The sequence below is a fragment of the Leopardus geoffroyi genome, chromosome B2, assembly GCF_018350155.1.
Source record: "Leopardus geoffroyi isolate Oge1 chromosome B2, O.geoffroyi_Oge1_pat1.0, whole genome shotgun sequence".
Taxonomy (NCBI): Eukaryota; Metazoa; Chordata; class Mammalia; order Carnivora; family Felidae; genus Leopardus; species Leopardus geoffroyi.
Genome location: NC_059332.1, coordinates 149992848 through 150062181, shown reverse-complemented (window position 1 = coordinate 150062181; position 69334 = coordinate 149992848). Strand labels below are relative to the sequence as shown.

Below are 69334 nucleotides of genomic sequence, written 5' to 3'. Positions count from 1 at the left end.
TGCTTCACAAAATGCCCCTGCATCTAAATCGTCCGCGTGACTTGGTGACAGTGCAGATGGCCAGGAAGCCGGAGAATCAACGCTCAGTGTTAAATGTTCACCATCCTCTCTCACCGACGGCCCGGCGTCCGGAGCGATCGATCGCACATTTCCAGAGTGTGCAGGTGCCGCACAGACGTGCCCCGGGACCCCCTGGGGCCCGACGCTGCTGCTGCCCGGCCCTGTTCTCCTGGCCCCGGCCCTTGTCGGCCGGGGTGGCCGGGCACCCGGGGCTCTGCTCACTATTCACATTGCCCGTAGAGCAGCCCCGTGGTCGCTGGGACCCCGGCCCGGCCAGGTGTCCCCTGCAGAACAGCTCTGGCCACGTGAAGCTTTACATGCAGAGGAGCTCCTGCCGTGTTCTGGATGCAGCCACAGCCCCGTACGTGCGGGCGCTCTGTCCAAACTGGAAGAGCCCAGAACTCGATGATGCGCTGTCCGAACTGAGTCCACATCCTTCTCGCGCACCGAGGCCTTTGTGGTACCTTGAGGTGCCCGATTTGGTGCCGAAGTGCCTGCATCTGCTGCGACACCGGTCAGGTGACTAGCTCAGCCCATGACGTGCACGTGAGAGGCGGGCAACATCGATATCTTGAAGGAATGGAGCGAATCTTGCAGGTGGTTCCACGTCACGCGAACACGAGGCGGTGGGAGGCCCCTTCCCACTGGAAACCTGACTTCGTGATGCCCTCGAGGCTGCGGTCGCCTCACGTTTCCCCCGGGTCAGAGGCAGAGTCCCTGACAGCCTTTCTTTATTTTCTGATCTCAGCTTAAGGATATGTGGCTTTGAAATTAGAATCGTTGGGGCGCCCGGGGGGCTCAGTCGGTTAAGTGTCTGACTTTGGCTCAGGTCATGATCGCACGGTGCATGGGTTGGAGCCCCACGTCCGGCTCTGTGCCGACAGCTCGGAGCCTGGAGCCTGCTGTGGATTCTGTGTCCCCCTCTCTCTCTGTTCCTCCGCCGCTTGCACTCTGTCTCTCCCTTTCTCTCAAAAATAATAAATAAACATTAAAAAAAAAGACAGAAGAATTGCTGGTCCCTGAACGATGACTGTATTTAGCTCCCCACCAACGTCAACAGCAGGAGATCCTGTACGTGCTTGTTCTCCAATAAAATAGTGAAGTGAAGACACAAAATGATCCTGTCCTGTGCCCACACCCGTGACACATCCTCAGCAAGCCCAAGTGTGTGTGCGAGATTCCGGTAGGGCCCGGGGGTTGTACAGGTGGGGGCTGCTGGACGCAGGGACCCATCCGTGGGAAAAGTCACTACGTGACTTTTCATTTTCTAGGCCCAACATAACGAGGCTCACGTGTGTGCTGTCGCAGCTCCCTCCCTTTTCCCCTGGGAGAGTCGAAAGCCTTCTTGGGCCACAGCGTAGTCTCCTTCCAGTTCCTGAAGTTTCTCAGTGAAGCATCGTTTTCGTTTTGTCGACGCAAATTGAAGGAGCCTGTTCGAATTTCCCAAAGAAGGGAGGGAGTTTTATTCGAGCCCACGTGGGGGCAGCAGCCCGGCAGGCCACCTTCACAAAGAAGAGCGTGGTCCGGAGAGGGGACACGCCGTGCAGGCCCGTCAACGCTCTGTCCGCGTGAGGAGCTACAAATCGTCCTGATGAAGGATGTTCCAGAACGTTACAAACCCTATCTTAACACTCTTCATACGTGCCAGGCTGCGTGGCTCTGGTCTCATGGGGACGCCACTAGGTTTTACGCTTATCTTTGTGTGTGGCATGGTTTTTGTAAGGTTATCGGTCAACTAAACAGCGTGCGCCCAGGGCAGAAACACAACCCAAGCTTCGAAGTTCGGTCCAGTCACTCTGACCTGGCTGAATGTTAAAGTAGGCAGGGCCCATAATCCTTAAAGCGGACAATCTCTATTTTATCAGTTTCTTCTATCAAAAAACACAATTAATAAAGACCAGTATGATGGTTTATGGTAACAACAAAAAAAAGCTACAGAATCTAAATTAAATAGAGATCAAAGTTTTGCTGGCCCTTCACCCTCAGACCTGGGGTGCTTGCCCCAAATCCCTGGGCTCAGTAGGGTGAGCTCTGCATCCTGGGGTGAAGTGAGAGGGTCAGCATGTCGGTATTCACCCCAACAGCCCCAGCCCCGAATGTACAAGAATTGTCTAAGTGCTTCTTGTTTTTCCAAGCACACTTCCGAAGTGAAAAAGAGAGCACAAACTAACAGAGAAGGGACTTGTGCTAATATTATCGGGTCGTGTTGGGAGGTTGGGGCCTCCGTCCGGGGCCCAGGGTGACTCGCTCCAGACCAGGCTGCCCTGTCTCCGCCTGGAGCCAAACAGCCACCTGCCGTGTGACCCCCGCCCAGGAGCGTGTCCTGCCACGCTCGGGGCCGTGCTGTGGGCTCTGCCCTGGTGCCTCTGGTGTGGACAAGCTGAGGGGGCAGCCAGGCTCTGCTTCACAACGCAAGCTGCCTTTCCCAACCATCCCCGGAAAGCACGGGGCGCAGCGTGCGGACCGAACGTTCGCGATCATCTCCGCAGGATGTCACGCACACACGCACAGGCACGCACACACATGCACACGCGTGCGTCACCAGTTTCAAACACTGAAATGCGATGGGAAAACACCGCAGACCAATGCTGCAAATAAACTGTTACTTCCTATGCTACCTTAGGATTTTGCACTTCGTTGCATCTGTTTCTGTAAACGTCACCTTGACCAATGAGAGACCAAAGTTTCAGACGCTTAGCGCTGGGTTAAGACTGGCTCTCGCTGACACTTGCTGAAGCTGGGGAAGCGGTTTGTCTACTTCTGTGTGTTTTGCTTTCCCATAATTAAATTGTAAAACAACACAGTGCCCATTCTTACAGAGTCAAACCACCAAGACTGCATTGGACGCGCTCTTAGGCGCGTTAGCCTGAAAAAGCCCAAAGAGTACGAAACATAACAGGTGGATTTTTGCTCGTTTTAAAGTCTATTTTGTATTAAAAAAAAAAAAAAAAAAAAAGAAACATAACCGTAAGGATCAACAGTAAAAAAAAAAAATTAAAAAAAAAAAAATAAAGTCTATTTTGTCCTCTGGCTCCGTTTTGGCATCCACCTGTGTGATCGGTGTCCCCTCCCCCACTTTCAATCCGTGGGTGTCTTTCAGTCTGAAGTGAGTCTCTTGAGGTAGCTGACAGATGGGTCTTGTTTTCCTATCCACTCTGTCACCCTGTGTCTTTTGACTGGAGCCTTGACTCCATTTACTTTCAAAGTAATTACTGATAAAATGTATTTATTACTATCACTCATCACCAGGGACACGCAAATCAAAACCACAACGAGATACCACCTCACACCTGTCAGACTGGCCAACGTCAACAACACAAACAACAGGTGTTGGCGAGGACGCGGAGAAAGGGGGACCCTCTTGCGCTGTCGGTGGGAAAGCAAACTGGTGTGGCTGCTCCCGAGAACAGTGTGGAGGGTCCTCAAAAATAGATCTACCCTACGACCCAGCAATAGCACGGCGAGGAATTTACCCAAAGAATACAAGAACACTAGTTCAAAAGGATACAGGAACCCCGATGTTTATAGCAGCATTGTTGACAACAGCCAAGATACGGAAGTAGCCCAAGTTGCCCATCCATCAACTGGTAAATGGGCAAAGAAGATGTGGGGCATATACCGCGGAATATTACTCGGCCATAAAAAAGAATGCGATCTTGGGGCACCTGGGCGGCTCAGTCGGTTAAGCGTCCGACTTCGGCTCAGGTCACGATCTCACGGTTCATGGGTTCGAGCCCCGCGTCGGGCTCTGTGCTGACAGTTCAGAGCCTGGAGCCTGCTTCGGATTCTGTGTCTCCCTCTCTCTCTGCCCCTTCCCCGCTCGCGCTCTGTTTCCCTCTGTCTCAAAAATAATACATGAACATTAAAAAAAAAAAAAAAGATGAGATCTCACCATTTGCAGCAACGTGGTTGGAGCCAGAGGGTATTATGCGGAGTGAAATAAGTCAGAGAAAGACAGATATCGTATGATTTTACTCATATGTGGAATTTAAGAGACAAAACAGATGAGCAAAGGGGGAAAAAGGGAGAGAGAGAAACCAAGAATCAGACTCTTAACTACAGAGAACACAGTGCTGGTTACTAGAGGGAAATAGGGGGTGGGGATTAAGGAGGGGACTAGTTGTGATGAAATAAATTAAACTAAAATAAAATAATTTTTTTTTAATTTTTTTTCGACGTTTATTTATTTTTTTGGGGACAGAGAGAGACAGAGCATGAACAGGGGAGGGGCAGAGAGAGGGAGACACAGAATCGGAAACAGGCTCCAGGCTCTGAGCCATCAGCCCAGAGCCTGACGCGGGGCTCGAACTCACGGACCGCGAGATCGTGACCTGGCTGAAGTCGGACGCTTAACCGACTGCGCCACCCAGGCGCCCCTAAAATAATTTTTTAAAGTATGGATTTTTTTTTTTAAAAAAAGGACAATGCTCTTTTTCTTAAAGGGACATTTATAAAACTGTTCCAGTCTAGGTACCCTCTGACCTCCCGCTCTGACCCCATCCAAAGGGCATCTCTTAGGTCAAACTTCACCTCCTGAGACTTCATGGAACATTCTAGAGGCTTCCTTTTCCTGCTCAGAAGGGTTTTCTGGGGGCCCAATCAGGACCTGACCCAGTCGTGAGGCCCCAGGTTGGTGGCAGGCTGATACTAAGGGGCTTTCCGTGAGGGTCCCTGTCCCTTCCAGGCCTGCTCAGTGTCGTTTATGGGGATCGGGGTTCCTGGCTGACGGGGCGGGGCACTCTGTCACCCTTGCCCCACTGCTGCCTCTGTGGGGTGACTCTGCTGGCCAGTGGCTCTGCCGGCCTCCACCACCCCGGTGGGCACCCGGGCCTCCTCCCCATCTCTCGTCCGCACTCCGGGGTCAGCCTGGCTCACTTCCGGGGAATCAGACTCTTAACTACAGAGTTAACTCCAGCCTCCTTGGCCAGGAACCCCCAGACCTGGGGCCAGGAGACCACGTGCCCCACCCAGCGGCTGCCTTGTTCCTCTTCTGTGGCTTTTTCTGGTGGTCAGGATGTACTTACCCCCTCAGTGGTGGTTCCGGAACTCAGGTTGTTGTAAGTGTGGCAACTGACCCCCCTCAGTAAGCACTGACCCCCCCCTCGGTGCACGGGTCAGACAACAGGCAGTTGTCAGTGTTTCGTGAAGTTTCTCCTACTGGACCCCATACCCCGGGTCTCCCCGACGTACACTGAGGTGCTGAGTGAGATGATGAGTGCCCCCCGAAGGGTTCTTGGTGGGGCATGATGATTTATTTGGGAGATGAGCCTGGGCTGAGCTCTCCACTCTCTGCACGAGGAGAGCTGTTTCTGTCCACCTGACCCCACCGGAGACAGGACCAGCCTCTGGTGTGTCCACGAGGGCCTGACCTCAGCCGGTGCCGTGTGAGCCACCTTGAGGTTTTCCTGTACTTTAAGGGTCTTTGGGGTTCTTGCCCCATTGTCTGCACCTGCTTGGGTGGGAGAGGACCCCGCGTCACGGTCTCCTGTGCCCCGGGTTCTATTCACATCCTGAGGCCGCGTGCGCGCGGACCCGCCCATCCGCCCAGGAAGGTGACCTGGGACCCCTCCTCATGGTGGTACCCAGCTCCTCCGATTCTCTGCTCAGCTGCAGAGGTGTCTTCCCGGGGGGCGGGGGGGGGCGGGGGGGGCGGGTCTCAGCTTCTCTCTCCGGGCCGGCCAGGCCGCTGTCTTCCCTGAAACTGCCCTGGATTCGCGTCCTGGGGCAGACGCCGCTGAGGCCACTGGTCGAGGCCGGCCCTCCTGGGCGTCAGGACCCCGGTCCTTGTCTCGCAGATGGGAAACGTGGTGTGTGAATTACCAAAGGGAAATCCAGACTGAGATCCCCTCCACCGCAGTTTACATACACACCTTGCCCGAGGTAGCTAAGCCAGAACGAGGGGCTGACCGTTTGACCGTCAGAGCGTCACCAGGAAGGGCACGGGCCCCAGTGCTGGGCTGTCGGCCGCTTTCCTCCTCCGTTTCCACAGATGCCGGGAGATTCCAGTGAGATACTTACAACCACCTGAGTTCCGGAACCACCCCAGAACCGTCGTGCAAACGTTGCGATTTGTGCAGATTAGGGAATACGAGTCCCAGGATTGAGCCCCAGACAGATTTTTTTTTTTTTTTTTTTTTAAATTTCCAACGTTTATTTATTTTTGGGACAGAGAGAGACAGAGCATGAACGGGGGAGGTGCAGAGAGAGAGGGAGACACAGAATCGGAAACAGGCTCCAGGCTCTGAGCCATCAGCCCAGAGCCTGACGCGGGGCTCGAACTCGCGGACCGTGAGATCGTGACCTGGCTGAAGTCGGACGCTCAACCGACTGCGCCACCCAGGCGCCCCAAGCCCCAGACAGATTTTAAACCATTTCTTAATAGGGTTCCCATCCCTGTGCCGTGCCACGACAACACACAAAGGCCAACACTCACTTCCGCCAGTTTTCCCGGCGTTCGCTCAGCCGGGCCGGTGGCGTCGAACTGACACGGCTCGTTTTTGTGCGCTCGACACCGCAGGTGCCCTTTGGTTTTAGGAGCAGAGACCAAGGCTCTGAGAGGCCCTCTGCGTGGGGCTTCGTGAAGGGAAGCCTCGGGAAGGCACGGCCTCCGGGCTCAGCGGTGAGGCAACGACGCGGAAACACGGGTCAGACCCAGGGTGGGGAGCGCGTCCGCCGTGCCGCGGAGATTCGGTTGCCGGAGAGGTGCCGGGGGAACAAATAGGTCTTTCTTGGCAGCTTTGCTTTTTCCCGGAGAGAAGCGTCCAATGAGCGTTAGCCGCCGCAACGCTCGATCCTGGTTTGTGAGGCTCTGCTTTCGCAGAAGGTTCGTGGGATTCGGAGGAAGCCCGCGTGCTTCCGTGTCCCGAGCGCGCGGCCGAGCGGGGGTGGGGGCTGGCCGCACTTGGCCAGACGCCCCGCTTAGGTGAGCGGCAGCCCCCCGACTTCCCACCGGGGCCCAGGGGGGGCTCCTCAGACCTGAAGCTTCCTGAATGGAGAGAAACACAAGCTCCCGGGGACGGCGTGAGGCCAGGACTGAGCGGGGGCTCGGGAGCAAACCACCCCACGCTGAGGCGGAATCTTGTTTCTTTTCAGTCCCGCATCCCATAGATGCAGCCGCCTGTGGGTTTCTGCCACCTCCAAACCACAGTGACGATTCCTATTTTTGTTGGACTGTTATTGGTTTGTGGAATCGCATAGCCTTTTAATGCACAACTCAGTCTTTCACGTCCAAAGTGGCCCATAGTCAGCAGGAATGTTACTCCTGGTTCCAAGTCCCACAGCCCATGGGGAAGTGAGGGGTCCGATGTGGAGCAGACATGCTGTAGAGGAGCAGAGGCATCACGGGGAGGGACAAGGGGCAGGGGGCGGGGGACGGGGACAGAAACAGGGGACAGGGACAGGGGATGGGGACAGGGGACAGAGATGGGGATGGGGACAAGGACAGGGGATGGGGACAGGGGATGGGGACAGGGGACAGGGATGGGGATGGGGACAGGGGACAGGGACAGGGGACAGAGATGGGGATGGGGACAGGGGACAGGGACAAGGGACAGAGATGGGGATGGGGACAGGGGATGGGGACAGGGGATAGGGATGGGGGACAGGGGACAGAGATGAGGATGGGGACAGGGGATGGGGACAGGGGACAGAGATGGGGATGGGGACAGGGATAGGGGGTGGGGACAGGGGACAGGGGACAGGGATGGGGATGGGGACAGGGGACAGGGACAGGGGACAGGGACAGGGGGTGGGGACAGGGGACAGGGGACAGGGATGGGGATGGGGACAGGGGACAGGGACAGGGGACAGGGACAGGGGACAGGGAAAGGGGGTGGGGACAGGGGACAGAGATGAGGATGGGGACAGGGTATGGGGACAGGGGACAGAGATGGGGATGGGGACAGGGATAGGGGGTGGGGACAGGGGACAGGGGACAGGGATGGGGATGGGGACAGGGGACAGGGACAGGGGACAGGGACAGGGGACAGGGACAGGGGGTGGGGACAGGGGACAGGGACAGGGGACAGAGATGGAGATGGAGACAGGGGATGGGGACAGGGATGGGGATGGGGGACAGGGGACAGAGATGAGGATGGGGACAGGGACAGGGGATGGGGACAGGGGACAGGGATGGGGATGGGGACGGGGACAGGGGATAGGGACAGGGACAGAGATGGGGATGGGGACAAGGACATGGGATGGGGACAGGGGACAGAGATGGGGATGAGGACGGGGACAGGGGACAGGGATGGGGATGGGGACGGGGACAGGGGACAGGGACAGGGGACAGGGATGGGGATGGGGACAGGGACAGGGGACAGGGATGGGGATGGGGACAGGGACAGGGAACAGGGATGGGGATGGGGACGGGGACAGGGGATAGGGACAGGGACAGGATTTCCCAACTTAGAAAACAGGATCCAAAATTTTGTGTTTGTCGTGAGGAAACGATAAGACGAACCGAAAGAGAGGACCTTTCTGCAAAACGACGCCCTGAGTCCCGCAGACAGGTGGGTGTAGGAGAGACAGGACAGGGGAGGAGCTGGCGTCTTTAGGAGCACTCCTAAAATAAAAGGAAGAGAGACAGCAGAGAAGTGCCAGGAGTTGATGGATCCTGGTCCCCAATTACACGTGAAGGAAGAGGGAGAGAAAGAAAACCAGCAAAGAAGACATTGCTGGGCCCTGGGCGAGGAACACCTTCTGCATCTTCAACCACTGACGTGTGTCTGTTCAGCTTCCCGCCCGCAAGACTCGTGTGGGTCACGTGGGAGAAGGTTCTCGTCCTCAGCGGGCACCGGGGCTGAGGCGCCACGGCTTCTGGAATCCTCCATATGGCGACTCACACGTGCCACACGGACCTGTGCGCACACACGCGTGCGGGCAGCAAGCAGCCCAGGCGTGGACGGGGGTGGAATCCGGGCGAGGGTCCGTGGGCACTGGCTGCTTTCTTATCCCTGATCTACTCCGTGGGTTTGAAATTTTTCAAAATAAAAGGTTGAAGGGGAAAAAAGCATCGACACCAGCTTTGTAAACACCCAAAGAGCAACAACTAAGATCTTTTAAAAAAGGGAAAGGGTTCCATGTGGGCGGGACAGGGCAACAGGGAAAGCACTGCTGACTTGTATTACGAATCCCACAGTTGCATGCAGTTATAATTTGATGAAAAGAAAACTTGTAAAAACCTACAGTAGATCAGACTTCAGATTCCTTTATTAGGGTCCGAAAGAAAGAACTAGAAAAACATCAGCACGAAGGGTATCCGTACGTTCACTTGGACCGCACGGAGCCTATTACGAAATAGCCTGTTATGTCAGTTTTTTCCTATGAGGTTTTGAACCGTAACATTTTTAAATAAAATGTAATTACTTCGGGGCGCCTGGGTGGCGCAGTCGGTTAAGCGTCCGACTTCAGCCAGGTCACGATCTCGCGGTCCGTGAGTTCGAGCCCCGCGTCAGGCTCTGGGCTGATGGCTCAGAGCCTGGAGCCTGTTTCCGACTCTGTGTCTCCCTCTCTCTCTGCCCCTCCCCCATTCATGCTCTGTCTCTCTCTGTCCCAAAAATAAATAAACATTGAAAAAAAAATTTTTTTTTAAAATGTAATTACTTCACCCACCACGTGCATGCAAAAGCGATACATGCGTTCAAAAATATTCCTACAACGAACAGAAGGGTCGTACTTGTCCCGGTAGCAAAACGGGGGCGCGTCATCGATGGTGAGCTTGTGTCTGCATTCGTGTTCTCTGGTTCCCGTCTCCTTGATATGTGGCCTGGATTCAGCCACAGTGGAGACAGTGTGGCCCAGACAAAGAAATCCCTAGCAGAGAGGTCCTCCTCCACCAAAGAATTATTTGACCTGGAGCGAGTCACATGCTGTAGGATTTGAACTCAGTTTTTATCGCCTCTTTTAAGGACTAAATCCTCAGACGTGGCACCAATCTGTGACACAACGGTGGGGTCCGTGGTGAGACATAGTCCAACCCCGTTACACTTCGACGCATCAGCCGGCCGTGGTCTCAGGACTCATCCGCTGACCAGCACCAGGGGATCCCCAGGTAGAATCCGATACCAAATATCCCATTAAGGACAAGTAGCTAAAAGTGCATTTTACGATACTTTCCAGCAAAATCTAAGCGTTGCTTTAGCTAAAAATCTTCATGTAAGACACAGAGGTTTGTTGCATTGTGTGAAGTCACAGTAAACATTCCATCACCTGGTGATTACCTAATCTGAGCTCTGTTAACCAGAACTTTCTAACTAGTTGCAAAAAAACACAAAAAAAGACCTAACGTTGGTCTTAAGATACTGAAAACCATGGTTCCTCTGAGTGATCAATGAAAGAAAAACACAGTATGTTTCTCTTATGTCCTTTATGTTCTAACTCCTTGCATATGAACGGATCGGCAATGTCACGGGCCCGGTGCTGAGCAGGTCACTGAGGGCCGAGGGCAGGCCCTGGTCCCTGGGACCCTTGGGCACAGCTGGGCCGCGAGAGTCTCAGCTACAAAGGGACAATGAGTGGACTGCACGGGGCTGACAGAGTGTTTCTCTGCAGGGAGACCCCTGAGGGGTGCTCCTGCAGGGAGAGGGACAGAGGCCGTGTCCTGAGGGACGGCCAAGCAGGGGAGCTGTGCAGACCGCCCCCACGGGATGGGCCGTGCCTCCAGAAGCGTGCGGGAGGAGGCTGAATGTACGGGGTGGGCTCAGCCCCAGCCCCAGCAACATTCACTCAGCCTTGGTTGGGCTTGACGTGATGAGCAGGAGGAACCGTCCAAGCTTGCCCGACAAAACTCGTGGCTGCCGAGGGACATGGGGACATATGGAAGGCGGACAAGACAAGACAGTGGGTTCTCCCGGAGCCCCCGGAGAAGTGCAGGCCTGCCAGCACCCTGGTCTCGGTCCCGAGAGACTCAGGGTGGACTTCTGGCCTCCGACTCCGTGAGACTCACGGGCGTTGGTTTAAGCCGCTAAGTCCGTGTGACCTGTCCCAGCAGCCACAGGAAACAAATGGAAAAATCCAGAGGACACGGTGTAAAACGTGCATGCCTCGGCCCTGCCCACAGAAGCTCTGATTTGGTTCTTCCTGGACATTTGAGCCTCTGACAGGCGCCCCGACCTACCGCAAGCGTGTTCCAACACCGGCACTTAGGGCAAACGTGGCTGTTAGAAAGCAATCGAACCGAAGACGATCAAGTCTATGGCCCCGCGCGGGGTAGAGCACGGGTCACGGAGATCATGAGGCTCTGAGAAGGGAGGAGGGAGGCCAAGCTCTGCGTCCCAGCCGGAGGAAGGAGCGAGAGTGTCTTCCCACAGACGCGGGGAAGGGAACGGGCAGGTGCCGCCGGAAGGCAAGAGTCACGTCTCACGTGTGGCTGCAATGTGGTCGACCAGATGCCCGGAGGCAGGAGGCCTTGAGGACTGTGGGTCCCCAGCTGAGACTCGGAGGGTCTTTGCACTCGCAGACCACGAGCGACTGTGCAAAACGGAGGGTCCCAGGGGAGACACTAGATCAGGTTGTTGGAGGCTGGAGGAGAGAAGAGGCAGGGCGGGGGCAGGGCCCTGCTCCCCGGACCGCAGACCAGGGACAAGAGGAGAGAGAAGGGCGGGCCAAGAAGACAGCGCAGGGACAAGAGAACCAGAGGGGCACAGACTCCCAGGCCCAAGCACTGTGGGACGTGTGTCATCAGCAGTGTCAGCTGTGGCTGGGATTTCTGGTGCACGCAGGAAAAAGACATTAATTGGGGGAACTTGGTCCAGGTCGAGGCAGCAGGCCTCCAGGGGTTCAGTTTCCTCGTCTTCAAAATGAAAAGCTGGGTTAATCGCGAAGATCTTACTTGCCCTAAAAAGTGCTGTGATTCTTTGATTGAGTGGAAAGATGGTATGTAGCTGGTGATGCCCACTGAGAAAACAGTTTGAAAATAGACCAGTGACTGTGCTAAGATCATCCCTGGGAGAGAACAACGGTCCTCAGACACTGCGGGGGGGATGTCTGCTTAACTGTGACCAAGATGTCTTGGTTTGGGGCATAATTTTAAATGCTCCCTTGCCTCCCCCGTTCCACGAACGCCTCCGGTAGAGGAGCCCAGCCCGTCCCGAATGGGGTCCTCTGTGAACATGAGCCCCTCTTCTCTCCCTGTTGTGGGCTGATCCTGCCTCCTCTCTGCCTGCTGAGGGTCAGGTCAAAAGGGCCCGTTTCTCCCTAGGTTCCCCCAAACTGCAAGAACTCAAATGTGAATGCGGTTTCAGTTTCTGGTTGACCGTAGCTAAATGCAGAAGAGCACTTGGCCGATAAAACGTGATCCCCTCGGACTCCCTCGCCCCAAGCCCCGTGGGCACGAGCACTCATCACAGGAGGACGGCCGGTCTGGCAGCATGGCTGGGGACCTGTCAGGCTTCATGACCACGAGCCTGAGAGGCAGGAAAACGAGCGCCTCCCCCTAAAACTCACATCCCGGTAGCCGCCGCGCCCGGCGCAAGGACACAGGGAGAGAATTCCGCCTCGGCCACAATCCTACGTCCTAGCAGCTTCCACAGAGTGACGGCTGACGGCGTGCAGACTTAGCGGAGAAGCATTGCTGCGGTGCCCCTGACGCTAAACTGCTGATGGGCTAAATGTTCCAACAGCGATGAGGCGAGCAGCCGTTCTCAACCGCGGATGACAAGGGGGGAACGGCCACGCTGTAAGCCACGCACAGGGCCCCGACTCCCCAAAACTGTAGCCCGCACCTGTCTCTGCGCGCCGGGATCATCCACGATTTCCCGTTTTACCTCACAGCCGCCTGTATTTTCGATGACAGAACAGCCCGAAAATAATCTTCGTAGTAGGAAAATGCCTAGAAATTTACAGATTGAGTTATCAGGGTGCGACCGCGCACGTGACAGAGAAGCACCGTCTTGGGAGGAAGCCATCCCAGACTAAGGGAGGGCCTGCTTCCAACATGCTGGCGATGCTCACACGGGCTTCGCGCTCTCCTGGGAGGAGAGACACGGGACGTTGGGGTGATTACGATTTTGCCACTGGCCTCACGGCCGTGAGAATGTAAGGAACCTTTCCAATAGGTCTTGCAGCCATAGAAACGGCATTGTCCCACTTCAGCGTCAGGGGAAAGAACAAAAAGGAGGAGAAGAAACGCAGACAGAGCCAGCCAACAGGCGGGGGGCGCGGTGGGGGCAGCCATCAACCTCCCCGGGGTCCCCGACCTGGCCCTGGGAGGTCGGGGTCGGGGGACGGGGAACAAGCACAAACAGCGGCTGCGTGTGACACCACGTGTGTTTAAAAAGACACGCCCGCCTCCGTGGGGGGGACGGGCAGGGGAGAGGGAAAACGGTGATGGGCACTGAGGAGGCCACGTGTTGGGAGGAACCCTGGGTGTCGTACGTAATCGATGAATCACAGGAACCTACTCCCAAGCCAAGAGCACACTGTATACACTGTGCATTAGCCAACTCGACAATAACTTATGTTTAAAAAATCGAGATTAAAAACATTTGAGAGAAAGACACGCGTGCCTCTGCTGGGGTGTTGCAGCTCATTTCTTTTCCCTTTCCGCTGTGCTTTTGCATGTTTTCCATGCTTATGCCTCGAGAACATACCAGATGTGCAATCAGATAACATTCAAGATTATTCTGTAAAGACGCTTCCAGGCTCGCCAACGGGATGGGACCGTAGTTGGCGTGCCATAGACTTATTGGATGCGCTCATGAATAGCGTACTTAAAAATTATCAGCTTCACAAAAATCTACAAAAGAAATGCCATTTCTTGCTATGTTCAACCCGTTTCTCCAGTAGCAAAGAAGCGAAAAAGAGTATCTCTGAGAACCTGGTCCCGTTCGCCTGGATGCCCTCGGTTTTGCTGCCGGGAACACCATCGTCTTGTGGGTCCACCTAGCAAATGGAAGAGTTGGAGGCTTCCCATCATTCTGAACGTGAAGCTGTTTAACTTGTACCCAACAAATGGCGACAAAGAACGCGGTTGGGCTTTTGTCTGCTTGTGTTTGCTGCAAAGAGCCTCCTGTACACTTTCCCATTGGGGCTTGAGTGTGAGAATTCAAACTTTTGTCTTTCTAGGCTTCAAATTTTTCTACAACAAGAACCTACGTTCCGCGTGATTTCTTCTGCGTGAAACACCGACTCCATCGGCCACCCGCTCTTTCGATGGTGTTCACATCGTAGGGACATTCTGAGGTTGCTGAAATTTTTTTGCCCAAACCGTAAGCTGAGACGTGCGCTCAGGACCGTCACAGGACCCGGCCCCAGTGCTGTGACTTCCACCCTCGGAGACTTCACTTCCAGCTCGTTGTCGCCAACAATACCATTTTTCTTGGAAACGATCACGGCTCCTTTCCCCTGAGGCTCCCCCTCCCCGGGCCAGGGGTGAAAACAAGAAAAGAAAATGAAATGTAGTGAACTTCTGAGAGTCTCGAAGACAGCCACGAAAGGGGCGCCGGGGTGGCTCAGTCGGTTAAGGTCCAACGCTTGATTTCAGCTCGGGTCATGATCTCGTGGCTCGTGGGTCCCCCAGCCCCACATCGGGCTCTGCGCTGACGGCCCGGAGCCCGCTTGGGATTCTCTCGCTCAAAATAGACAGACAGACAGACAGACAGACAGCCACTGACGGGGGTTGGAAATCCGCCTGCTGTAGATGTATCATCACAACCAACCCACCCAAGCCGTGGGTCCGTCTCCCCAGCTGCACGGTCCCTGCCCTGAGCCTCACCCCAGCCTTGCTGACTGGGGTGTTTCTCCTCCTTCCGTGACCCCACTTCCCCCATCCCATTCCAGTTGTAAACCTACTTTTTAATTTTATCATGTGCTCCTTACAAGTCTGGGTGTATTCCTTGCCCCGCCCCCCGTCCCGTTGCAATACAAGTCCTTAAAGTTAGGAAGTATTATTAGCATTATAAGTATTTGTATCCCCGGCACAAAAGGAACAACACTTAATATGTTCTAAATGTTTTTTTTTTTTTTTTATAAATAAGCGTGTAGTAAAGTTTTTAACTTTGTCCAAAAAGAGGTGTGACCTTTGGCCCCAGCTGCTGGGAGGTCATCTCGGAGCCCTTGGGAGGTCATGCTTGGTGGAGGCAACTTTCCGCGGGGGCCTTGGGCCAGCGGGGTAGAAACATTGTGATGAGGGGTGGGGGCCTGGGGCCACACACGTCAGCTGGCCCCCCAGAGGGGCCGGAGCCTGAGACGGGCCACGCGGACAGCCACGCCCGTGTCACGAATCTCAGTAAGGACCCTGGACGTCGAGGCTGGGGGGTCCCCTAGTTGACCATGCCCGGCGGGTGTTGGCACACGTGGGGACTGGGAAAGCCACCCCATCCTGACCGCGGGGAGAACAAAGGAAGCTTCATACCGACTCCTTTCCCGGAATCTGCCCCGGGCACCCTCGCCCTCCCTCAACGCATCCCAATCTGTGACCTTTCTCTGGAACAAAACAGAACAATGTCCAGGGAGTTCTCGGGTCCTTCCAGAGATTTATCAAAACCGGGGTGGTCTTGGAGACCCCTGACTTAAAGTTGGGGTCTGACAGGAGGTGGTCTTGTGGGGACCGCCCCGTCGCTCCAAACCCCACCGCTGGCTAACTCCGCAGCAAGCGATGGGGCAGTCTGATTCAGAGTGCTCATGCAGGCTTTACGAAGTCTGCCACCTGGGGAGACAAAAAGGACACAAAAAAGGAAAACCAGAGAGGAAAAATCGCATTAAGTATGTGTGTGGATTTCAAGCCGCGATTCAGTTTTCATTTAAATTTAGGAACAGGTGCGTGAATAAAGCATTCATCACAAAAACGGGTGAGAACAGAGAAGCTTCCTAAGCAGGAGGAGCATTGAAGAAAGAATAATGGTTGAAGAAAGAGTTCCTGAGGTTACTGCAATTTCAAGAGACAAGATCCCTAAGGGAGAAGCTCAGATATCATAACTTGAAAAGCCAGGAAGAAAAGAACAATTCAGTTTTTTAGAAATAAGGAAGATAAATGTATACTGAGAGGAAGAAGCAAAAGTTCAAATTCGGTTATTTTTAGTTCCTGTATCTAAAAAGGAAAATGGGTAGTTATTAATGTTTGTGTTACCTATTGAGCTAGACTATCTCTGATTTAGCAAGTTTGGGGTCGAAGCTGAAATCTGCAATTAAGGGGTAGCTTTTAGGGTCTGTCAAAGCTTTCAGTGTGTGGAGAGAAACACATTCAAGTAGCTTCCATCCCCGAAGACTTAGCCGCCGGCTTTCCTGGGCGTCGCCGTGTGCCGATGGCATCCGTAGAGGGGAGGCACGTGGCCCGTGGGCACCACTGCCCCGGAACGTGTTGGACCACACCCTCCCGTGCTCCCGAGGAGCCACTCCCAGTGAGAAGGCATCGCGGTGGCCATGCCAGTTCTGACTGTTGGGGGGGGGGGGTACTCTCCAAATGCACCTGCTTGGGAAACAGGCGGGCGAACCCGCATGCAGCAGAGGTGGGGGACGCGTGGGCCGGTGGGCCGGCCGGAAAGGAAAACCCTGAGACAATGAAAGCAGTGCCCGACACCTCACAAGCAGGCCGCCAATCTCAGCGATGATCGTCGCGGGGATGTGTCCAGAGGTTTGCAGTCGGGTCTCAGAAGCCAAGGCATCGGGGCAGCCTGGAACGGATGTTTGGTGCAGGAGCGGAGCGCTGGTTGGGAGCGAAAGGAGTTGTGTTGAAAGTCAGCGTCACGTACAGGTGAGCAAGACACGCGCGGGTGGGTCCAGCGGGCGAGACGCCCCAGGTGCGAAGTGCGCTGCCCGTGATGGCGTCTCAGACACTCGTCACGACCCTGCAAGTAGGGGCCGTCACCGTCACTCCTCAGCCAAGGGGCCCCGTGTTGGTTTGCTTCCCCTGAGCCACACCGCTGCTGACCGGAGAAACCAGAGTTGGGACTGAACATACTCGACTCCAGAGCTCAAACCAGGCTAAAGAGAAACGAGGTGAGTGAGGGTCAGCAGCGGGTCAGGACCCAGATCGTGAGGGTCAAAGGAGGGTCGGGACCCAGGTGAGTGAGGGTCGACGGTGGGAGGGTCAACAGTGTGCAGGCCCCTGCTGAATTAGGGTCGAGAATGGCCCAGAACAAGTGAAACGTGGTCCACAATGGGGAGGGAGAATTGGACTCACGCGACAGTTGTGGATCGACGCCCGCTTTGCGCAGACACTCTTTTATCGCTGGCACACAGTGCCTGTCCCCGGGCTCATGCCCCTGACATTCTGGGGGGAATCTGTGCGTCTTGACCAGCCATCGGTGTTATGCGGCTCTCAGGGCCAGTGGAGGCCCTGATCCCGGTAGAGTGGGAGGGGAGGGGGGCCCCTCGGCAGAAAATCAAGTCCGGAAAGTAAGGGGACAAGCATCAGGGGCCAGCCGTGAAGTGGCCGGGCCTCCGCTGAGCCTCCTCTGTGACGGCCGTGACCCGATCGGACCGCCCGTGTGGGAAACGGAGCGCCGTGCAGAAGGGTCTCGGGAAATGTCCCTTCCGTGGAGGAGGAGAGCTTCCCCGCAAGGCTCCGCGACGCTCGCGGAGCCTGTGGTCGCCAGCGTCCCTCTGACGGCCGAGACGAGAAGCCTGACGGAGCGAGGGGCTTCCGGCTCCTTCCGCGGCCCCCGCCGACGGAGACCTGTGCTCGCCCAGCTCTTGAGGGCCTCTGGGCTTCAGTGGCGCGCAGATGACGTGAAGCGAAACACAGCTTCTCCTTTTTAGGGCGAAACCCAGCAGAACAAAACCGAAAGGGTGTTTTCCCCTCCCCTCCCCTCCCCGGTCCCCGGTCCCCAGACACGTTTGAGTTTGCTTTTGACTTCATCCTGTTCAGTGTTTCTTCCTACTGCGAAAATGCAGAACTCCCGTCCCCGCGCGGCAGGGAGAAGCCCGCATCTCTCCCTCTGCAGGAAGGCGCGTTGCCCGCAGCCTGGGCTCTCGGCCCTTGGCCACCTCGCAGGGGACCCCGGCGGCGCGAGCGGGGGGACATGCCGGCCGCCAACTGCTCGCGGCACAGCGACGCGGTGGAGGGGACCGTGGCCGTACTGCTGGCGCTGGAGTGTGGGCTGGGCCCGCTGGGCAACGTGGTGGCCCTGTGGACCTTCGCGTTCCGCCTCAAGGCGTGCAAGCCCTACGCCGTGTACCTGCTCAACCTGGTGGCCGCCGACCTCCTGCTCGCCGTCTGCCTGCCCTTCCACGCCGCCTTCTACCTTCGCCACAAGACGTGGCCCCTGGGACACGCGTCCTGCCGCGGCCTCCTGTTCCTGCAGGTGCTGAGCCGCGGGGCGGGCGTCGCCTCCCTCACGGCCGTGGCCGTGGACCGCTACTTCCGAGTGGTCCACCCCCGGCTCAGGGTCAACCTGCTGTCCCCGCGGGCGGCCTGGGGGGGTCTCGGGCTGCGTCTGGCTCCTGCTGCTCGGCCTCAGCCACCGGAGCCTGCTCGTGTCGGAGGCCGAGTGCCCCGGCCTGGAGCCCCGGGGGCAGCTCTCCCTCAGCGCCCTCTGGCAGGAAGCCCTGTTCTCGGCGCAGTTCGTTCTCCCCTTCGGCCTCATCCTGTTCTGCAACGCCAGGATCGTCAGGACCCTCGGGGGGCGACTCCGAGACCCGGACCGGCAGCCCCAGCTGCAGAGGGCCCGGGCGCTGGTGACCGTGGTCGTCGTCCTCTTCGCGGCCTGCTTCCTGCCCAGCTTCCCAGCCCGGGTCCTGGTGGCTGTCTCCCGAGGGGCGGGCGGCTGCAGGGTCCTGGGAGCGATGGTGCACGTGTCCGACGTGAGCAACGGCCTCACATACATGCAGAGCGTGCTGAACCCAGCGGTGCACTGTTTCTCCAACCCCGCATTCAGACGCTCCTACCGCAGGGTCTTCAACACCCTCAGAGGCCGAGGGAGGGAGGGCGAGGCCCCGGGTGACATCAAGGACTCCTACTGCTGAGGCCGGCCGGCCACCCGCCCCCGCGGGCTGAGCCGTGCCGACCGGCTCCTGGGGCTCCGGAGCGAGGAAATCCCCGGGCTGCGCTACAAAGGTGGGGACCCCGACTCCGGCGCACCCGCAGCGAACGTCTCCTATCTGCGGCCTACCGTGTTTCCCGCGGCTATTGTGCGCGATCGGACCTCGGATCGGCGAGCCAGAGGCTCTTTGCGCCCACGACGACGCAGACGGCACGGCCGGCCTGGAAACACACAGCCGCGGGCGGCCCCCACCGGGGGAAGCCGCCCTCGTGGGTTCCCGCGCTGCCCGCTCTCGGTGAGTCGCCTGCTGTCTGTCTGCTTCAGCCCCGGAACGCACCGAGTCTGCTTTCTTCCCACTTGCACGGACTCGTAACGGACTCGGGAAAGTGGGGACGTGGGGCTGCTCGGCCAGGCTCTGGGCGCGCCCCTTCCCGTGCTCTGTGCTGGGCCCTGCCTGGCACGGAAGGTTCTCCATTTCATAAAATTTTGCTTCGTCTGCACAGACGGTGCCTTATGTCCAAGATCACGCGGCTCCCTAGTTTATCCTAAGAAACACGTTCCTACTAAGCGAGTCGAAATTGCCTCTGGAACTTCCTTCTCAAGTCGGAATGTCTACACGCTTCTGAAATTCACTTTGCTTCCCTGCTCTGGGAGGTCACCGTACGTAATGCCTCGTGGGAGAAACGCACAGGGGGAGACCCCAAACCGTGGTCCCCACCCGACACCGGGGGGTGGCGGGGGTGCCACCCCAGCCCAGCCCTGGTGCTCCTGCAACAGCTGCATCGTCCCATGTCATACTCGTAAATTATGTCCCAAGCCTGGAGCTCATGACGGTGACAACCTCCTCCCTAACTGCCTTGTCTCTCACTCTCTGTCCAAAGCTGGTAGTGTGGTCCCCAAAACAGACTCCCCAGGATGCTTAGACACGGGATCGGCTTCGCAACCAGGCCCACACCTGTCGCCCTGCCTGGAGCTGCACCTGCATTGCCCACGCAGACAGATGGCCCACGCTTCTCCGCGGGCCACCCCATGGCCTCTGTCGTACTTAAGGTGGACACGGGTGACATCAGGCAGTAGAAAATGGCAGATCGTCCTGGGTCTGTCCTACCAGGGAGGCTCCTTCTCAGAACTGAATTTAGCATGTGAGTGTGTTTGTCTCACTGTGCCCAGCTTGTGACGTATGTCAAGGTCTGCCTCACAGAGTCCCCGGGGGGGTCACCGTCTCTCAGCGATGCTCCCTACTTTCGTGGGTTTTGTGTCCTCCCCGGGGAGGGGATTTCAGGGGCCTGGAACGCAGGTGTGACCCGCTGTGCCCGGCTTCCTGCGCGGACAGTCCTACGTGCTGCTTTTTAAAAATCTAACACTTACCGTAAACATTTCCTGCGTCGTGATAAGCTCTCCACAGGCAGTGCTTCACTTGATTACGCAATAATCCGACCAGATGTCTCTTCACCACGTCCCTGAGTCTGGACGCGATGATCTGCAGTCCTGTCACAGGTAAATCACCCTGTGACATCACGCAGCCCCCATAGACCTCACTGCAGCCGTGCCCTTGGGGGCCCAAAGCCCCCAGCACGGCCACGTCCGTCTCCGGGCTCAGCTGGCCACACCTCCCACCAATCCCTGCTCATTGTTAGCCCGGCACGACGCCCGCGTGGCAGGTGGGGGGCCCAGAAAACCCTGATGCCTCGGCCAACCCCAGTGTTCTGGCCCCGTCTGTCTGCAGAGTCCCGGGCGCTGGTGTTTTTGAAGCCTCCTCGTTAATCCTGTTAACGCACAGCCAGAGCTGACGCCAGACACGGGTTAGTGGCCGAGGTCAGGGCCTTTGGGTCAACATCCCGCTCTGTCACTTCCTAGCTTTGTGACCTGGGACATGCCACCCAACTGCCCTGTGAGTAACAAACCCCGGGACCATTGCACGGTTTAAGTAAAATAATTCATAAAACGTTGAGCGCAGAGCCCGGCCCACGATCAGCACTCGGTAGGTGTCCCTTGGCTATTTTCAAGCCATCGGTTTATGATCTTAACTTTGTTTACGTCCCCAGCCAGACTGGGCGTCCTTTAGGGACACAGCTTTTCACCTGTGCGCCCTCAACACAGCGCCCGGAGCGGGATGGCCGGTCTTGACCTGGCTGCCTCCAGCAACATTCTGCCAGATCCAAGGTCTGTTACTGTGCGCTTTCTTTCCGGTAAATCCTCTCCAGATCCTCTGCGAGCATTCTGTCTGACTCGAGTTTTATTTTGCACATCTGTGAAAGGGGATAACTTCTCGGTACGCTGGAAGGTTCCGGATCCTGCCAACACCCACCTCTGGGGATGTTTCTCTGGCCTCCTGTCCTGTCACTCCCATCACAGAAGCCTCACGAGCTCTGCCCTCAGACGGTTGTCTCCTCCAAAGACATCCGAGGAGGAGCTGTCCTGTTCCAAACTCTCTTCTCTGGGTGAGGAAACGGGTCAGAGGGAACCGTGGGCAGGCAGAAGATGACGGGCCTCAGCACCACAACCACTTCGATGCCGGCCGCAAGGTTTACTTTCTTTTCTCCTCTGACTTGTTTCTTCTAATACAGCAGGTGCACAGTCCCGTCTGTGAGTCTTGCAAATCTCAGCATTGTCTGAACTGTGGCAGATCCAGGAAGGACAGCCGGGAGCCCGAATTTCAACTTGAGCGATGAGTCTCTTTCCCCAGGCTGAGTGTGTTTGAAGTCAGCAAGTGTTGCCTTGTCTTTTTCCAAAATCCAGTCGGCCACTGACTCCCCCCCGGCTACATAGACATCCTCTGGGCGCTGGGCCTCCTTCACGGAACGTTCTGATCTCTGTCCTCTAACTTCCTGCCTGCCCTTCCTGGCCTGACCCCTGAGACCTGCCTCTTCCCAGAGTCCCCGACAACACGACACCTGCACCCCAACACATTCCCCACACCCCACACGCCACCCTCCGGTGCTCACGCCCGCCTTCCCCTCTGCGTCCCCTCCCTGAAGCTTGGGAAACGCCCACCTATCTTTGTGTCCCCAGCACTGTGCGCGAGGCCTGGCACACGGTGCCCTTGTGGACTCAGTAACAAATCGATGAACAAATTAACCTGATTTAAACTTTATCATGGGCTACAAAAAATGATTTTTTTAATACAGTTTGAAATTCTCAGGCAAGGATCCCAAGGCAAATTTACAATGTATCTTCCAGAATCTTCTAGGAAGACACTAATACAAATGAAAATATGACGATTTTTCATATTTTTTGGAGAAAGATTTTCCTCTCTATTTTCATGGTCACTTCTGCCAACAACCAAGTCAATAATTTTGATTTGTTGAGGGGTCAGGAGAATGAACCGACCGCTTATCTGCCCGTGGGCTGGGTCGGGGGCTGAGAGGTGCGTCAGTGATTCTCAGAGGCTTCTGGAACATTCTAGTGCTCATGGAGTGCTCATGGAATCCCCAAACAACGTCCTCCTTGAAATGTCTCCTTTGAAATTGTGGTGAAATGTACATCACAGAAAATGTACCATCTTAACCATTTTTAGCGCATAGCCCAGTGGCGGTAAGACAATCTCACTGCTGGGCTGCCATCCCCACCATCCGTCTCCAGAACTTTCCATCTTCCCAGACTGAACTCTGCCCCCATCAGACAGCAGTCCCCACTCCCCCGCCCCTGGCGCCCACCTGCCTCCTAGAAATCCGGTCTCTAGGAATGGTGCCACCGTAGAGACCTCGTGTGAGTGGACTTGAACGGCGTTCGTGGTTTTGTGTCTGGCCTGTTGACCTGGCATGATGTGTTCCTAGATGACCTCTCTTTGGGCTTTCACTGCTTACTTATATTTTGATTTTCCTCCTATCTGGTGGCGTCCCAGTAACTGGTCGTCTGGGAGAAAAGCAGGTTTGCTAGCCCCCCGTGGCCAGCTCGCCGATTCCAGAATGTTCCACAGCTGAGTCGCCAGCACAGCACTGCTGTACCCCGCTTCTGTTCCTTTGCGAGCTGGCCTCAGTCCCCGAAAACCCCGTGTGTCTACCCTCCCCCGCTGTCACCGTGCAGACAGGGAGATGGACAGAACCGAGATGCACGGACGAAGACCGCCCACAAAGACGCCCACGGAGAAATTCAAGAATAATACAAAGGCAGAGCTGGGGAAGGGAAGCCTCCCGTGTCCCGGGCCAGTGTCACCCTGTCCCCCCCCCGCCTGTTGTCAGCAGAGCTCTGTGTATGTCCCGTGGAAACTTCTGGAGACGTCCTGCAGTGGAAGCTCTTCGTAAAGGCTTCTGAGATGCCTTTCGAAGGGACTGAAAGCCACAAGCTCCCGGGGAAGCCAGACGCTCTTGGGACAAAATCCCAGCTCCTCCCCTCGAGGGCTGTCACTTACCAGCCAGAGCAAGGCCACTCTGCTCGCCTCCTGCCTGCAGATCGAGGTCCTTCTGATGGCACCCACGCCCTTTCCCTCCCCACGTGCTCAACGGCAAAGTGCCCCGGGTCCAACCTGCCTGGAGACCCCGGATTCCACACCCGCCGGGGGTCAGCCCTCTCCCCCCTTCCGTGAGGAGTGATCGAAACAGCGGCACATCTGTGGTAGGGTATTCAGACGATTTAGGGTGAAACACTATTAAGAATATTAAAGTAGGGGCGCCTGGGTGGCGCAGTCGGTTAAGCGTCCGACTTCAGCCAGGTCACGATCTCGCGGTCTGTGAGTTCGAGCCCCGCGTCGGGCTCTGGGCTGATGGCTCAGAGCCTGGAGCCTGTTTCCGATTCTGTGTCTCCCTCTCTCTCTGCCCCTCCCCCGTTCATGCTCTGTCTCTCTCTGTCCCAAAAATAAATAAACGTTGAAAAAAAAAAAAAAAAAAAGAATATTAAAGGAAACGAAAACTTACAAATGCAGGAGGTAGTAACGGAAACCGCCACAGGGCTTCCCTTTTACGTACATATTTTATTCGGAAAGTGTACAATAACATGGAACGTTTTTTTTTAACGTTCTAATCAGGGATAGCAGCAGGGATAGTGGACCCAAACTATATTCTGACTTTCTAAGTTAGACCCTCTGTACACGGCGTAGCAGGAATTGGGGAAGGAGGCTGGGTTCACGGTGTCATTAGCAGGACGGTTACCAATTTCCTTACGGTGCTTCCTGCGGTCCTTCCTGCCTTCGGTCCTTCCTTCCCGCCCCCAGGGGTCCTGGCCTCTCTCCCGCCTGCTGGTGAGACGCAGGGGCGGCATTTCCGAGCCGCACAGCGTCGGACCCCAGCTGCCCGCAGGATCTCCTCCCCGAGACGCGTTCCCGTCCCCGGGCTGCGGCCTCTGGGAACACCCCGGAATCTCCTCCCCGAGTCGGCTGCTGGGAGCACAGAAGGCTTTCCGCATTTTCATTCGCGAGGCGGTTTGCCTCATGGGCCACTTTGAACGGAGGGAATGGAGTCACGACTCTGTGACATTTCTTCTGCCGTCTTTGCACCTGCAGCAGGTTCAGAGAACAGGTGCATGAGGGAGATGACGGGGACCCCCAGGGCCAGGCGGCCCCCGCAGACAGGCTCAGGCGGTGGGCAGGCTGCACGGGGGACCCGGAGGAGAAGCATCAGACCCCTAGGCCTACGGAGCCACAGGAGCAGGGGGGCCAGTGGGGTGTCCCGGTGCGAGTGTAGACGGTTAAGTGACTGTCCATCTCAGAATTCTTTCACTGGCTGCCCAAAGCTGCATTTCAGCCCGACAGACAGGTTCCGATGAGCTCACGAGTTATTTTTATATTTTCATCGTACGTGTAGTTAAAAAAAAGACCACATTTTTCAAAGTCTAGGTTTTCAGCGCTTCTTGAAAACCGGAAGATTTACAAGCCCGGGACCCTGATTCCTGCACACATCGGCGGGGGGGCAGAGCCCTGCCCCGTGAGGTGGAGCGTGCCTGCCCGTCCCATGTCCACGGATGTGTGTCATTTCCTGGTCCCTGAGGGCGTTTAGCCTGGGGCCCCTCCTGTACAGCCCACCGTGTTCCAAGCACGCGTTTTCAGTGTTCCTTAATAAATGTGATGGTTGACTTTGTGTCCATTTGGCCACACGTCGGTGGCCAATGATTCACGAGACGCTAACCCAGGTGAGGTGTGAAGGGGTTTTATGGATGTGGTTAACATCTGCAGCCAGTTGTCCAAGAGTAAACAAAATTGTCCCTGCTGGTGTGGTGGGCCTCGTCCAATCAGGTGAAGGTCTGAAAAGCCAAAACTCTGAGTGTGCCTCCAGACTGGGATTAGCCACCCCGCCTGAGCTCGCAGCCTGTCCCCTGAGTTTCAGACGAGCTCGTGTGCCACGTCCCGTAAGTAAATCCCTGTGTCTGTGTGCACCCTGGAGGGCTGTTTCTCTGCAGCCCTCACAAACGTAAAAGAAAAATTTTTTTAAAAATCTCACGGTACGGCCACACCACATGGGTCAGGCCACTGCCCGTCCAGCTACCAAACACAGGTGCATTTTTTACCTCTGCACCAAAGCTCAACCTCAAAGCTCCATGATCAATAAACTTGTATGACAGGTTTTATATTTAGCCAGAAGGAAACAGCCTCCCCACAGACCCACCCCATTTAACACCTGCATGAAACAGAATCGCCGACTCTGAGCGGTGTGCTCGTTTCTAGTTAAAACACACAAAAGGCATATTTAATAATTGGTAATTACTTCTAAGCGTCAAAAACGCAGGCCGAAGAAGCCACTCTAAGCCTGAGCAGTAGCCTGAGAAGCCAACACAGCGCACGTTCTAGAGAAAATAAATACGCTCCCGGGAAGTGATTCCCCGAGGCCACGAGAGCGCAGCCCGGATGCGGGACCTGAGTCGCGGGGCTCGGGCTCCTCCCTGCCGTCGGGAGGGACCCAGCCTTTCATGACGCACTGTTTGCATTTTTGCTAGAACTCCGACGCGATCATACCTCTAGGTTTTAAGACTCCAATCGGCTGTGTAATAACAAACCTGTTAGCGTGACTAAATAACTGTGAAACACTCCCCTGGTTTACTATTTTACCCACAACACGTTACGAGCAATCAGGGCTTTTTGTAAATTCTGAAACACGGAGTTTCTTTGATTTCAAGCCCCGGCACGAGACCATTTCAGAGCTAGCTGCCTGGAAAAACACATCGCTTATATCTTCTGCAATTAAAGGTGAACGCTGTGAAAGGAAAGGAAAGGAACTATAAAAATGATGTAGCAAGGGGTGCCTGGGTGGCTCAGTCGGTTGGGCGTCCGACTTCAGCTCAGGCTGTGATTTTGCGGTTCGTGAGTTTGAGCCCCGCGACGGGCTCTGTGCGGACAGCTCGGAGCCTGGAGCCTGCTTGGGATTCTGTGTCTCCCTCTCTCTCTGCCCCTCCCCTGCTCCCTCTCTCTCTCTCTCTCTGTCTCTCTCTCTCTCACAAATAAATATTTTTTTTAATTTTTTTAATTTAAAAATGATGTAGTGAAATTCACCGGAAGCCGTGGTGACTTGGGAGGTCACATCACTTGAAAACCACATTCCCAACCTGACATGTAAAGGGCCTGGGGGGCGATGGAAAGGAACAGGGTCGTTAGCAGAGAGGGAGACAGAGCCTGCCAGCCTCAGTGCGGGGAGACGGCAGGGGAGACGCCCACTCCCACCCGGACCACAGCTCAGCATGGCCCAGGGGGCGTCCCAGGCTCCCCTCCCGGTCCTGCCCACGCCCCCTCCAGACCCCCTGGAGTGGCTGAAACCGTCCACAGCCTGGAGAAGCATCGGGAGCTGGAGCCGCCTGGTGAGCCGCTGGGCTGAGGGTCTCCTTCCGTGTCAGATCCTGACAGAGTCCTCAACACCCCAGGGTGGGTGCGCAGGGCGTGAGCGTCCCCGGGAGAGGGGCGGGAAGCCAAACCGGTCACCTCCCAGCAGGACCCACATCGGACCTACAGAGAGGGCTCCGAGTTTGCTTCTCCGCAACACGTGTCCTTTAATCCACAAGCCTTCTGCTTGTTATTATTAACCATGGCTCAACACTCAGGGGGTCGGGCGCGTGCAGGGCCCACGGGGGGCCGTGGCCAGGGGCAGCGATGGGCGCAGGCTGGGGGGGAACAGGGAGAGAGGCACTCAGATCAATGATCAACCCGCTGCAGACGCCTGGGCCATCTTTGCAGAAGGTGACCGGCCTCCCCGTGATGGCATCCCCTCGGGGCTCCCCCTCCGCAGGGGGAGGAGAGTGTGGAGGAGTGAGTGGGAGGAGGGCGCGGCCTGCAGCGAGAAGCATGGTGTGCCCGGGGAGGTCGGCCAGGCCCAGGCCGGGCCCTGCTCGGACGGGCCAGCCCTGTAATGGTAACAGCAAAAGGCAGGTTGGCTCAAACCCGATTTCTTGTTCCCGTGGGAGCACCCGGGAGTGGACCGGCCAGCGGGACCCGGGTCACCCGGCATGACGGGCACACAGGTACCCAGCATCTCTGGCTAGAACAGAGTCACCGGGCGGAAGGCGGTAGGCGTGTCGTGTCTGTGCCACAGGGACGGAAAATCTGGAGCCCACCCGGAAGTCCAAGGCGAAGGGCAGACAGCTGATGACCTGGCTGTCGAGGTCCCGCGCGTTTCCACAGTGGGGCCCCAGAGCCCCGGCTCCCGGATCCTGTGGCGGCCGCTGCGTGGCGCTCTCCGGATGACTGAGGCCCGGCTCCGGCTCCGTTGAGAGGCTCTTCCCAAAGGTGAGGCCCGGCTCCTGGCTTTTCCCCCGGTGCCGCCACCGGCGAGGGGTCTGCAGAGGGGACGACCCACCACGCCCCGGGCCATCACGGCACAGACCGGAAGCATAAGGACTCTCCCCGCGTGCTGACTCGCCCCAGTGCCACGGTCCTGCCCTGTCGTCCCAAGAATTCGAGGAAAACGAACCAGGTTGACCCAGAATTTAGAAAGCTAAGGAAATGAGTGTTTAATTTTAGAATCTGAGAATTTGTTTCTGGTGAGGAGGAGACTATACCTCTTCTTTAAAAAAAAAATCTATTCTTTATGACTTTAGGAGATCCTAAAAACTGTCCTCAAATATATACTTTAAAGGGTATACAGATACTGTATTTTCTAGATCATTAATAAAATACATATACATTCATAAACACACATGCATAGACCATGACCCGAAAACCAAAATGTACATACTCACGTGGAAAAAAATTAAAATAAAGAGCCAATCTACTGTTATGTGACTATGAAAGGCAACTTAAAAATGAATTGAGCCATGCTGCCATCGGATTCAAACTTAATAGTTCCTATAACGATTTTATACCAGTTTCTGGAGGAAATACCTCCAGTTTCTGGAGGTTTCTGGAAATACCAGTTTTCTGGAGGAATGGTAAAAGATCCCATTCGTTTTGTACGTTTGGTTTCTTTCTGTGAAACAGATTCATTCGTTGCAAATAAATGGTCTCCCACTAAAACTACCAACTCCGAAGGCATCTAGTTTATTTGCGTAGCTCTCCCCTCAAAAGGTGGAACTAACGATCTGAAATGTCCTTTTTTTATTACATGCCCCTTTCCCGTCAGAGCCAGTATTTTAGTTCGTGGATCCGTCATCACCCATTCGGTTACTTTTCCTTTTGTTTATTTTCCAAATCAGGAAGTATAGCCCCACGTTTTGTTAAACCTTTGCATTCCGGTAACCTGCTTCCTGCGGCGGAAGCAAGCAAGGGGAGTTTGCACAGAGTCGTGAACGTTCCCTGGAGAGCCTCCTTCCCGGTCCCCACCTTGTTTCCAGCATCATCCCAGCACAACACAAAACGAAAGGATTACTTAGCAAGCACCGAGACGTGTGCTGCGTAACAGGAGTTAGTAAGGCACGACACAACATCAAATCCTGGGATGTAGTGACAGAATACAGAGCAGAAGCGGAAAACGCGCCACGCTGAACTCAGAAGCCTCGAAGCGCAAGCAGAGTACACGTTTTCAGGCGGTTCCCTTTTTTCCACTTGGAATATTTGTTTTTGAGCCTAAACCACCCCCCCCCCCCAAGAGCCCCGGGGCACGCCCGCCACATTGCCGGCAACCCCGGCGACCGTGCGGGGGCGCTGAGCGCCGGCGCGTCCGCGAGCCCGCGCGGACCTGCGCGCGCCGCCTGCGGCCACCAGGGGGCGGCAGCGCCCCGCCGGGGAGCCGGCCGCAGCCCCGCGAGGTCTCCCGGAGCGTTTGCCCGCCGGGCGGGGGAGGGGGCCGGCCTCTGGCCCCTGCGGTGGGGGCGGGGCCTCCCCCCGCGGCTGCACCTGCTCCTGCGTCACGTGAGCGGTACCGCCGTCCTCCCTCTCCCTGAAGTTCGGGTTGCCGGCGCCCCTTCTCCCCTCGCACACAGCAGCGGAACCGCTGTGTGTGCCCTGCCTTTACAGGTGTGTGGACGCGACTCGTGGGCAGCCGGCGGGGGACTTCTCCCCGGCTTTTTTCCCCTGCTCGTAACCCCACGGCGAAGGTAAGGCCAAGGAAGAAGCGACTCCCACAACTTGAAGGGCATCCCGTTAAAGAAAAGGCCGCCTGCTTTCCCCTTTTCCCCTTTCCGGTGGCCGGGAGGGAGACGTGACGGAAGGAGCTGGGGCGGCTCCCCTGCACCAAGAGGACCGCCTGGACTTGAGGGCGGCGGCGCCCTACTGGTCATCGTGGATCGGCTCCGTGGACTCAAAAACAACAGAGAAGTCAGCCTAGGGGTCAGCTTGCCTCTAACTCCCTTATGGATTTACCGAAATGAAACTACGAGACAAATTATTCCATCAGCCAATGCAAGCCGGGGGGGAGCGTGAGACTGCGCGCTGGCAGTCGGCTGCGGCGTTGCAGGTGCGCGCACTGAGCCGAGAAATGCGAAAACAAGCCCGAGCTGCCGCCCCCCGCTGGTGGAAAATCTCTGAGCACAAACACCGCACGTGCCAGGTTCCCTGTAGGGCAAGGCGCAGAGTGTCGGGCTCCATCACGGGAGCTGGACTCGGTGGGGTATGACAGTCCACAGAGTTCACAGTAGACGTGGGACATCGTGGGACATCGTGGCTCTTCCCAGCGTTGCGAGGGAGCAGGCGAGGGCTCCCGGAACGGGGCCACGACAGCAGAGGCCACCCGAGCTCGGCCGCGGGAGCGCCCTGCGTGTGCACCGGGGCGGGCACAACCGGGCCCCCCAGGCGCCCCCTTCGCGGCCACGCTGCGCCCCCGCCCCCACAAGAGGGCGCTGTCCACCCCAGTAGAGAGGAGCTGGAGGGCGGCCTGAGGAGGCTGGGACCCACCGGCCTCTGGAATCCTGGGGCGGAGGCTCTCCGCGCGGAGTGTTGCGGGTGGGTGGGGGGGGGTGGGTGCGGGCGCTCAGTTACCGCACTGGTTAGGCGGTGGGCGTGGCCTGACCCCAGGCAGCCGCCCCTTCCCACCTTCGTTCCGTGGGGACGTGCGTCTGAAAACCTGAAAAAGCAGCGGGTATTTGCAACACAGCTTGTCGGGAAGGAGGAGACTCCCCGGGAAAGAATTCTCGAGTGTGTGACGTTAACCAGAGTGTGAAAAGTTGCTCCGCCTTCAGAAAACGGGTTGTTAGGAGCTGACTTGTGGCCCCAAATTCACCTGGTGGAGTCCTCACCTTCGGTTCCTCGGATGGGACCGAATTTGGAGACGGGCGGGGCCTTACAGAGGTGAGTAAGGCAAAGTGAGGGCCTGTGGGTGGGCCCTGACCCAACGTGACCGGGTCACACACAGGGAGCAGGCGGCCGTCTACACGGCCAGGAGAAAGGCCGCCGGAGAAACCGACCCTGCCCACGCCTGGATCTCGGACATCCAGCCTCCGGGACCGTGAGGCAGTAAAGGTCCGCCACGGCGGCTGCGGGGTCGGTGCCATTTTATTCCGGCACCTTCCCAAACTCACGCGCGATTCGCACGCACGCTGTATTCCTTTCGACCGGGTTCTCTGTTCCGACACCTCCGCAGTGCCTGGAATTGGCATGCGTTATCAGAAATGTTCAAAGGATTTGAAAATATTGTGCTTCTCTGGCCTCCTTTTAAAACTAGCCTATCCGTCCGGAAGCAAATAACGACGCTGTCTGCAAGGTGATGCTTCCCTGCCCACGGTGTCCCCTTTGTCGAGATTTATGGGTAGCGAAATCTCATTTGTCCGGAAATAAGTGCTCAAGATCGCCTCAACTACTCTGGAACAGGAACCAAGAGAACTTGTCTTCTGGCCAGTACAAGTCGTTGTGCTTGTATATAAATCCGCACGCGTGCGTGTGTAATCAACGTACGCACATCGATACGACTAGCTTATGAGCAACACCCGGGCAAATCCTGAGTCGTTGCCCCTGGGAAGACAGTTCTTGCAAGAACAGATAGGTGATTCCCCAGCCATCGTAGAGTCGCGTCGCCAAGGCGCAGAGGGTGGCTTAATGTGAGACACACGTAAGGTCCAGCCAGAGCCTGCGATGGGAGCGGGTGTGGGGAAACCAATGAAAAGAAGACCCCGGGACCGTTAAAGAACAAACCAGAGCCACCTAATATGGGAGCGGATCCGTGTAGCTCTGGGTCCCCTGAGGGCGGCAGTGCATTTCGGCACCGAACACTTACGGGTGTGCCCAAGGCAGCAAGAAACGATACGTAATGAAATAAAGTATGTGTCATATTTTAGAAACGTTTTTATTCATTATGGCTGAAGTTTTAAACGGGCTAATGCATAAAGAAGTAAGCTTCACTTATCTGAAAAATTATACACAAGAACTTATTCCTGCTGTGCCCAGCAGACACGGTGCTTCTGTGCCAGCCGGGGACACACGCCGAGCTGCGGAGACCCGCTCAGCGCATCGGCCGTCCTGAGAGGGGCATCTGAGTAATGTCCCCGTGCTTTGATTTCTGGAGTCGAACGCTGACAGGTTCCAAGGAGGTGGGACCTCTGAACACCACAGTCACCCAAGTCAGAACACCGATTCCGGAAGACGAATCCTACTTCCCGTGCAAACTAGTTTTATTTTGCAAAGCCAAAACTATCTGTAAACATACAGACGTTGGATCCTAAGCTATCACTTCGAATTTCATAGAAAGATGCGGTTGAAGCTTGCAAGAACGGTAGAGAGTTTCAAATAACACGTGAGTCAGGATTAAACACGTCAGCGTCTTTGTAACACTACCTGCATTTTTGTAATATTCGTCCTTCTTCCACTCGCGTTCATATATTTACAAAGCACTTTCAAAACTTGCGGTCTAGGAACTTTGTCTGCAAAGCTGAGGAGCGCTGTTAAAGTCTGGTTCCATGACTGGGGCGCCTGGGCGGCTCAGTCGGTTACGCGTCCAACTCTTGGTTTCAGCTCAGGTCATGATCTCACAGTTCGCGGGATCGAGCCCCGCATCAGGCTCTGCACTGACGGTGGAGCCTGCTTAAGATTCTCTCTCTCTCTCTCTCTCTCTCTCCCTCCCTCCCTCCCTGTTCGCCACCAGCGTAAAGCGCTTCCCACCCACATCCCCCCGTGTGTGTGCCGCTTCTGACCCGCTGTGGACGTGCAGCAAAAGTTGTCTGTGTACTGTCTCAGGAAGCTTCCTTGCTCCGTTCTAAAACTCCGATGTAAACACCTAACACTCCCGACTCTACTCCAACCCCCAATTTCACTCCGCTTTGTGTAACAAGTATTTATTAAGCCCCTCCGAGTGCTGAAAGTGTGCCGATGGCACGCGTCTTCGTGGAACTCTGTCGAACAGATTTTTAGAGGAGAATTGTCGTATCTGCAGTGACCGTTTTCCCAGGGAAATAAAGCAAACGTCTGCTCTCCCGACGGCGCGTTGCGACCCGCTCTCTCCCGTCCCCCAGGCTGCTTCTCCAGCCCGGGGAACGCGTTTCGGCGTCTGCCTGCGCTGCCTCGTGTGAGGCTCTCGTGTGACATTCTCTGCTTCCGTCTCGCGAACCCTGCACGTGTGTGAAGTGACCAGGAGACACCGTGCTCTAGGGGCGGTTCCGCGCCTGCTTCCGAAAACGTCCACGTCTGTCAAGAGTCCTCTCTGCTGTGGGGAACGCCAGCTGTGGGGAGCCCCGGGGGGCTCGGGGCTGCGGGGAAGAAAAGTGGGGACACGCCACGTGGGGGCCCCGGCAGCCCCGTCAGGATGAGACCCCCGCGGCCGGTCCCACGGGGGGACGGGGTCCCGGTCCAAGTGCACGTTCCCCGAGCCGCCGGGGGGCCGTGGCCCCGGGGCCGGTCACATGGTGAAGGACGACGCATTGTCGTTGTCCGCGGTCTCGCTGTTCTGCCTGGAGGTGAAGGCCTCCGAGTGCAGCCTGGAGCAGGAGAAGCCCGACACCTTCTGCTTCCTCCGCACACACCACAGGTCCTTCACGATCTTCAGGAAGTAGCTCCGAAACTTCTGGCCGATGAAGGCGTAGAGCACGGGGTTGAGACAGCAGTGCAGGAAGGCCAGGACCTCGGTGACGTTCTGGCTGTAGCCCAGCAGCCTGGCGCCCTGGCAGGAGCGGTTCATCCTGCCCAGCTGCGCGGCCGTCACCAGGAGCACCATGTTGTGGGGGATCTGGCAAGCCAGGAACACCAGCACCACCGCGATGATCACGCGGATGGCCTTGTGCCGCTTGGAGTTCTGAGCCTGCACCAGGGTTTTGACGATGAACATGTAGCAAAAGATCATAAACACCAGCGGGATGAAGAAGCCGAAGAGGAGCTGGAGCCCCAGCATCAGCAGCTTCCACTTGATGGGGTCCGAGACCGCCTGGTACCGGGGCTCGCACACGTAGCTGCCGTGCACGTCGTACTTCTGGTTGAACGTGAACGTCCAGCCGGAGATCAGGACGGAAGCCACCCAGACCACGAGGCAGATGGCCCTGCGGTGTGCCAGCGTCCTGGACCGCAGCCTGAAGGACTTGGTGGCCTGGACGATGGCAATGTAGCGGTCCATGCTGACGCAGGTCAGGAGCAGCATCCCGCAGTTGAAGTTGACGGCGTAGATGCCCTTCATCAGCTTGCACGTGGCGTTGCTGAAGATCCATTCGCCGGTGGCGTGGCTGACGGCCCAGAACGGGAGGGTGAGGACAAAAAGTATGTCGGCGATGGCCATGTTCAAGAGGTACACGTCGGTCATAGACTTGGCTTTCTTGTAGAAAGCAAAGGTGACCACCACCAAAACATTGCCCAGGAGGCCAAAGACGCAGATCAGGGAGTAAGCGATGGGCACAAACAGCCCAGAGAACGTTCTGACCTCCTGCAGGGAGCACAGTAACGTGTTGTCCTCAAGTGAGTAATCCGAGCTATTATTACCCGACCCAAAGTAATCCTCACTCAGACCGAAGACGTCGCTGATGTTCATCGGTTCCTGGAAGGCGAACAGAGGTAGAGTTAGCTGCCGTGTGATTTCCGAGGAGCCCCGGCTGACCGAAACGGTACCCCCGCCAAAGGAGACTAGACGCTCACCCCGCTCATCGCGCTCTTGTTTTCGGCGGAAAATACGGGCCTGGTACGGAAGGGGGTGGGCGTCCAGCCCCTCCGGCTCACCAGCGGAGACAGTAGAGAAGTGAGTCTAAGGAGGAAAGAAAGCAAGATACACTGTAGTTGAGACAGAAATGTTCCCAGGGAGCCGGAGAATCGCGTTACCAGCATTCCGTCTCACGAGGACCCAGAGCGTGCGCGGCATGCTGGCTTACGTGAAAATATCCACTCGGGGGGGGCACCTGGGGGGCTCAGGGAAGCATCAGACTCTGGGCTTCGGCTCAGGTCATGATCTCACGGTCCGCGTGTTCGAGCCCCGTATCGGCTCCGTGCTCACGGTACGGAGCCCGCTTGGGATTCTCTGTCTCCTTCTCTCTCTACCCCTCCCCCACTCTCTCTCCCCCAAAATAAATACATCAACTTAAAATTTTTTATTCTAGAGAGAGAGTGTGAGCAGGGTGGGTGCAGAGAGAGGCGGGGGGTGGGGGGGCGGCAGGGACAGAGGATCCGAAGTGGGTTCTGCACTGACAGCAGGGATCCCGATGCGGGGCTTGAACTCACAAACCCTGAGATTGTGACTTGAGCTGAAGTTGCATGCTCAACCAGCCGAGCCACCAAGGCACCCCCCCCCAAAATATTTGTTTCAAAATATTCATTTAGAACAGGGGTCCACAACCTCTTTCTGTAAAGGACCAGATGGTAAATATTTTCCCTCTGCAGGTCATATAGTCTCTGTCCCAGCTACTGAGACCTTCCCCGGTGGCGTGAAAGCAACCATAAACAATTTCACAAATGAATGCGCTTGAGTCCATGGGGCATCATTTGTCAATCCCCGATCTATAGCGTAAAGAAGGGTGATAGCAGCAAAACCAACCACAGATTCTGACCTACACAGAAATCTTGGTGCAAAAGTCAATTTAATTACGTTCAATAAGATTCCAGTGAACAACATCCACAGAAGTGTAGGTGCGTCTACAATACTTAGAATTTACAGTCTTTGCCTGCGACTAGTTGACAGAATCATTCGGTGTTTTTCATCCTGCTGGGGATGTGAGAATCTCCCGTAGAATTTTTTTTTAAAGTCTAAACGTGACAGTCATCCTCAAGACACACTGAGTAAGATTCCCGGGCTGGAAAGGCAGGAGGGACGTATATATGCTTCTTAAAAGTCATGGCTGTTGCAGCCTACAACCACTAACCTGCAGGGGCAGCGACATCCTAATCGTCAGAAACCAGACCGCGGGGAGGAAGGTCAAAGCCAAGAGGGGCAGTGCCGGGGCCCGGCTCAAGAAATTCGCCGGGATACGAGTGAGTGTGGAGCTGGAGTCTCAGAGGGAAGGGCTCTGACCACTGGCGTTTGAAACAAACTCAAACAGGAAAGGACGGAGAATTCTCTGACCCTCACATCCAACCATTCCCTGTTATTGAGTGTGACCGTCCTGATATATCATCTGTCCCTCCCCGTCCCCAATAAATTCCCTGGCCCAGGATGCTGATAATCGTGTCAAATGTGTCTTCATCCTCCTCCTCCACCCTACCCCCCCCCCCCCCGCCTCAGGTGCACCGGCAGGGAATCTGTCACCTACACAGTCAGTACCCATACCTGACATTCTGGGAGGAAGTCAGGATAACACAAAGCTCGCCCTCGCCCTGAAGGATTTTCTGAGCCTACTTGCCATATCGCTGGATTCTCATCGTGCTGCTTCCACAGTCATGGATGGGGCGGCCCCCAGCCCGTTCCTTCCCTGATGCCTGGAGCTGTCACTTGGGAAGTCTTTGCTGCCTCCCAGCCGCTGCCCTGGACGTGCCACTAGGGGGAGGCGTGGGTCACCTGTGCGCATCTGCAGTCACCTCCAGCATACATTCTCGGGGCTTTAGGGCGTGCAGAAGAACCAGAAAGTAAAGGCTTTGTGTGTGAAAGAATAGGAGGGGGTGGATATAGCAATCAGATCATCAGGTGAACCATATCAATCAAACATGACTACAAGATTAACGGTTCCAGCCAGGAGGGATTAACAGAAACCGAATGCACCCTACGGCACTCAACAACCAGAAAACTCTGTAAAGTATGTCCAATAACAGTTTTCAGACATTGGTGTCACAGGGTTATGGTCCCTGACGAGAAGAGAGCAGGCAGAGAGTGCTATGGCCCCGAGCTCTGTGAAGCCCCAACTTACACAGAAGCAGTTTCCAAGTACAGGGCGTGGGGGCTACCTGACCCGGGAATGGCCACCCCACCGAGGACACAGCGATCGGAGTCCTGGGAGGCCAAGGCAGCTATGCTTTGCAAGACAAGATATGGGGGAGGAGGGAGCCACACACAGAAAAATAAGGACAGCGGCAGAGACGTGTCCTTGAGAGGAAGCAAGGCAAGACTGATCCCAGAAAGGAGAGACAGAGAAATCCTTGGAATCCTCGCGGGCTAGGAATGGTTCTCTCCCGCAGGAAGAGTAGCGGCACCTTCTAAGTCCCAGATCACGGGACAGCATCCTCAGAACGATACCGTGTTAGGAGGAATGCCGCTCAAATAAACCTACCTTAAACGCTGCTCTGATCCTGCCATAACAAAAGAAAGTCTCGGATGTGATCCATGTCATTCCAGAAATATAACTACATTCCAGAACAAAAACATGTGACAAAATCCAGCCTTCGACCATGTGAAGTTCATGTCAGGCATCCAAACAAAAATCTCTAGACCACCGTAGGCTGAATGTCTGTGCCTCCCTGAAAGATGCTAAAGCCTAATCCCCAGGTGGTGGCATTTATAGGTGGGGCCTCCCCTCGTGTGGGATTAGTGTTCTCAGAAGAAGAGACACGTGACAGCCTTCTTGCTCTCTGTCTGCTCTCCCCCACGTGAAGGCGACAAGAAGACTGAACCAGGAGGGGGTCCTCCCTAGACATGGGCCTGCTAGCACCTGAATCTTGGACTTCCCAGCCTCCCCGACTGTAGCAATAAATGTATGCTGTTCAAGCCACCCTGAGGTAACCTGTCACAGCCACTAACGGACTATAATGCGGACATTTGAGGAAACAGGAAAATATGACCCATAATGTATATGAACAAACAGAAAAATAACAGAGATGATAGAAAAAACTGCTCTGTAGCTAGTACAAATACACTTCAAATGCTCAGGAAGGTAGAGGAAAGCATAAACACAGTGGAGAAAATGACAAAAGATACAAAAAAGACCCAAATCAATGTTCTGTAGATGAAATATATAATATGTAAAAAACAAAACAAAACAAAAAAACACTAATGAGGATTAACATACACAGATCAGTTGTAATTCTCTGCCCTAGCAATATTTGGAACATTTGGCCATTGAAACTGGAAAGAAAATCACAGTGACATCAAAAACATGAAATAAAATACTTACGACTACATCGTCGAAATCGACACGAGATTTCCATACTGAAAACTATACGACGTTGCTGACAGAAAGTAAGATCTAAACGAAAGGAGAGTTGTATCGGGTTCAGGACTAGACAGCTCAATATTAGGGTGTCAGTTCTCTCCAAATTGATCTACAGACACAACACAATCCAAATCAAAATTGTGGCAGGACTCCTGAAGAAACCGACAAGCCAATTCCAAAATTTATATAGAAATCCAAGGGATTTAGAAGAGCCAAAGCAGTTTTGAGAAAGAGGACAGAATCGTAGGTTTCATACTATCTGCCTGCAAGACTCCCTACAAAGCTACAGGTGTCGTGACAGCACCCTGTTGGTAACAGGACGGACACACTAATCAATGGAAGAGAATGGAGTCCAGAAATAGACCGCACATCAACGGACGTCCGCACATCAATGGACGACTGATTCAATAGGGAAAACGCAATCTTAGCAATAAATGGTATTGGAACAACTGGATGTTCATGCATAAGAAGTTGATCCTGGGGCACCTAGGTGGCTCAGTTGGTTAAGTGTCCGACTTCAGCTCAGGTCATGATCTCCGGGTTCGTGAGTTGGAGCCCTGTGTCGGGCTCTGTGCTGACAGCGTGGAGCCTGGAGCCTGGTTCGGATTCTGTGTCTCCTGGAGCACCTGAGTGGCTCAGTCGGTGGAGCGTCTGACTTCAACTCAGGTCATAATCTCACGGTCCGTGAGTTCGAGCCCCGCGTCAGGCTCTGTGCTGACAGCTCGGAGCCTGGAGCCTGCTTCCGATTCTGTGCCTCCCTCTCTCTCTCTCTCTACCCCAACCCACTCACATTCTGTCTCTGTCTCTCTCAAAAGTAAATAAACATTAAAAAAAAAAAAAAGGAAGTTGATCCTTACTTTGACCTCCTGCCACAAACAAAAAGATAACTCAGAATAAATTGTAGATTTAATGCGAGTGCCCAAACCATGAAACATCTGAGGAAAACAGAAGAGAAAATCTTTGTGCCCTGGGGAGTGGTAGAGATTTCTTATCTAAATTGCAAAAGGCATGAACGGAAAAAAAAAAAAAAAAAAAAAAAAACTTTTCATAAATTGATCAGAATTTAAAGCTTCTGCTTTTTGAAAAATGCTTCAGAAAATTAAACACAGACCACAGAATGGAGAAAAAAATTGTAACCTTAAATCTGATCACGGATTGTATCCAGAAGATACAGAGAACTCTTACAATTCGGTGCCAGGAGGACACAACTCAACAAGAAACAGGCAAAAAGTCTGAAGTCAGTTCACCAAAGGACATACACGGACGGCAATTACCGCACAAGGAAAGATGTTCGAGGCGATTAATCATCGGGGAAACGCAAATGAAAACTGCGCTGAGACGCCGCTCCCCACCGGAAGCGTGGCTGAAAGTAAGAGCAGACAAGACAGAAGGTGCGGGTGACGATGTGCCGTCCAAGCGCTCACGCTCTGGTGGCGGGACGCAAACCCCCACGGCCACGGTGAGAAAAGAGGGTCGTGGTTCCATACGGAGTAAAACACGCACTTACCGCATGAACCGGCAGCCGACGCTCGCGTGCGTAGCCCAAGAAAATGAAAGGCTAGCGCTTGAATGGCTACGGCACGTTCACGCTCATCGCTAGAAAGTGGAAAGAACCGAAGCTCCCATCAGCCGCTGAACAGAGCAGCGCCTCGCGCTGTCCCCGGGTGATAAAGCAGCGCCCGGCAGCAAGAAGGAACAGACTTCAGCTACCACATTATTCCACTGATGTGAAGCTTTAGAAAAAGCAAAAACGACGGCAGTGGGAATCCGGTCGGCGACTGTCATGGGTCAGCGTCGGCTGAGGGGGCACAGGGACCCTGTCCTGGTGATGCAAACGTTCCCCCTCAGGATGGTGACGTCGGCGTGCCTTGCCACAACGTATCGCATCACATACTTCAAATCGGTGACCTCAGTGGTAAGTAAACCCTGCCCTGACGAGGCTAGTGAAATACCTTCGGACAACAGGTGCCATAGGTCAGGGTCCTCACAGAGGACTGAGGGGGTTGTGGCAGGTTCGCCAGGAAGGACCTGGGAAAGAAGGGGTACAGGTGAGCGGGAGGGGGCTGGGGACAGGGCAGCGTGTGAGCCGTAGCACGGGGGCCACAGGGCTACCGCGGGCAACGGCAGGAAACGCTCAGAGGGAACAGAGCCGCGTGGTGACGGAGACGATGGACCACGTGCCAATCCGAGGGGCCCAGGGAGATGGAGGCTGACAAGGGAGCCGTGGAAAGGCCCGGAGGGACGTCCCCACCTGCCGTGTGCTCAGCGCCCAGCCGGACCCCCACACTGTGACACAGCATGTTTCCCGAATTCAAATGTAATTGAGCCCAACAACTGTTCAGGAACCATCTGTCGAGGACGACACTGTAGGTACAGAGACCAGTCACGCACCAGCTCCGGCTCCAGGAAGCTGTCGGCTGAACAGACCGTTGGGAACCTGCGTGGGGCCCTGGAAGGTCCAGAAGAACAGGTGACTGGCTCTTGGCGAAGAGAAGGCTGGGGCCAGAGACGCTCCGTGGTGAGGTCAGCCCAGCAGCCGGGGGGCGGGGCGGGGGTGGCGCTCGCACCTGCTCGGAAGGCACAGCCTGCAAATCTGGAAGATGGCGAAGGTAACGCGGTTGTGGTTAAGCAGGAATCCGTGTTCTCGATAAAAAGTGTCTTCAAGGGGCGCCTGGGTGGCGCAGTCGGTTAAGTGTCCGACTTCAGCCAGGTCACGATCTCGTGGTCCGTGAGTTCGAGCCCCGCGTCAGGCTCTGGGCTGATGATGGCTCAGAGCCTGGAGCCTGTTTCCGATTCTGTGTCTCCCTCTCTCTCTGCCCCTCCCCCGTTCATGCTTTGTCTCTCTCTGTCCCAAAAATAAATAAACGTTGAAAAAAAAAATTAAAAAAAAAAAAAAAAAAAAAAAGCGTCTTCAAGTTCACGTGGATGCCAGTCACTTGCTGCGCCTGGAAATGATTCAGCCTGTGCCAGGCCACCGTTTCCACCACAGAAATCATGTGAGTTGTTTTAAGGAAGCCATGTTGGTGACAGATTGGCATCTGTGCCGCCACATCACGCAGAGAAGGTGCTTTGCTCACGTGTCTCGCTCACCTCCAATCTTGAGCAGCAAGATCGCCTCTTTGGAGACACGGGTTCTGCATTTCGTTGTCGTCGTTGCACAGACCGGGGTGGTGAAGACACGGAGACGTTTTTGAAGACCTGTGTCCCTGACCCAGAGGTGACAGGTACTGTGTGTTGGCCGCCAGTGGTTGACAGGAGTGGCCGGCGTTACCACCAAATCTGATCATTCTTTGCCGAGCCGACGAACCCACAGTTGTGAGACTTCCGGACACGGGAGTCCCGCCCGACCTTGTTTTTAAAGCTCATCTCTCTCTCTCTCTCTGTCTCTCTCTCTCACGTCCTCACCGTCGCCACCATTCCTGCCAGGCCTTCCTTATTTCGAAGTCACTAGATCATATGTAAGTGCATGGGCCCCAACTGATTCCCAAAATGTAATCAGCTTAGCTTTGAAATGGAAGTGTTTCCTAAGTCGCTGCCTCTCAGACTGACAGGAATACAGACACGCCTACAAAACCAGTTGGTTTTAAGAGAATCTGTGGGACAGACGGTTCTAAATTGCCCTTGGGAGGCAGTTTTGAGGCCTCGGGTGGAAATCGTGATGACGCAGTTAGAAATATTATGCTACTCAATCTGGTTTCGCAGGTAAGACTCTCCTTCCCTGGTGTGCAGCCGCCTCGAGTGAAGCGTTGAGCATTGCTTCCGAGGTGACTCACTGTCACCACCTGCCTGGGTGTCAGCCCCTCAGAGGCTTCGCACCCCGCCGGGCCCGCCGTGGCATCGCACCGAGTGAGACGCGAGAGGCACGGCGTCCTCCTCCGCTGACCGACGCCCGTGGAGTCCCAGCAGAGGACAGACCGTGTAGGAACTCTCAAAACTCATGTGCGGGGAGAGAAGGTAAACGCCTCCTGTGGGGTCAAACGTCTGGCGAGGATGCCCGGCAGGGCGCTGAAGCATGTTAGCGAGGATGCCGGGGGGTGGGCGCTCAGAGACGCCCGGCTGGCATTCCACGCCTGGCTGTCATGGTCACGAACCTGCAGATCAGGCGTTGCAGACGTCGCAAATCTACGATTAAATCTGAAATTTGCAGGGGCACCCAGGTGGCTCCGTAGGTTAAGTGTCCGACTCTCAATCTCGGCCCAGGTCATGATGTCACCGGCCGTGAGTCTGAGCCCCGCGTCGGGCTGTGGGCTGACGGCGTGGAGCCTGCTTGGGGTTCCGTTCCTCCCTCTCTCTCTGCCTCTTTCTCTCTCTCTCAAAATAAATAAACGTGTAAAGAATCTGATATTGATAAGTAACAAAGACGTGGGAGTACGATCTGGGTGCAGGACAGTTCGGTGGCTCACTAGGTGGGTGACCGCCTGGGCAAAGACCCCCAACTGGCCCCATGTTGGGCCCTGTCCTCAACCCTGTGCTGCCCGTCATTTTTATCAATGTCAGGCACAAAAAGGGAAGAGGCAGGCTCATCGCGTCTGAGGTGACCAGACGCCTGAAAATATAATCGTTATGTTGGGTGAATCAGTGTGAAAAAACTCTGCACAGAATCAAACAATGAGGCAAATCCAATATGGCGAAATTCCGTGGCGAAAGTAGGAGGTGTTGCAACATGGGTTCGAAGGCTGCAACTCGCAGGTGCAATCACACGGAAAGTGTGGCAGCAGGATAAATTTTAAGAGATTTATATGATATTTCATGGAGAGACGACTAAATCCACGCAGAGGGAACAACACCAGTCAGCCTGCTGGCCAGCCACCTAACATAAGCTTCCTTTCACCCACATCGTATCCCCCTTCCTCGATCACGTATCGCTTGCACACTCACTAACACACACACACACACACACACTGTACTGACAGACTAGGTGGTCAGCAGGACCCACATCTGCGCCCGAATCCCCAGAAACTGCACGTGTGCCCTCGTGCGGCAAAAGGGGCTTTGCGGATGGGACCAAGCGTTAGCGCCTTGAGATGGAGAGCAGACCCCAGATTACTCAGGTAGGCCTGGTGTGGCTGTGCAGCCCTAAAAGTGGGGACCTTCCCCAGCTGAGATGGGAGCGGGAGAGAGAGATTCAAACATGGGGGGGACTCAGTCCGTCGTCGCTTTGAACGCCAAGCAGGTGAGTGGGCTCCACGAGCCGGGCCCGGCCCCCACCGACAGCCAACGTGACAACGGGGACCTCACCCACCCCTGCACCTGCAAAGGGCTTATCTTCCCTCAGAGACTCCAAAAGGAGCACAGCCCCTGCCAACACGCCCGTTTCAGCCTGCACGACCCGCATCAGACCCCCGACCTCCAGAACTGGGAGGTTCGAAGAGTGTGCGGGTTAGGCCGCTGACGTCGTGAGGACAGCAACAGAAAACCAAAACGGTGCTCGGTGCGTGCGTCCTGTTGAATTCAATGTGTTCACCCTCTTAGGCCAAAGCAGAACTGCGAGGTCTGCAATGAGGTGGGTGATGGGTCTCCGCCTCCGCTCCGTCGGATTTAGAGCAATGTTGTTTTTTGTTTTTTTTTTTTTTTTAATTTTTTTTTTTCAACGTTTATTTATTTTTGGGACAGAGAGAGACAGAGCATGAACAGGGGAGGGGCAGAGAGAGAGGGAGACACAGAATCGGAAACAGGCTCCAGGCTCTGAGCCATCAGCCCAGAGCCCGACGCGGGGCTCGAACTCACGGACTGCGAGATCGTGACCTGGCTGAAGTCGGACGCTTAACCGACTGCGCCACCCAGGCGCCCCGGATTTAGAGCAATGTTGAGTAAGTTGGGGAAAAATGCCGGCGGGACTCAGCTAGAGCCAAACGGCCACGATGAAAACAAGGAACGACTATCAGAACGGAAGCCGCCTCGCCTAAAAACGATCAGGGGTCAGGTGGGAAGGAAGTCACCAGCTCTCCCGCAAGGCTGTCCTGTGAACGAGGGTCCGGCCTCAGCCGCCCACCAACAAGTGGAGGTTCCACAAACACATCGCCACCCCCAACATCAGGAAGAGTTTGCAAAACCGGCCCCGGGCTCCCCCAGGAGATGCTTATCTGTCAAGCACAGGGGGGTGAGTCTGTACTGAAAATGAGGAGGCGTGAGGAGGATGGGACCTACCGAGTCAGCGTTTCTTGCGCTAGAAGCCTCTGGAAAGGAGGCTGCAAGTGGCCCCTTCCAGCCGGGGCGCCAGGGACCGGGAGCCTTGACCAGCCGTCCTTGGAAGTACGTTAATGGCATTTGCCGCAGGAGAGAATCCCGGGGGTCCCTACCTAAACATGCTTTTAAGCAGACCGACCCTGTGCCCCTACATTTCTGACTGCAGAGAAACCCGAGTTTAGGGACCGGGAGCATGGTCCGCGGGAGGATGGGAACTAGGCACCCAGGACCTTCCATCTGTGTGATGAGTGGGTGTAGACTGGGGGTGTCTGAAAACCCTGTTTTCACACTCACTCTCCACCCACACCTTATGCTAGTTTGTCACCAAAGCCCGTTTGTAGTGAGCTGTGTCTAGTGGTTTGGGGCTCCTCCAGGAGAGGGACGTTTCTCTGTGCCTGGTGGTCGCCTGGGTCTTCTGATTTGTTAGAACAGCTTGATTCAGGTGAGATCTGTGGGTCCCGTGAATGTCTGCTTTGACCACTCGGCAGTTGGAGTCCACACACCCTGCACGTTACTGTCACCCTTAGGCCCGTGCAGGAACTGCTCCTTCCCAGGGGGGTTCCGGCACCAAGAGACGCGGTCACTGGAACGGACCAGACTTTAAAAGTGAGTCCCCAGGCGCCTGGGGGGCTCCGTCGGTTGAGCGTCCGACTTCGGCCCAGGTCATGATCTCACGGTTCGTGGGTTCGAGCCCCACGTCAGGCTCTGGGCTGACAGCTCGGAGGCTGGAGCCTGCTTTGGATTCTGTCTCCCTCTCTCTCTGCCCCTCCCCCGCTCACGCTCTGTCTCTCTCTCCTTCAAAAATAAACATTAAATAATAATAATAATAAAATAAAAGAGAGTCCCCAGAAAGGTTCTGGGTAGAAGGAGAAAAGGAAGGAAGGGAAGAGGGAAGAGATTGCTCTGTGGTTAAGTAAGTTTGGGAAATGCCACTAACCGCACCCTCCTCTTGGATCCTTACATGGCAGTGCATTGTCAATGGCTCTCAGCCCTGCTTGAGCCATCACAATCTGCCGAACCTACTTCACCCACAGACCCTTTGGAGCCAGTGTTCTTTGGAAAACACTTGGGAAACAGCTGACCCAGAGCAGGTATCCGTCAGCTCATTCAAAGACAGGGCCAAGCTCCGGGCACACCTGCCGTTCGCCGATAGATCGGTCCCGCCAGGGCTGACGGTGCCTGATACGGCCAGCGTGCGAGGGACGCCAGCGAGGCAAGAGGGTCACCCAGCTTCAGGCACCGCGCGGTGTCCTCAGTCTCGAACCTGGGGCGTATCCCTTCGCTCAGGAACCGCACGAAACAAAAACGATGCGGGCCTGACGCCGATGCCCGATTGACTCTTCCTGAAGCGGCCCCGACTCAGAAATTAACTTTCATTGGGAGACATGCCTGTGCGGGTCTCCCCTTCCTGTCGTAGAGTCACGTGACGACAGGTCAAATGTCGCGTGACTTGCACAGTCACATTCTGAAACCGTATAGATACCTCGCCCTTCTAAGCGAAAAGCAAATGTGCTAAAATCCAAGGGCAACACGTGGACGTGCGGTGAGTGATCACAGTGTGTGCTTTTGGGTGTCAACACGTCAAAGGTTTTGTGACCACACGTGAAAGGAAAGTGTTACTTGAAGAAAACTGTAATGTTACCTAAGTGGAGTAACGCTTTTAAAGATAGCGTTTAAGGGGCGCCTGGGTGGCGCAGTCGGTTGAGCGTCCGACTTCAGCCAGGTCACGATCTCGCGGTCCGTGAGTTCGAGCCCCGCGTCGGGCTCTGGGCTGATGGCTCGGAGCCTGGAGCCTGTTTCCGATTCTGTGTCTCCCTCTCTCTCTGCCCCTCCCCCGTTCATGCTCTGTCTCTCTCTGTCCCCAAAATAAATAAACGTTGGAAAAAAAAATTTTTTTTTTAAAAATAAAAAAAATAAAGATAGCGTTTAAAATACTGACTTACGGTTTTATCGCCATAAACTAGCGTGGTTTTTGTTGGAGACCACAGGCAAGAGAGTCTCGGAAAGTAACCGCTAATTGGTTGACTCGTTCACAGACGAGGAGACCGTCTGATGGTCTGTGACCTAAAAGACCCCGCCCAGGAAGCCGAGGAGAGCGGCCCATCCACTGGCTACAGTTTAGGAGAGCGCAGGGGCGGGCCGGCCGGCCGCCCCCAACAGGAGCCTGCTGGCTTCGGCGGACCCCTCCGGCCGCACCTCTGCTCTGGAGCCCTGAGGGCTCTGGGGGGTGTTCGGTCACCTGACCGGGGGCAGGCGGCCACCACTGCGAGTGTCCTAGCTGGGACCGGCCAACTGACACAGCCTCGGGCCGGCCGGCCGCCCGTTGGGACCGGGAGTGGGCGGTGGCCGACACAGGGCAGCGAAAGGGAAGTACGCTGAAAAAGCAGAAGGGGGCGGCCGGCAGGCTGGCTGCCACTGCCCATTTGGCCCAGGGCAGACTCTGCCCAAGAACGCTGAGTAAGGGGAAAACATTCCTAGGATTCATCAAAATATTATCAGCAAGGAAAGCTTCACGTCTGAACGAAAACAAATCGTATCGTCGTTTTCACGGTCTGTCATAAGTTGAATTAAAGCAGAGGGTTTTAAATCTGTGTTTGCTTTCGTAAATAGCGATGGCCCGCAGGGTGCAGAACGAGAACCAACTACGAGCGGGTACGTGCGTCCCGTGTGCACGTGTACCTGTGTGCCTAAGTGTATGAGTATACGTGGGCTCTGTGTGTATATTTGCGCGTGTGGACGTGTTCTGTGTGTGCCTGCACATGTATGTCATGTGCGTGCGTTTGTACAGGCGTGTCTTCTGTGGGCACGTGTGTGCGTGTGTGTATTTTGGTGCACGTGTGTTTGTGTGCATGCGTGCTGTGTGTGCCTGCGTGTGTATGTTGTGTGCATGCGGGCGTGTGTACGTATATGCGTGCATGCCTGTGTGCACGTGTGTGAGAGCACTGTGGGGGTGTACTACACGTTAAGTTATAAGTGCACACCGGACGCTGGGGTCACTACTCTCTCTCTATCATCTCATTTAACTCCACAGAAACCCTTTAAGGCAGACGCTATACCCAGTTTACAGATGGAAGGCTGGAGGGCTGTTCACCCTTACCGTCCCGTTCACGCTGTCTCCAGAGGGTTTTACTCAAGCCCCATAAATCCCCAGAAGATCTTAAATAACCTACTTATCGTACAGCCTCTTAACTGATACCAGAATCTCTCACACGGCAGTTGTCGGTATTCATAAATGTGTGTTTTCTCAATCACTTGAACCGCGGGCTCACGGTGTTTTATCCTTTTTTAGATAAAGAGCAGCAGAGCTGAAACTCTAGGCCAGCTTCCTTCTGCTTTCGAATAAGTGGTTAAGAGAGAAGCCAGAAGGTTTTTTCCAATGATTTGTATATAGGTTGGTGATTTTTTTTTTTTTCTTTTGGTTTCCTTTGCTTCTTTGGAAGCTCGCTTTTACATTTTCTTTCTCGGTTGCAGAAATTAAACTTTTCATCCCTTCAAGAATAGTTTTAACCCGGACCTCGCGTGTACGTCCTCACAGCGCCGATCTCCACAGTACCTCATTTTGCTGCTACACAGGCTTTGGAGGGAGCCAGGGACAGGCTTGAGATCTTGAAGATTGTTATGTATTCTTTTGTGGTCACGAGACACTGACTTCACAATCGTGATGGCATTTGCAGCCCTTATCAGAGCTTCTTCTGTATTTCCCTGACTCTCATAAAAGTTTCCACCCCATCGATTTCTCTTAAATAACACCTGACAAGCTCCTTCCCCCTCAATCTCCAGCCGCACAAGACGCCCCCTCGCCGTGTTTCTTTGCACAAATCGCTTTCTGCATTGCTTCCAAAACATCTCTTAGCTCGGTTGCTAGCTCTCCAGACTGTGTGTGCTTAGCTACATAAACGGCTGCATTTCACGCAAGACTGCTGCCCCGTGGGGGTTTAACCCCATAAAGTAGCAAAGCCCGAATCGTCCGGGCGGTAGAGATGAGATCACCGCCCGCACGCTGAGAGGAAAGGCAAGATCCCCGACAGCCCGGCCCTGTTCCTCAACCCAGAAGGACAGCGTCTTGGCGAAGGCAAGACTGAGCTTTATCCAGTGGCGCAGTCACCACGCCAGCCTTCTGGAAATCCCCGGAGGGCCACCGTTCCACGTGTGGCACCCATCAGGCGGGGGCGTCAAGGATGTGAAGATGCTTTTCAAAGAAGGGAGGGGCTCGGCCGTGCTCACCTGAGAAGCGCTGGGATCCGACGGGAATCGTCCTGCCCGAGGCCCCCGGGGATGCTGCGCGTCAGCACCGGGATGCTGTTGACCCGATGCAGTTTCTACTGGTCGTGCAGAAAAAAAGCAGGGAGAGACCAAAAGTGGCCGAGAGCGAGTTGCTGAACTGCGACCACTTCCTACTGAAGAGTGACGCCTATGTGCCCAAATGCAGAAGGTTAACCGTGTACGTCCCGTAGGTGATCGAGCGATCACATGACCCCGGGAGCAGGCTCACACCAGCCGCGGAGCCGAGCTGGGTGCTCCTCAGGGTGCCTTTGAGCTGCTTTTCCCCGTGTGGCCGCTTGTGGTTTGCCCTCGCGCCTTCCCCCTCCTGTGCCCATTTACTTCCCGTGAACCAGGGCGCTTTGCAAACTGCCTGGGGGGCCGTAGAAATGTTTGGGAAAGGGCGCCTGAGACGGTGTTCCGTGAGGCGGCCCCTGGAGCCCCTGTGCCCGCCTTCCCCCCAAACCTGTGCCCCCACAGGTAGACCACTGGCCCTCTCCACACCCCGGTCCCATCCCCAGTCAGGTAGCGGCCTCGGCGTGTCCCCAGAAGCATCGGCGGCCGTCCCCGTGGAGCCGTGGGAACAGTGCCGAAGCGGACGGGGCTCTCGGCGAGTTTGGGTCCAACACGCAAGTCCTTAAGCCCTGGGCCTGGGCCCTTTGTGAGACGGCAGGTGACAGGTGGGAGCGCCCTGTGGTTCGACGTAGTAACCGAGGACTCGCCCGGGGGGATTCAAGTTTAGGTGTGAGCGGCTTAAAAACAGCAACAAGGAAAAGAAATGGAGAAAGAATTCTGGGACCATAATCCAGATCTTCGTAGGGCGTGTGGCTGCAAGTCGAGGCCCAGGAAGTACCAAAGGTCTTAGAGCGACGGGACCCAGAGACCAACGCGACCCGAGGCCAGACCGGCCGGCGCTGTCGGTCCTCCCCTCGCTGAGCTCGCCGGGCGCCCCCCACCGCTCGGTGCTCACCCTGCGCGGAGTCCACGCCCGTCAGTCAGGCTTCAGGCCTCCTGCGCACCCCTGCACTCTGTCCCCTCGGCGCTCCTCCCGGGACCCGGCTGGCCACGGCGGTCGCTCGTCCTGGCAGGACCGGCCCTTCCCTGTGTCCAGCTTCCCCCCCAAACCGCCTGCTTCTTCTCCTCCTTCCCCTCACCCTGCGGAACAAGAACTTTTTCTGGTTCATTCCGAGCCACTCACAGACCTTATGTCGCAGGGACCCGTTGGCCCTGCCTTACAATAGTCCTTTTGAATAAGGATCTCTCCTCCCTGACTCCCGAGGTGGTGTCTGTGGCAGAGCTTAAGATTCCCACTGAGGCAGGTGCCCTGTCCCCTGCTGTTCGAGAGGCCCGCCTCCAAGTGACTTCCCTCTGTCCCTGTGACAGGCCGGGGCTGGGTGGAGAGAGAAGGGACCGCCTCCCCGCTCTTCCTCCTGCCCATCCCTCCGCCCTTCGCGCTCCTGCCCCTTGCGGAGGTGGAAGCTGCTGGAAGGGCCGCCTGCTGGGGGCCCCAGGCCACCTGGGGAACCGGGTCCCCGTGTGTCCTGCTCTCTGTCTCTGCTAACCTCCCCTGCAATGGCCGTGTGTGACAGGCAGATGGGAAGGTCAGCCCTTCCACCGCGATTACAGCCTGCAGCTGGCCCGCATCTAAAAGGAGGGGCGTTGGGGGCTCAGTCGGGAAGGCGTCCGGCTCTTGATCTCAGGTCAGGTCACCATCTCGCGGTTCGTGGGTTCGAGCCCCGCGTGGGGCTCTGTGCAGACAGCTCGGAGCCTGGAGCCTGCTTCCGATTCTGTGTCTCCCTCTCTCTCTCTGCCCCTCCCCTGCTTGTGCTTCCTCTCTCAAAATAATTAAAATAAACATAAGGAAAGAAAGAAAGAAAGAAAGAAAGAAAGAAAGAAAGAAAGAAAGAAAGGGAAATCTGATTGTGCTAAGACCCCGAGTCCAGCAAAGTAGCAAGTGGAGAAAAGCTGAACAGTGCGGTCACACAGGGAAGCAGCCACAGAGCAGGGGCTCAGTCACAGCGCCCTACCTGGGGGGCAGGGACACCTGTGGCCGACTCGCGGGCCACCCTTCAGAAGTGGAACGCGAGGAGGCAGAGGTGGCACAAAGCCTCCCCAGGCTCGACCCCCTCCCCTCGCGCTCCTCTCCCGCCCCCAGGGAGACACGGATGGGCAGAGTCAGCCGCGGGCCTGGCGCCCTTCCATTCCACGGCCCCACGGCTGAGGCCGCTACCCTGGGGCCAGTGGCCCGCACGTGCCTGCTGTGTCCTGTGCCTGCCTCCACAGTCCTTCTGTATTTCAAAGCAAATCCATAGCATAGGTCATCCTTAGGAGGCTCGGCCCACTCTGCCTTGATCTCTCCAGAGACTGTCCAGGTCAAAAACCCTGTGAGGCCTCAGCCTTACGTGATCTCCCCCAAATTTAAATCGGGCCGCTCACCTGCACCGACACGGCGAGCGGCGTGAAAGCAAGAAATGCTGCACGCAGGGATGCATTTTCTATATACGACGCTCCAGTCCGGGAAGTTTGACGGTGAACGTGAGAAGTCCGTTCGGGACAAATTCCGGGTGTGGTTTGGTGAATGAACATCGCAGCCGTAGGAATCGCTTTAGACTCCGAGGTGAGGCTGTTTGCCCCACGCTAACTGCCGGCCGGCAGCCCTGGGGCCTGAGAGGGCCTCTCCGGATCCTCGACTACAGCACCAAAGTGAGGCCCCGGCCAGGCAGCCACGGCCGAGAACCCACACTGGCTCCCTTAAGGAAGAAGAAGTTAAAAGGGAAACCAGGGACTCGGCAAATGTCGATAATCATGAAGAAACCGCTTCTTAAATCATAAAACGTATAGAATCGTCAAAATGTCAACGATTTCAAGCCACAGTCGTGCAGAGAATGTTTCTCAGTCCAGTCGCCTTCCTCACAGTTTGTACTGTTTCCTTAGAGGATGACAGAGGCTCTGACGGGCTTTCAGCTTGGAGGTTAGTGTCAGAAGGTGTCTGACACTCAGGTGACCGACGTCTGCTGGTGGGCGCACGGCCGGAAAAGTCGATGTCCCTTCAACCGCTGGGAAGGCCCGTGGCCCTCGCTGACTCAACTCCTGCTGAGCAGTCCCCGAGGCCCAGGGTGAGGGTCACAGCGCAGTCATCTGCAGCGTTTGTGGGGAGCACATCCGGGTCTTGTTTGGGGCGGCGGGGTGCTGGTGTGGTGAGACCCCGCTGACCTGGGCACCTGTGGGTCGGTGCCGTGCTCCTCCCTGGGATGGCCCTGGAAGAGGCCACTTTCACTTCCTTTCCTCCCCAAATGGGAGTGCCGCTCGTGCGTCCAAAGGTACAATCTAATTTCCATCTTCTTGAACCTGCATTGCACTTGGCCAGCGGCCTGACCGCTAGCATCCAGCGCGGGTAGTGATCGGGGATTTCGGAGGCCGAGTCACAGAAAGGCAGCCCCCCCACGGCCGGGGTGCAAGCCTCCTCTGGGACCCCGGCCGAGACCGTGCGAGGAGGGGCCAGAAGTAGCCTGGCGGGGAGCTCGGCTGGGGTCCCCGACACCAGCCAGCCCCCCGGAGCCTTCGCAGGACTCAGGTACCTGCCGCCCTCTGACTACACGTGCACCAGAGCCGCTCAGCTGAGCCAAGTCAGCCCCCGGAGCCACAAGAGTTAATAACAAGTCACCGTTGTGAGCCACGGCTGGCCGTGGTTGGCCAGCAGATAGGTAACCGGAATGCTCTCTACCGTTCATCGTGCATTCTACACCTCTCGTGAAATCATCAAGAGGCATTAAAAATGATGAAATCCTGCCATTTGCAGCAACGTGGAGGGTGTTAGGCTGAGTGAAAAAAGTGAGGCAGAGAAAGACAGATACCATATGTTTTCACTCCTCTGTGGATCACGAGAAACTTAACAGAAGACCAGAGGGGAGGGGAAGGGGGGGGGAGAAAAGTTACAGAGAGGGAGGGAGGCAAGCCATAAGAGACTCTTAACAACTGAGAATAAACTGAGGGGGGGTGGGGGGGGAGGGGAAAGTGGGGGAGGGGCACTGAGGAGGGCACCTGTTGGGATGAGCACTGGGTGTGGTATGGAAGCCAATTTGATGATGAATTATATGGGAAGGGAGGGAGGGAGGGAGGGGGGAGGGAGGGAGGGAGGGAGGAAGGAAGGAACAAAACACATCCTCCCCAAGAAAGGCAGCAGTTGGCACAGGTGCCGGAAGTGGGGGCAGGATGAGGGAAGGAATGAGAAATGGAAAATGGCGGTATTCCGGGAAAGGCAGGAGCCGGTACGTCGGTGATAGGGTATCGAATCCAGCAGTGGTTTAGACCTGTGCCACACCGTTTGGGTCTGTCCCTTTTCTTCCGTATACAAATAAGAAAATGCTATTCGTCGAGTTTTGTCAGCAAATCCCCCAGTTAGGGTAAAAGTGCATTTCGTAGGGGACTTACCGGCTTTGCCGACATCTCAAATTTTAGGATTTGCAAAGACGTCAAGATGTACACGCTTCAGGTCCACTGCCTGCTATGGCTTTGCACCTGCCGAGTTTCGACACGGTTACTCTACGCCCTAAACTCTCTGGCCTGAAAACTGCACTCGTAAAAGGCACTCCACACCGACCTAATTTGCCTGCTATAAGCTCACATTCCAGATGACCTACCGCATGCGTGGTGCCATGAACACAGATGGCTGGCGCGGTCTAGTTCCTGCTTTTAAGAACCTCACGCGGCGCTGTGCCGTGCGGCAGGGCTGAATGTGACTCATCACTGAGGAGACGCGTCGAGAAGGGGGGAGTGGAGAGGAGGAGGGGGTGCGTGCTCTGGCCGCTGCAATGGTCCCAGGGGCCTTGGGGAAGAAGGACGGTGCTCGGTCAGGAAGCGCGAGGGGGACCCAGCCAGGTAGGAGGGGGCAGGGGGGCAAGCAGCGCCCGCGAGGGAAGCACAAACAGGGGCCAGAACAGGAGACTGGCAGCAGGCGAGTTTGGTGAGTCGTGCAGTGACAGGTCACGGAACCCACTGCAGAGGAAGAGACACCAGAATCGTGATGCAGAGAGGAGGGAGCCGGCGGACTAGGGACAAGCTGTCCAAGGATTGGCACCTGGCACTGTGGGTACATACCTTGGCACTTCCCTTATTCTGTTTCATTAATCCTCACACAACACCGTGCTGGCGTTGTCCAACTGAAACTCGGAGAAATAAAGCAACTTCCTCAAATTCATACGCTTCAGACCTTGAGGAGGCTCAACGTCATGTCATCTGATCCCAAAGTTCAGGCATGTCTGGGAGATGTTTTGAAAAGTTAGTAAGAAACAAGAGAAATGATGCCAAAGTTTTCATCTCAACGGGGTAGAGAGAGATGAGCCCGGGGAAGTTATTTCTAAGTTTCTAACGTGTTCCTATGAGGAGAAATCACAGACACTGATCTGAGGGGGAAGGAAACGAGTTGAATGTAGGGTGCACGGGTTGTGAGGAAATGGAGGCTTGTGTCACTGGAGATTCTTGACAAGACTTAGATCCATCTCAGCCGCAAACTGGTTGTTTGTCAAGTTAATCTGGGGGTCTGTCTCCTCCTTGATAAGATAAAGGTTAGAGATTTATAAAGGATTCATGTGAAGATTCATCAAGTGCTTATCACGCACAGTGTTTGGCCCACAAAAATTGATGATGATGATGGTGGCGATGATGGTGATGGAGATGACGGTGGTCATGATGGGAATGATGGGGCTGGGGATGATGGTGATGATGATGATGATGGAGATGATGGTGATGGAGATGACGGTGGTCATGATGGGAATGATGGGGCTGGGGATGATGACAGTGGGGATGATGATGATGGAGATGATGGTGATGGAGATGACGGTGGTCATGATGGGAATGATGGGGCTGGGGATGATGGTGATGATGATGATGATGGAGATGATGGTGATGGAGATGACGGTGGTCATGATGGGAATGATGGGGCTGGGGATGATGGTGATGATGACGGTGGGGATGCTGGTGATGGTGATAGTGGTGTTGGGTCCTAAATGAGCAGCTATAGCAGAGGTGCACAAAGAGCTCTGTGTGGAGAGGGTGTGGTTGAGCTCAGAGGTGTGGACGGAAGCTCTCGGAGCCTGCACTTATGCTTAGGAGCAGAAGGACAAACTGAAGTGAGGGAAACGGAAAAGAAGTGGCCGGAAGGGCACGCCACACAAGAGTTGCCACGGCGTTACTGAGGCAGACAGGGCAAGACAGGGCCTGAAGGCAGGTGCAGAGGGAGGACTCAAACGCGACCTAGGGTTCACGGTGCTCCCTGAGGACAGACCCTCAGTGGGAACGTCTGGGTGAGTGCTGGTTGCGAGGGTTTAAAGGAGACGACACCGAGGAAACCGAGGCCGCAGCTGTAGGAAATCTGTTGCCGAGAGATCAGCAGTGAGACTCGAGGCCACGGAATGGGGCGACGGAGAGCAGCAAACACGAGTGTGGCTTCCAAGACTCAGCGCCTCTGACCCCACACCGGACCCCCGGGACCCTCACCCAGGCACGGACACAGAGCCCCCCTCTGGCTCTCTGACTCGGGTTGTTTCTGCTTAGCCCCCGGGCACAGCCCACGAGTGCAGAGGAGACCCTGGCCCCTGAGAGACCAGGACGGGACCCCCGAGCCCACAGCGACAGGGGTCAGCCCTTCACGCCAGCATTGGCCTCCTCGTTCCCCTCGTGGGGCTGCCGGGATCAGGGCCGACCACCCAGGTTCGCCAGCGACGGGAGGGCCTCGCGGGATGCAGCAACTTCAGGGCTGAGACCAGGACGGTCCTGGGCTGGTCACTCTGCGTGTGACAGAAGTCACGGCCCCGGGGACTGGGGTGACGGAGCCCGTCCACCCTGCCACGGTTAGGACAGCCGGCTGCCTCGTTGCAGAGCATGACTGGGCCTGAAACCAGGACGGACGAGGGGAGGAGGGAGGCTGGTCGGCCCGGGGCTGGGGGGGCCACGGGGAAGGTGGCTGCCTCCCCCCCGGGACGAGTGCCCGCTGGCCTCCTTCTCCGTTATACCAGAGGAAAACTTGGGCCAAAGGATACGGAGATGGTTCAGCTGGGAGACAGGAGGAGGGGGAGGGGGGGACTGGCTCACCGGTCCTGGAGCCGTTCCCTCCCCTCCCCAGATGTGCTGTGCAGCCGAGTCAGGAGACTGGACACGGCGGGTCTGTGGCCTCACGTACCCGGGGAACGGAGGTTAGTCTGACCTGAAGCTAAGGAGCTAGGCGGTAGTGGGAGCAGGGAAAGGCTGGGAGGGCAGCGCATGGAAGAGGCAGTCTGGGGCCCCGGAAAGGGTCTGGGATAGCTGGGGAGTCCAGGAGAATGAGGGACGCGAGCAAGGCAGCGTAGGAAAGTGCTCCTGTGGGAGCGAGACAGGTGCGGGCTCCCCCCGTCTTCCAGAGACACAGCACAAAGGCGTGGGGTTGGCCTCACGCCGATAGCCACCTCTGCAAAATTTTGCTCGAGGTCCCACGTTTAAAGCTCTAACTCTGGGGCGCCTGGGTGCCTCGGTCGGTGGAGTCTCTGAGTCTCGATTTCGGCTCAGGTCATGATCCCAGGGTCGTGGGATCCAGCCCCACGTCGGGCTCTGTGCTGAGCGTGGAACCTGCTTAGGATTCTCTTTCTTTTTCTCTCTCCCTCTCCTCCCTCCCCCCCTCCCTCTCTCAAAAATAAATAAAGTTCTAACTCTGACCACAACATTCTAGACACCGTAAGTGTGAAAAATTATGAGTTGTTATAAGTCAAAGTGAGAAAGGATGAGAAAACTCTGATCAGAATGGAGCGTGGGATGGGAAACATTAAAGCGACAGTGGTGAGGGCTTGGGGGGTTAATATAAGAAGCGTCCCCTTCTTTCCATGTCTCTCAGACACACGGTCAACAACGAGATATGCCGTTCACACAATGAAACAATTTCTAAGAACAGGGAGATGGGGACGGCAACGACTATGACAGGTACCACTGCTGGAAAATTTGCGCCTTCTAGATGTTTCCCGACCATCTGCGCTGTCTGGGTGTTCCTGTAAGTGCCATTTTTTATCAGTTTCCAGAACCGTGAGCAGACTAGTTTGCTTCAAGGCAGATCCAGGAAATGTCGGATTGCTGGGCACCAGCCCCGGCTCGGTCCAGGCAGCCAAGGAACATGCCCTCCTCTACCGGACGACATGATCATGATGAAGAAAACAGCTCTAAGTAGCCCTAAAACGAACTTCCAACGGGACGGGTCTGTCTCAGACTTACTGAAAACTAGCACAAAAGGCCTCCAGGCGGGCATGACTAGTTTCGCCACAAGATAGAGCGAGGATGACGGGAGGGTCTGCTCGGCACCTTTCCGCCAGATCGGGAGCCCAGAGGACTCCGGGCCGGGCTCGGACCCCCTGGCCCACGCGAGGCTGGAGACAAGAGACCGCTGTGCCCCTGTGCCAACTGCGGTTTCAGAAGCGCTTGTGGGAGGAACTCCCCGGCTCAGTCCGGCTGACCCTACAGACCCCGAGAAAGCTCAAACTGACCAAGAGAGCAAAGGACACGGACTTGTCCCATTGTATTTTCATTTAATTGTACGCACAAGACGGGGGACGGTGTTGTGCTCAAATATCTGTTTATCTGCCAGAAAGAAATCTGGAAGCCACACGTCACATGACTTTGATGTCAGATAAAGCCACAAGAAAGGCTCAAGGCTCCTTCCTTGAGCCTGTAAAGACATCGTCGCCTCAGTTCCCCATGGGGCTCGCTCTGCATGGCAGGGGAGAGGTGTCGAGCAAAGGGCCGGAGGCCTCCGCCGATTCATTGCGTTCCCCGGTGACCCAGATTCGGGACCAGATGCATTTTCATTCTGATGGCAAAGGCCAGGCTGATTTATAAAGGTGCTACAGACATGAGAAAGGGGACGTGGGCATAGACGGTCACAGGCTGCTCCCACCCCCCCCCCACACCTCAGAGACGCGGCAGCTTATACCCCTGCACCCCCACACCCCACGCCCACACGCACATGCCTCACACCTCAAATACACCACATACACCACACACACACACACACACACACACACCCCAAACCCCTCCGGGAGTCACAGCAGGCAGCTGCTTCCATGGTTTGGACCAGAAAAGGGGGGTTGCTCATCCCGGCAGCAAGTTTACAGGGAGCAGGAGGCCAGCAGCCCCGGCGGCCTCCTAACCCTGGCCCGACAGTACACTGACCCATCCCTACACTGGCCCGTCCCTACGGCTGAGGCTCTATGAGGAGCCCCCACCCCTGCAGGCCAGGTGGGGCCTGTGATCCCACAATCCTAACACCACACTTGAGCAGGAAGGGTCCACAGGGCCTCCGCTAAGAGCTCCCAGTTTGCATTCAGGAAGCTCATGGTGCCCTGGCCCCCAGGACTTCAGCCGCGGTACCGCGAGGAGGAGGGTGTGCCCGGGGCTGGGAGGAGCCCGGAGTGCTCCCCACCTGGAAGGACGCCGATCGTGGGAGAAGGGCGCTGAGCGGGGAGGCGCAGAGCCCCCGCTTCTGGGACCCCCACACCTCCGCGTGGGCGGGGACCCTCCGCCAGGGAGGCCGCCGGCCCTGCCTCGGTTTCCCCCCTTTGCAGCCTCTGCCTCTCTCCTCGCTTCTCCTCCTCCGACTTCTCGCCCTTCCTCCCCGGCCGCCCGTCTTTCGCACCTGTGTTCTTTGTTCGGTGCTGTTTTCGACACACCCGCTCCCTCGTTCTTCCTCCAAAACGAAACAAGTTTTGAAAAGGCAAGAAGGAATGTCTGTGTTTCCGAAACAGGCCTCTCTGCCACGGAACCCTTCTCGGATTTTAAGCCCTGTGTGTGGCCACTATGTCCTCTGAGCTCTGACCACGGACCTGAGCACCGAGCCTCCCTCCCTCCGCGACTCGGCGGTGCCCGGCGGCTCCACGTGACTCCAACGAAGGGCGATCGTTGGCAACTTTGCCCTGAAAGCCGAGACCTGGTCGTCGAACGCGAACGCGCCGGCTCCAACGGGCCGCCGGCCAGCCCCGCCCCGGTGTCCCCGCCGCCCCCAGCGCGGGGAGCCGGCGCTTCTGCCGCATCGCGCCCACTGCCGGGCACCGGCTGCTCGCCTCCCGGGGCCCAGCCCATCAGTCGCCCGACGCGACCCCCGGCGACGTGCGTGGCGCCGTCCTGTCTGTCCTTGGGGATCCGTCCCCTCCCCTCCCCCCCCCCCCCCCCACCCCGGCCCTGGACGGCTGCCGTCGGCCTGCGGCTCTCAGGGTCTGACTCAGGCACTTGACCTTTCCACTTCGGCAAGCCAAACAGCCTCACTTATCAGAACTGCGCCTAAAATGAGAGTCGGCGCATCTGAGTGTGCACCTGAGGGTCTCCCCTGGGAAAAAAGCTCACAAGGTTGAGGTCCAGGCTCAGCGGGACTTATTTTGGTTGCGCAGCCTCTCTCCGCGGCTTCATTTCCTCTTTCTGAGTCTGCCTTAGGGACCTGATATTATTAGATGAGAGACCTCCAGGTAAGGGACGGCTCAGAAGGTCTGAGACATTTAATAGGAGCAAACACCAGGCAAGAGCCAGGCAGATGTCCCCAGCATCGTTGTGTAAATGCGGCAACGGTATCTTTTTAATGGCATCAACACCGTAACCCACAACACGGTGAAACCATTTGTCACCCATTTGTCACTTTCGCCTGGAAGAGATGTTATCACAAGAATATCTTCCCATGAATTAGACCACGGGGAAGCCTCTTGGGCCGCACCCAGGAGGACGTGCCCATACGAACGCGTGTTCACAGGTGGCCCCGCGCCCCCAGCAGAGCCCACTCCAGGCTCCCCCACCCCTCCTCCTGCCATCACCCCTGCTGGCCAGCACCCCTCTCTCTCTCCTCCTGCCTCCCCCACCCCTCCTCCTGCCATCACCCTGCTGGCCAGCACCCCTCTCTCTCCTCCTACCTCCCCCACCCCTTTCTCCAGTCGTCCATGTCACTCCCTCCCTCACACAGCCTCTCCCCTCCTCTGTACTCCATCCATGCGGACACACAGCAGCACCCCGTGTCGTAACACAGCCCACGGCGTGCGCGGCAAGTCAGGGACACTGTGTGGGGCTTGGGTTCGTAGAGTGTGCCTCTCTCCCTTACAGTGATGGCTCGTGCCCATGATTGCTACTACTTTCCTAGGCTCCTGGCCAATGCTACGGGCCTCTCAGTGGGCAAGCCCCCGGGCATCAGGTCACAGGCAGCTGAAGGTCGTGTCTGACGTCTCTGTGAGACGGAAAGAGCACCGACGCTGGCATCGGACAAAGCTGGACCCAATCCCTCCACTGCCCCACACTGACGGGGTGACTTTGTCCGAGTCCCGAATCACACCCGCCTCCAAGGACCGTCATCGGAACTTGAGGATATCAACTTTTTTTTTTTTTTTTACCTTCAAGGCATTAAACAGTTATTAAGACAACACAGGTCCGACATTTTCTAAATTCCAAAACAAACCAGAAACTTACCAGTGGGAGAAGGAGCTCTTTGTGCCACAAAGAAGCGGCCACTGCCTTTTCCCCTTCAATCTCAGATTTGTTCAATCTTCAGGGTTGTCTTCACCGGCGTAAACACCCTGGCCTTCTTGCCACGTAAGACCGTGTGGATGCTGTCCCGCCCAAGGACCCCTGCGCCCTGGGTGTCCTCACGCTCACTGCCGGGCCACCTTCCCGAGCGACGGCTCTCTCATTCTTGGCCCACACGCTGGGCGGCGTGGTGAACTGCCTCACCACAAATTTTCTTCTTCCAGAACATACTTCAGATCACACAGAGGTAACAAATAACGTGGAGGAAGGAAGACGAGTTTATGCAAGTAGGTCACTTGATCATCTCAATTTTAGATACACATTCTTTTTGTTTCAGAATTATTAGTCTGTGGAATATCTTTTCATTCTTCTTGGAAATTCCAAATTAATGAGAATAATTCTAAAGTTCTCTGAAAAGCTCCACACAATCCCTAATGAACTTTATAATCAACTACCCACGTTCCTGTTCTGAAAAGAACAAAAAGCCTGAGAGAAAATATGAGTGATGCTCTTGCAGGTAAAAATACAACGGGTAGAGAACCAGTGTGTCACAAACATTACCGGCCAGTGATCGCCTCAGAAAAAAGGCATCACCCAGTTGCAAAGGAGGAATTCCCCCCTGTTGTTTTCCTAGCTGTTTTCTGCAGCATGTGGCCATTATATCACAACTTGACCTATTTAAGGAGAGCAGAAACCCGAGTTTTCATATCCCCAGAGCAACTGTCAAAATTCAGTTTGGGGACAGCCCTGTAATTTCAGGGGCAATCTGAGTTACCGTCTCTACCTATCTAAAGTGGGCATTATTCAAGCTATAGAGACCCCAGGAAAGGTCCCAGCTCGACCATTAATATAAGACACAGGACTCTGTTGGGCAAAAGTGATAATACACACCCCTGGTTCGTCCGCTTCCTTTCTTTTTCAGAGGATAAGCGGTAGTGTTGTTAATGTCAATTAACACTTGTATAGACACAAATTAGAAGGTATTTTTCATGTTTCCATCATTTCGTTTCATCCTGACAAACAGCTTCCGCAAAGTGTTTTACGAATAGAAATGTTTTACAGATCGGGGGGCCTGGGTAGCTCAGTGGGTTAAGCGTCTGACTCTTGGTTTGGGCCCAGGTCATGATCTCGTGGTTTCGTGAGTTCGAGCCCCGCGTCCAGCTCTATGCCGTCAACGTAAAGCCCGCTTGGGATCCCTACCCCCCGCCCTCTGCCCCTCCCTCACTTGCACTGTCTCTGTCTCCCTCAAAGTAAATAAATAAAAGCAAAAGACAAAAAAAAAAGAAATGTTCTACAGATGGAAAGAAATTAGCACGTAGATGTTAATTTATGTTAACATTCCAGGTTAACGTTAAGTGATTTGCCCGAGCCTGTAAATTAGGAATAGTGGACTCAAAAAGCAAGCCCCAGGTCTTCTAAGTCTCCTTACACCATATTTGCTGAAGGAAACACTTACTGAGCACCTGCGACGCGTCTGGCACTTTCCTAGGCAAAAGGGTTACAGCAGTGAATAAAACAGACAAAATCCTTGAGCCCGTGGGATTCACATTCTAGTCATGGGAGCTGGACAATAAACAAACTAAATAAAAAGATATACAGTATGATGGATGGTGGTAAGCTCCAGGGAGAAAAATCAAGCAGGGGGGTCAGACAGGGACTGTCAAGGCCATTTCAAGTAGAATAACCAGGGAAAGTTTCACTGACAAGGCAGGACTTAAGGGGAGCCCTAAGGGAGGAGGAGGGGGGGTGAGTCATACGTTCGTTCGCCTGGGGAAGGAACATTCCAGGATGAAGGAACAGCAAAGACTGCATACATGTTTATGGAGTCCAGAGAGAGCGCGGGGCCGGACGTGGACTGTCTGGGCTCATGGGCTTATGAGGTCACCAAGGGAGTGGGTGTAGATGGACAAGAGAAGACGCCCGGGGTCTGAGAATTGGAGGCCAAGTGCAAATGTGTCTCCAGAAGGGGAGAATAGTCAACCATGTCAATGCTGCCGGCAAATCAAGCAACACAAAACTGAAAAAATTGACCACCAGACCATTTAGCAACATGCAAATCCCTGCAACCTCAACGTGGGTTCTGTCGAGTGGTGTAGGGGAAAAAAATCTGACTGGAAGAGGGTTAAAAATAGAGAATACAGACGTTTATCTCAGGGAGTTTGCATGAGGGAAAGAGAACTAGGCAGTAGCTAGATATGATACTAGACTCAAAAATCTTTGGTTCCGATGCAAGAAATAAGGGAGAGGTTTGCATATTGGTGGGAATGGCCCAGTAAAGAAGAAAACGTTGACGACGCAAGAGAGGGAGACGTGCTCGCTCTCCATCACCGAGGAGACCGAGGTGTCTGGGGGAGAGGGCGGGGAGGCCCCGGGGCAGGCGAGGAGCGGGGCGGCCCTCCCTCCCCACCCTGCGCGGAGGCAGCACCCGTGGGCACCGAGGCCGGGAGCAGGTGGGGGTGGTCATGCTTCTGCAGGTTCCTTTCCGATTGGTCCTGAGTTCTCAGTGAGACAGGAAACCGGGCCATGCCCTGAGAGGAACCGATGGAAAGAGAGGTGTCAGAGCTTTGACCAGAGAGAAAGCAGAATGAGGCAGCCACGGGGGGAAAGATAGAGAATTCTCTAGCCGCCAGACAAGAGTCGGCGAGCAACCATGAATCCACAGTGAGGCCAGCCACCTTCGTTGTTTGCTGTCTTTTTGTAGACGTATCAGTTATGTGGGTGTAAGAGCTGAGTAGGAGGAGAGGTTAATTCAAGCCGGGCCGTGGTTTAGCCAGCTGAGTAAGACAGAGAGAGTGCCAGTTGGTGACAGTGTGCAACAGAAGTATTACGCTACCTTCTACCCACGTCACCCACGATACTCCAGTGATGGCCCATGGACAGACCCCTCCAACCAGAATATCCCGGTGACGGCCCAAAGATAAATAACACCCCCCCCCAAAAATAAATAACAATCACCATCTAGCTTCAGACACAGGGTTTAGCCAACCCACAGTTTTGTCTCTGACGCTGCATCTAATACACTCTCGTGTTCTGGTATTTAGCAGGCAAGCCCACGTGTCGTACAGGAACGTCCTCGATAATAACGATCGCTGCATCGGGCTGTAGGTATTTTGCAGACAGGTAAGAGTGCTACTTAAGCGAAAGCTAACTGAAATCGTTTCTGCGTTCTTAGCGAGTGCAATAAATAGTATGAGCGGTCTTGGGGTTACCTGCCCGTACTGATACCGAAAGCTTGCTAATAATGGGTGCTCTTAGACATCAAATGTAGGCCCAGAGACCAACCTGGGCTGGGGTTTGGGAGACGTTACTCTGCTAAAATAACATGAATCTGGGGGCACGGAGATTTCTAACCTTTGATTTTAGCTTGCCCTGGCCTCGCCTGTGATGTAGCCAGCACTCCACTAACCCTAAACTGGAGGGAACGCCCGGCCCCGGACACTGGCCAGACATTAGAGGAGCGTCACAGGCACGGGGATAAAGAAAAGAAAAGGTCTTCGGAATTAGGCACCGAAAGGGCAATTGTGTGGCCAGGGGCCGAGAGCAGTGTCAGAACCCTGGGACCGTTGGGAAAGCAGGCGGTGGGACCAGGGTGTGGTGGCCCTGAGAGTCCCCTATAGGTGTCCTGCGATGACCCAGGTCGCACACAGAGCTTCCCACGTGCTACCAATAAGCAGGAAGTCGGAAGGTAAGTCACCTTCCGAGTGAGTTCTTCTCCACTGAGCTGGCTGGCCTGACTTTTTACCACCCGGAATAATTGAGTCACCTGAGCCCACGGAAACACACAGAGCGAGTCCCAGCTCGAACCCAAGGCCTGTTTCCAGCAAATGCCAAACAAAGAACTCATAAAACTTGTAAACGTTGCCCTGAGATAAATGTATGCCTTTATTGGGGTTTTTTTTTATTTTTTTAATGTTTTATTTACTTATTTATTTTCAGAGAGAGACAGAGGGTGTGATCGGAGGAGGGACAGAGAGGGAGACACAGAATCCGAAGCAGGCTCCAGGCTCCAAGCCGTCAGCACCGAGCCCGACGCGGGGTTCGAACCCACGGACCGCGAGATCACGACCTGAGCCGAAGTCGGACGCTCAACCGACTGAGCCTCCCAGGCGCCTTGTTTTGATTGTTTTAACACATACATTGTTTTTCAAAACATGCAAAAGATATCACAGTTAAACATTTTGTCTTGTTGAAAGACACAATCGCGAGAACACCAAACGGGGCTCTGGCAGGGTGGGCAGGAGACTTCCTTAACGTTTGAGGAGGAAACCAGTGCCAGTCACAAAACTCGTTTATTCTGAAAGAGTAAAATGGGCCAATCTGCCTCCTACTGCCAAACGGAACAACGTTGCAGGACTCGATTGTTTTTAAAGAAGAACCACTAATAACCACGAGTAACACGACCAGGGAGTGTGCTATTGCACGCGGGGAGTTTGAGACTCCGTGCGAGTGTAAATAATGAAGGCTGTTCATTCTAACCCTCGTGGTAATGACTTCCCTTAGCGCATCGTGAGATCTCGTTATTTAGAAACATTGCTGGCACCTGTTGTTGCGTATTGGGTTGACATGATTATTACCTAAAGGCAGAGCTTCCAGGATTTGAACAAAGCGGCTCGACGTTTCCTCGGCCCCCTTGGCCGTCCCACGGCTCCCAAGAAGAGGGGCCGACGTGAGGTCGTAGTCAAATTCTGAACATGGTCGTAGAGTCCCACGTGCTGCCTTACATCTCTCCCAAGACTAAATTTCTAAACATCGGTCACATTCGGGCATTCGGCTTTCCAGTGATGCTCCCTGTTTACGTTAGTGCTTCGGAACCATCACGTGGTCAGATAAAACGGAAAGTTCGCTCGTGAAAATAAGTGCAAAGGGAATTCCGAAATAGAGTGAGCTCCCAAGTGTCTGACGGGAAAAGGGCCACCATGACAAAGCTGAAACGCTGACTCCACGGTCTGTACCATCCGCCCGCTGAACACGCTTCTCTGTGTCTTATGAGGTCTCCATCAAGTCCCTTCCTCTGGACCCACCTTCCGTTTTTCTCACCATCCCGTGTTTCCCGGCTCTAAGTGGGCAGCCAATGTAGAAGAAGCTATCTGTGGCCAGGCTGCGGTTCGCCACGTTACGGAGTAGCGGTAAGGATCCAGTGACGACACGGACGCAAGAGCCGATAAACCTTCACCGTCGGCACAGACCCGTCGCCAGCATCGCATCCTCAGCTGCCTTCAGGGGTCACCACTTGTCCCATTAAAGCCGTTCGGAGCAAAACGGCCAGTCTACGGTCACAGGGCCTGTCCCGTTCTCAAGGTCTCCTTCAGAATCGAGACCAGTCTGTCGCTGGTCTCAAGACCTTGCCTCCTGATGACTGCAGAATGTTCCTCAGTTTGGGTTTGTCCTTATGCCTCGAGGCGGGATACCCACTTCTGGCGGAGATATCACAGAGGTGACGCTGTGCGCTTATCCCCGGGTCCTGCCGGCTGGTGCTCGGCCGGGACTTGTCCCCGGGCCTGTGTTAACAGTGACCCCGTGACGGAGGTGGCCCTACCAGACTTCACCTCTGGCAAATCATTCTCTTCCACCTTGGAACGAATACACATCCTAAGAGGAGCAGCCGGAGGGGCTCTGCACACGTCCCCGCCCCCCGCCAGCCCCCTCACTCCCGGGTATCTCTCGCATTACTCATTACGACTGTCCAGGGGTGACTGTCCATTCCCCCAGCCCCTCGACGTCAAGAGACTGGCCTCCTGCTGAAAGCTTCCTCTTTTCCGCATTCGTCGATGTCCAAACAGACTCGTGGATTCCTACTTTATGTATTGAATAACCCACTGTTGCTCCACTAATGTTAACATCGTTCTTTATCTTGCTGGAATGTCACTCCAGAGCCGACCAGTAGGAGCCCCTTCAGGCTGGGACCTCCTACATCCTGCGTTCAGCCCGTCCCGTTCTTCTCCAGCCCCCGCCCTGGAATCTGCCACTTCTCCAAGTCTGGCTCCTTTCTGCGGGGAACGGTATATAGAAAGTAATACGTGAGCTCTAGCACGTGCATTGCTGTGGGGTGTCTGCTCCCAGGCCCTCCGGGTGGAAAAGCTGGGGGATACATTTGTGTTTACACACACACACTCACCTGCTAGAGCACACACGTGCCCCTGTACTCGTATCTGCCCGCATGGGCTGAAACCAGGACTCCCCACGAATACCCCCAATTTGAATTCAGCGCCCAATGACTTATTCTAGTCTTCTCTCTTTCCATCTTCATAATTCCCTTCTCTGACCACGAGAAACGTGGCTTCCACAATCCTCAGGATATTGATCTCTTGGGCCAACCGTCCCTCTAGCCAACCAGGCTCCCATCACCACTGCCGCCATCCTGAGAAGCCACCGTCTCCACTCGCCTTGGCCCTCACACCCCACCCTGGGCTGCCACCCACACTCCCACATAAGCCACCTCCTTAACCCTCTTGTGTTCTAGGCTATGTGTCCACCCTGCACCAAGCGTCCACAGCCACAGCTCCCCCGGGCACTTGAACGTTAACTCACACACGAGTAGCTGTAAGCTGGTCTGCTGCTCATGGTTGCACAGGATGCACACTGAAAAAATCAGAGTCTGGGTACCGTTCAATCATAGTTTGGGGAGTTTTTGACCCTAGTTTCCTTTCCAGGCTCTTCAACTTTCTTCAGATATTTACTAACACATTAGCCCTTATGAAAAGATGACTGCAGGGGCGCCTGGGGGGCTCAGTCGGTGGGGCGTCCGACTTCGGCTCAGGTCATGATCTCACGGTTCGTGGGTTCGAGCCCCGCGTCGGGCTCTGTGCTGACAGCTCGGAGCCTGGAGCCCGCTTCGGAGTCTGTGTCTCCCTCTGTCTCTGCCTCTCCCCATTCATGCTCTGTCTCTCTCTGTGTCCCAAAAATAAATAAATGTTAAAAGAAAAAGAAAAGAACAGACGACTGCAAGAGTAAACTCACGAACATTGTTTCTCTCCAACCACCTGAAGAAACTTGTCAACAAAACTTTCCTCAAATAGACTTCTTTCACTTGGTCAGTACGTACCGAGAGTCTGATTCGTGCTAGAATGTGATCCTTTGGGTTAACGTTTATCGGGACCTCAGGATTCGTTAGGACTTTCCGAGTCCACACTTCCGCTCCTCGTTTACTCTCGAGAATCAGGGCATCTTCCCGGACCACGACCTTCGTTTGGTTTCTAGGACATTCCCTTGGACATTCGAGAGACAGAAATGACTTCTGTCCGTGACTAGTCGTTTCAGCTGTTGCCAATAAAAGTCACTGGCCACGCACCCCGAGCAGCCCGGAAAGAGCCTATTCCTCTTGTTCACAAAGGCGTTTGTTTCTTATTTTGTCCCCAAGTCCCTCATTCACTTCCTGGAGGGTCACGGCTGTAACCAAACAAACCCTGCGGGGTTGGTTGTCCCGGCGACGGCGGGCCGCCTGGACCACACAGGCTTTCGGTGCTGTCCCCCCCACCCAGGCCGGCTTCCTCTTCTCTCCACGGCCCCCCCGGGGTGACAGGCGCTGAGCACCGAGGCCGTCCCGCCGCCTTTGTGGGGCGCGGCTCTCGGCTAGGGGCCCTGCCTCCCGAAGCCACCAGCCTCTGACCACTTACATGCACACGCTCCGATCGTTGAACTGCTTAAAACTGCATCTTCCGTAGGAAACACAGAGACGACACGGCTCCACGGGGCTCAGGGAAGACCGTCGGAGGAGGGCATCTCATGCGAGCCAGCAAGAGCCTCGGCCCAAGCCACCGAAACTTCCCGGGAGTTCGTTCTGCCTTTGGACCAACGTGTGGCCCCGCGGGCGAGTCACAACGCGTGACAGAGGTCCCCGTGATGGCGGTGAGGGAGAGTGCTGTCCTAGAGACTGATTCCCCCCCAGACCGTGGCCCTGTCTCCCACCCTGGTGGGCATTTTGCCTACACACGCGGGCCCCTGGGACAGAGGCCTGGGCCTGCACAGCAGCCTGGCAGCATCCAGCGCGGCAACGTCACACGGCCCTGGCTGGGAGTCGTCCGCGGCATTTGACCGTGTGAGCAGAGGGCCCACCCTGGGGAGAGGGGACAGTGGGGGGCAGGGAGCCCCGGGCCACCCGTCTAGGGACAGCTCGTCCACGGTATAGCAGAAAAAGCCAACCGCACCTCACTTGAGGCTCGATTTAAGTTTTCTGTGTGTGTTCGGACCGCTCGCAGCTAGCTCATACGGGGACAAAAGATAACAAAACGCAACCACAGCCTTCCTGGGGGTTCGATCCAGGGCACAGATACCCGGGGACGGTCCTGAGAAGCGGCAGGAAACAGGCTCTCAAGGAGGTGAGGTCGGCGGCCAGACCCCTGCAGTGTCTCCTGAAGGACACAGGCAGGAGAGTGTGGGCATCGGGACATCGTGGGGAAGGAAGGCTGGGACAAAGGAACAAGGGGAGGACACCCGGGCATCTGGGGGGTGGGGAGTTGGGATCAGCACGCTTCGTCCTGGAGAGGAGACAGGAATAAAGAGGCTTTGACTCGGCTTTTTCAAGCCCGAATTTGCCGTGTGGGACATCGCGCTCGCCCGTGTAAGAAAACTCACTTCAGGGTGTAAAAATAGTAAATCCTCAGGATCCTTGGGCAGCAGCAAGGAGGCATGGGGTCGGGGGGGACGGGGAGGACTAGAGACAGGAGACAGTCCCACTGCATACGCCATCGGGCAACGCTTCAAAGAGGAACGCTCAATGGGTTTTATGCCGCGTCCAAATATCCTGGGGGGGTCGTGGTCCTACGAGAATAATTCCGCACACGTGAGAACAGCCCACAACGTCAGTCACGCCGGACGACCCGTCAGTACCGCCGGGGTCTGCAGGCAGAAGCAAGATCAGGTCGGTCCGAGGCAGTGAGAGCCGCCTGACCGTTACAGCCAGAGGCCCTCGGAGCCCCTGAGGGTCATGCACTGGTGAGCAGGTTGAACACTGCTCTACAGTATGGTCCCTGTGCTGGAGGCGGGATGCCCGGTCAGCTGGAGGAAACAGAGGCAGGCGGACGAGTTAAGTAAACCACCGCAGCCGTCTGGACACAGCGAGGGCAAGGGACACGCCACCCCAAAATCTGTCTCTCTGGCATACAGATTGTTTTGGACGAAAGCCCCCTGAGAACCAGCAGACGTGGGAACATGTTCTAAAGCTTGGCACATGTTCTCGTGGGGAAAGGGGCACGTCCCCCTGCCCCAGCCCGGGAAGCGGGGGCCTCACCAGTTCCCCCAGCGAAGCGGGCACAGGCTTAAATCCGCACGGCAAACCTGACCCGCGGCCCTCCTCACCCTACTTTCCTGGCCGTCCCCCCACAGCCCGCCTCCCCCCGCCCAGAAGCTCTGGCCCTTCCCCGATGGTGTCCAGGCCCGCGCCCCAACCAGCCTTCGGGGGACTCATCTCCGGGCGCCCCCGCAAGTAAACACAATGCCGTCCGAATCAGCTTCTGTCCATCCGAGTGTGGCCAGTGGTCAGCCCTCCTCACGGGGCCCCCGCTGGAGAACCCAGGGTGGGGGACGGCACAGGACCCGGGGGGAGCGAAAGAGGAAAACCGAAATGTAGGGGAAGGTTTTGAAGGAAGAGTTAGCAGAGCTGACAGCTGAATCCGGAACTCGGGGGCCGAGCGTGACGC

At 55.6% G+C, this 69334-nt stretch overlaps 2 protein-coding genes across 7 annotated transcripts; one reads left to right on the top strand and one right to left on the bottom strand.

Annotated features, from left to right (window-relative positions):
* Positions 1-17894: 17894 nt before the first annotated feature.
* Positions 17895-20354, top strand: GPR31 (G protein-coupled receptor 31). Its single transcript, XM_045500278.1, is given in 2 exon segments — positions 17895-18416; positions 18418-20354. Coding segments are annotated over 2 exon segments (942 nt in total). The 5' UTR covers positions 17895-18020; the 3' UTR covers positions 18964-20354.
* Positions 20355-32305: 11951 nt separating this feature from the next.
* CCR6 (C-C motif chemokine receptor 6) lies at positions 32306-59892 on the bottom strand. 6 transcript variants are annotated; one of them, XM_045500273.1, is made up of 4 exons: positions 49391-49702; positions 48153-48250; positions 34312-34417; positions 32306-34213 (listed from the first exon to the last, which is right to left on the bottom strand). In XM_045500273.1, exons 3-4 carry the CDS (start codon positions 34318-34320, stop codon positions 33092-33094), a joined length of 1131 nt encoding a protein of 376 aa, XP_045356229.1. In that variant the 5' UTR covers positions 34321-34417; positions 48153-48250; positions 49391-49702; the 3' UTR covers positions 32306-33091. The 6 variants fall into 6 exon arrangements, with proteins under 6 accessions (XP_045356229.1, XP_045356228.1, XP_045356230.1 ...); XM_045500272.1 differs by having other exon boundaries at positions 48153-48247; XM_045500274.1 differs by lacking the exons at positions 48153-48250; positions 49391-49702 and adding an exon at positions 59643-59892.
* Between the last annotated feature and the right edge of the window lie 9442 nt (positions 59893-69334).

What these genes read in the sequence shown, in the direction of transcription:
- CCR6 (XM_045500271.1), bottom strand. Translation starts at nt 49,626, where the DNA reads ATGGGCAGGAGGAAGAGCGGGGAGGCGGTCCCTTCTCTCTCCACCCAG. An exon ending in ACGGGTCCCTGCGACATAAG is followed by an intron (nt 34,418 to 49,390) that starts GTCTGTGAGTGG and finishes TTTCCTCCTTAG; the next exon opens with ACTCACTTCTCTACTGTCTC. An exon ending in ACAAGAGCGCGATGAGCGGG is followed by an intron (nt 34,214 to 34,311) that starts GTGAGCGTCTAG and finishes TTCGCCTTCCAG; the next exon opens with GAACCGATGAACATCAGCGA.